General features: G+C 35.9%; 1 protein-coding gene and 1 pseudogene across 2 annotated transcripts; one reads left to right on the top strand and one right to left on the bottom strand.

Annotated features, from left to right (window-relative positions):
• Window positions 1–11,946: 11,946 nt before the first annotated feature.
• Window positions 11,947–43,641, bottom strand: shisa9a (shisa family member 9a). 2 transcript variants are annotated; one of them, XM_019120566.2, is made up of 4 exons: window positions 42,708–43,641; window positions 41,389–41,495; window positions 16,170–16,295; window positions 11,947–13,465 (listed from the first exon to the last, which is right to left on the bottom strand). In XM_019120566.2, exons 1-4 carry the CDS (start codon window positions 43,223–43,225, stop codon window positions 13,065–13,067), a joined length of 1,152 nt encoding a protein of 383 aa, XP_018976111.1. In that variant the 5' UTR covers window positions 43,226–43,641; the 3' UTR covers window positions 11,947–13,064. The 2 variants fall into 2 exon arrangements, with proteins under 2 accessions (XP_018976111.1, XP_018976110.1); XM_019120565.2 differs by having other exon boundaries at window positions 11,947–13,468; window positions 42,708–43,598.
• On the top strand, window positions 43,502–69,200 carry LOC122139039 (annotated as a pseudogene).
• Window positions 69,201–72,089: the final 2,889 nt, after the last annotated feature.

Here is a 72,089-nt window from a genome sequence, read left to right as displayed (position 1 = left end):
AGAATTTATTTAATAAATAAAGGAAGAATTTAAAGAAATTAAAAAGAGCAGAATTTATTTAATAAATAAATCTTTTGTAATGATATACACTACCGTTCAAATGTTTGGGGTTAGTCTTATTTTGTTTTTTGTTAAAGAAATAAAAAAATAAAAAAATCAGCAAGGATGTCCAGCAAACATATTGTTAATAAATCAGAATGATTTCTGAAGGATCATGTGACACTGAAGACTGGAGTAATGGATGATGAAAATTCAGCTTTGCATCACATGAATAAATTATATTTAACAGTATATTAAAATAGGAAAATATTATTTTAAATTGTTATAATATTTTTAACATTACTGTTTTTTTCTGTATTTTTGATCAAATAAATACAACCTTGATGAGCATAAGCATCACATTTAGTACATATATTTAGTACATGGGTCAAAGACGAAAAAGGGTTTAATTATAAAAACAATGTTTAATACTGCTTAATATGCTTAATTTAATACTTTGATTTAATTGCAATTTTGCTTTTGTTTTTCTAAACAAAAAATACATATCATACATTTTCCCCTGATTTGCAGAAGACACCCACTAAAATGTCATTCAGTGTAACAATCTTTCAGGCATATTAACAACAAAAATCAATTTATGACATCTTAAAGGACGTATTACTTTCACCCCAAATACTAATTAGTTGTAATTTTACATTTTTTTTAATTTCTCACTATCCTAGGTTTTGCCCATTTGTCAGTAAGATTTTTTTACTCATTTAAAACACAATAAAATTTAATATGCTCCCTTATTCTTTTATATATTTTAATATGTACTGTACAAGTCAGAATAAGCATGTTGTTTGAATTTTTACATAAATATTGAATGGCAATGTAACATTATTTCAACCAAATTTTGACATTTTATTCTCCAAAAACTTATTTAAAACCTTAAAATTAGACACTTTACTTACATTTAATGTGCTTTCTATGGACATAAAATCAATTTTGTAAATTTATTTTAATGCAAAAATCTTTGACCCACATACAAATATTGATATCAGGCACAGATAGCGAGTTGTTGACCCTAGAACTGCTCAGACTGCTTCAGTTCAATTCATTATTTATTAGTTCAGAATGGTTTTGTTATGCGGTGAATGGATTCACGATACAAATTAAAGTTTACATGGTCTTAAAAAACACAACAAATTCCTTGTGTTTATGCACACCTGGCGAATAAAGCTAATTCTGATTCATGTTGCAGGTGAAAGCAATGTCTGTTTCATGAATGAATCCTTCTTTTAACTTTAATCTTAACAATGACCTTGTTCACTCACATTCTTAATGATTTGTTCTCAGATCTGACTGAGTTCTCCAATGCATCCAATGTGAACAGCCTCACAGACGTCATTCAGTCTGGCAGCCATAGACACACACTGAGGCCAAAGGCGTGATGAAAAAGCTCATGATCTGAGCTCATCTTATTGGTGGGCATTGCTTGGTGAGGAGTCTCTTGTGTGTCTTGCACTGGTTTTATTCTCTCACAGATAAAGAGAAGCAGTGCTCTGAAGGTTGTTTTATGTTCCACATGACCAGTCCCAGGATCAGTCATTTGTCTCAGACAGGAAGTTAGTGTTACAGGAGTGAACACTTAGGGGGAAAACAGTGGGAGATAAAAGTCTACCTCATCCATAAATATTCATGTCAGTTGTAGATGAGGGTTGAGAAATTGAATCTCATTGCAGTGACTCACCATGTGACAGGCGCTAGATCTGCAGACTCAGTGTGTTCATAGGGCTTTCAGTAATCATGCCCTTAGACCAAGCAGCGGACTGGTGGGTGCAATGGCCTATCATCTCCATGAACCATGGATAGGCAGAATAACTCACTTGGGCTTGAATGTATGGAATATACCGCAGCATTACACACAGCCTCTGCAGAATACCCATAAGAGATCAATGTCCAACATGACAGACTGCATCAGTGATTGTTTTGTGCACTTCATTGTGTTCTGGTTTAACCAGTATGAATGAAAACGTACTGCTGTAATTAAGCCAGAGATGTTCTGGTCTCTTTGGTTGATGTTTCAGCATGCTCTCATGAGGATAGCACCATGGCCAACAAGACAAAGCATGTAATTAATGCTTGGAAAAACCAATAGCACTATCGCTTAATTGGTAGCACCTGTGTAATTAACAGCCAAGACCTTTTAAAGGGATAGGTCTGAAGAAGATATTTTGCATTTGTTTGTTTGTACAGTAAATGTGAGTGGGTTTCATTTGTGTCTGTCTATCTATTTACAGCGCTGAAAAAAAAAGCAAAATTATTTATCAGGTTTTACAATTTATAGATATGAGTAAAATTATTTTTTTGTTTTATTCTATAAATAACTCACAACTCACAAATTCCAAATAAATGTAACTTAGAGCAAATAAATGTAACATAGAGTTTGACTCCTAACCCTGAGGTTGTGGGTTCGAGTCTCGGGCTGGCAATACCACGACTGAGGTGCCCTTGAGCAAGGCACTGAACCCCCAACTCCTCCCTGGGCGCAGCAGCATAAATAGCTGCTAACTGCTCCGGGTGTCTGTTCACGGTGTGTGTGTTTTCACTGTTGTGTGTGTGCACTTTGGATGGGTTAAATGCAGAGCACAAATTCTGAGTATGGGTCACCATACTTGGCTGTATGTTACGTCACTTTCACTTTTTTTTTTTCCACTTTCACAAAGACAAATGTGCCCAAATCCAGCCTTGCTGAAGTACCCACAGATCCTCTACCAAATTTCACAATGGGTGCAAGACACTGTGGCTTGTGGGCCTCTCCAGGTCTCCATCTAACCATTAGATGACCAGGTGTTGGGCAAAGTTGAAAATTGGACTTATCAGAGAAGATGACCTTACTCCAGTCTTCTACGGTCCAATCCTTATGGTATTTTGCAAACCTCAGCCTGGCTCTTCTTTGCTACTCACTGCTGAAGGGCTTCTTTTTCAAACTTTGCCCTGTCCCTAGGAGCCTGTTTTGAACCATCCTTGCCATCCACTTCACCCCAGCTGCCATTTGCTGTTCTTTTTGTAGGTCACTTGATGTCATCCTATGGTTGTTGAGTGACATTCTATTGAGTTGGCAGTCATCCTGGTCAGCGGAGAGTCATTTTCACCCTCTGCCAGTCTGTATCTTTGTTGTCCCCAATGTCTGCAGTTTGACCTTGTTCTTATGAACCACTGTCTTTGAAATGTTAGGGATGGAAGCAACCTGACAATCATTACTTCATTAAGCAGAATGAGGAGTGCCTGTGTTGGAATGGAATGGCTGTCACACTGTACATGTAGATATGCTGATTTAAGAAAAATTTGGAGTCCATCCATCCATCCTTCCATCCATCCATCCGCTTGTTTATACATTAAACAAAGAAAGACATAAATCAAGCTTTAATGTAAAGATGGGTGCGTAGGTGAAGCTTTGCATACTTTATTGAAAAAAAAAACAGTTTGGGAGAGCATATGATATTTAACATAATATGAATGAAATTGACTTAACTTTTTGTTAAGCATTAGTCAGGACAAGCAAAAGCTGTCATGTAAACATCCTTATTTGTCGGCACTGCATGATACATGCAAAATTGGCATTAATGTACCTGTGCAAACAAAGAAAATCAAAAACCTCTAATTGTGAATTTAACGGTTGGCAACCTTAAGTAAACTAGGAATAAATTAAAGTACAATTAAATGAACCATCACGAATTATATCAGTTTAGTGTATCTTTAATAAATGTCATAGGTATACAAAGACACTGCACAAAAATTGTAGTTACATTACTGTTTTAAAGTTAGCTTATCTGCCATGTGGTGACATATCCTAATGTAAAAGCACTGTAAACAAAATGAATTGCATTTTACACTTGAAAGGTAGCTAGATAAGTAAAAGAAAGTAGAATAGATAAGAACAAGTAGAAATAATGAAACATGAAAAGAAAAAGATAAGCCCTTGAATCTGATTAGTTTCTCAGTCTCCAATACAGGTTCAATTTATCATTTTCCAGCTTCAAATTAATCATAACCTCATAACAATCAGACTTATCTCAGGCTCAGTCCATTAATCACAGTCAATACCATTTCTTAACCTCATTTCTCAGTTAAATTGAAATTAGGTTGTGCGCATAATTTGGAGATTTCCAAATGGAGTATAAAAACGCAAATCAGTGAGTGCTATTTGTGAATATGCTGGATTTTGGTGTATATGTGAAACTAACTAAGCTAACTTAAGACTAATATTCATGCATTGATTGATTTATAAAATAATAATTTATTGTTATGCTACGGGGCCGTTGAATGCTTGAATCTGATTGGCTGACCAACGTTCTGAGGTGTGCAATCAGGGGCGTTGCACAAGATCCCGGGCCCTATGCATAGGCAGTCCTGATGGGCCCCCCTGAAAATATCTAGGTAATATAAAATATATTCCAGACTTTTCAAGGGCCCTCTCTTCCTTTGGGGCCCTGGTTATCAGTACTGGTTTTACCCCCAGTCCGATGCCCCATGTGCAATTATTTTCTGGGAAAGGCATGGCGAACGTAGTTCCAGGCAGCTCTCTTGACCGCATTACAGTTCCATATCACTTCGCATAGTAAAACTGTAATAACGGAAATTACATTACTAAAAAAAATAAAAAACACAACACATGATTTTCCGAAAGTAAATACACATGACATTTCTCACTAGCGACGTAATAACAGCGCTGTTTAGAGACGCTGCTGCAGAACACTGTTGAAGAACGCACAGAGGTAGTCTAATTCACACAAGTTCTCTCTCTCTCTTTCTTTCTCTTTCTTTGTTTGTCTCTGTCTCTCTCGCTCTCTTTCATATGACTTAATTAATATCTGCATTAGAATGTTATCAACGGCTCAAGCCTCCATTACCAGCTTTAAAATGACGTTTTGGAACCAGCAAAAGAGATGTTGTATGAGATGCGGAAGAAATGATCCTACTCACAATAGCGATTTAAGTACAAAAACCGGACAAATCCTTTTAAATATATCATCTGAACGATGTCTTGAAGTGTGGTAACCGTAGTATAAGCGGAATAAATGACTCCGGGCCATTGAATTATTAGAAAAATAATAAATAAACTCAACTTTTTCTAATAATTCTACGGCCCGTCGTCAATTATTCCTTACATAAAGAATGCAACTGATTAAATTTCATCCATTTATATATTTTCCCTGTTATCTAAACTCACTCTAAAATATAAAAACATAAAGGTAATACTCTCCTCTCACTGTTGTTTTACTGTTTCTCACTTTCATCTCCGTTCTGGCTCTGAACAATTATGGGTAACACCTTAGTATAGGGTATACCAATTCTCAATATTTACTACAGTAGATTCTTATTAGCATGCCTATTATTAACATACTGTAGATTATTGTATTGGCTGTTTATTAGCACTTATAAAGCACATAATTTGTATAACCATATTCTATATCCCTAATCCTACCCAATACCTAAATTTAACAACTACCTTAATAAATATTAATAAGCAGCAAATTAGGAATTTATTAAGGCAAAAGTCAAAGTTAATGATTTGTTAATAGCAGAAATTATCCTTAAAATAAAGCGTGACCAAGTTTTGTATTGCAGCACAATCCGTGTATCATTCGTTTTTAGATTTAACACTGAAAGTAGAAAAAAAAAAAAAAAAAAAAAAACATGGCTCCTTTTTAATTTTTTTGTTTTCTTCAAAAAAAAAAAAGAGAACTTAGATTACATTTTTGTTTTTCGTTCAGGGATAGAAAAATTAATAAACAGCTTGAATATTCGATTTCTACATGTCGGCAGGAATCAAACGCCCCTTTCTGCTGATTGGTCATCCAAAGATCAAATCATGCCATTATCAGTTCTTACGCAGTTTTCGTGCAGCAGAATAATAGTCCTCCTCTGCTGTAGTTGTACAGATTCTTAACACATTTATTGCAACTGTATTTCATTTTTTTTTCATCAAACAAGCAGACTAATGAATAGCTCGACACAACTCTGGGGCAGAGCCCAGACAGGGCTTTCTTCGGTGGAGAAGGTGCATGCCACCCTTTAAAAGGCTTAATTTAGATTTTTTGATGTTAAATGCATCATATGAGTCACTTTGGAATAAATCACAGTAAGTATCATAATAAAAAAGAAACTTTACAGTCTGTCAAATATGGCAGGCTAGCAAATTATTTTGCGGACCCCCATCACTTTAAGAACCGCTGGTCTACACAGAAGAAAGCCCTGTCTAGACTCTGCCCCGGTATGAGTTGTGTCGATCTATTCATTAGTCTGTTTGTTTGATGAAAAAAGATGAGATGTAGTTGCAATAAATGCATTAAGAATCCGTACAACTGCATCAGCGGATGACTATTCATAGCTTTCAGTCACGTGACCAGCTTGACTACTTGGAGGGCAAAACATCCATAGAACTGCAGCACAAGCCTGTCAATTTTCCATCTGTTTCCCAGCTGCAAATGTTTAGATCACCTCTCAAAAGAATAAAACAAAGTATGTGAACAAAATGCTTTGGCCATTTGCAATCCATATTAAGCACCAGCAGCAATATTTCAATCATTAAACAGTGCGACGAAACGAAGTAAAAACACTTAAAGTGCCTTAATATATTTAAAACAGTAATATTAAAATATCAAATTCAGTAATCACCATATTAATGATGCATAGTTTACATAGGCAAGCAGATGAGGCTGAAATATGAACGCAATCTGCTTAATGGTTCAGTTTTCCTTATAATGGTTTTCTATTTTGGGTTCATCTGCTTGCCTGTACAAAAAATATACATCATCAATAAGGTGTTTACTGAATTTTGCCTTTTAATATCTGCGTTTTAACCTACTACATTACTAAATGCAATCTGCATAAAAATAACTTTCAGTCAGTGGAGCAAAGCTTTGTTTTGCCCTCCAGGTGGCCGTTCTTATAAGGGTGTCACGTCACATGAAAACTATGGCTGCATCCCAAATGATGCACTATACACTATGCACTCATACACTATGTACGTTAACACTTTAGAATACTGTTTCTTACTTACTGCATAACTAATAAGGAATAATTGAATAACTAACAAGTAATTATTCATTAACACTTAACTCACTACTGTTAACTAATCAGTATGTAATACAATTTTATGATTCTGTTAAGTAACAGTTAGCTAATCAATAACAAAAATACTACAGTCATACCTCCTGAAGAACTACTATTAATTATCTACTAGTTAAGGTTCAAGAAAAATAACTATGAAATGACTACTACTGAACAGTTATTTAATAAAATATAATAAAATATTACTCCAGTAAAATTATAAGAAGGCCTATTCATTTTCAAAATTACTTGAGTAAAAGGACAAGTATAAAGTATTACTACAGTACAACTTTGTTACAGTCCACTTAGCCTACAATGGAAATGAAATATGGATTTTATTTGCTTTTAAATGTTTAACTTTTGATTATAAAATGTTTGTTAAATTAGTTTAAATGTGGCCAGTATACATGTTAAAATGGAATAAAATATGCTGTATTAAGAAATATTCTCATCTGAAATAAAGATCGTAAATTTGATTTGAGTCAAAATTATGTAGTACTAATAGGTATTTATTTATGATTTGAGTCAAAATTATGTAGTACTAATAGGTATTTATTTATTAATAGACTCAATTTAGAATACTGTTTCAGGTTCTAAATAATTCCTGTGGAGTTATCAGATAATTCTTTATCAATTACTAAAGGGTTCACTATAATTTCACTTTAGAATAGGCCTACTGTTTCATATGCGAAATAGGTCCTGCATAATTATTTGATAATTATTTATTCATTACTAATGGGTTCCCTATATTTTCACTTTAGAATACTGTTTCAGGTTCTAAGTAATTATTGCGGAATTATCTAACAATTTTTCAATAATTACTAATGGGTTCCCAATATTTTCCCTTTAGAATAGGCCTACTGTTTCAGGTGCGAAATAGTTCCTGCATAATTATTTCATAATTATTTATTAATTACTAATTGGTTCCCTATAGTTTCACTTTAGAATACTGTTTCAGGTTCTAAGTAATTCTTGCGGAATTATCTAACAGTTTTTCAATAATTACTAATGGGTTTCCAATATTTTCAGTTTAGAATAGGCCTACTGGTTCAGGTTCGAGATAAGTCCTGCATAATTATTTGATAATTCTTTATTAATTACTAATTGGTTACCTGTTTTTTCACAAAATTTATTGCATTTATTAATATTGCATTTTCATATAACTACTACTACTACTACTGCTAATAACATTTATATGAAAGGGTCACAACTCAATGTAATTGTGTATAACTGTTCATTACTTCATATTTATTTTTCTTGAACCTTTACTAGTAGATAATTAAAAGTAGTTATTCAGGACTTATAACAGAATACATTAGTTATTGATTAGCTAACTGTTACTTAACACAATCATAAAATTGTATTACATACTGGTTAGTTAACACATCTTCCTTAATAGTTAACAGTAGTGAATTAAGTGTTAATGAATAATTATCTGTTAGTTCTTCAATAATTCCTTATTAATTATGCAGTAAGTAAGAAACAGTGTTCTAAAGTTTTACCCTATGTACTTATTCACTTATGTACATATGTAATCAACCATGTAGTGTATGAATTATATAATGTTATTTCGTCATTCATAATCGGAGTCTGATAGCCCCTCCCACTTCGGTGCTTAATTAAAGCTGCGACAGTTGAGTGCATGAAGTGTCCCAACATTCAACACTTCGTTTTTTAGGTTATTTAAGTGCATCATCCAGGTATTTAAAGTGCACTTTTTCTTTTTGGAATTTTCAGTGTGAATGCACTACTCGCACTATTAATACTACAAAACGTCATAGAATAGTGCATAAGTAAGCAAATTGGGATGCGCCTTATGTGGAAGAATTGATGATGGCATGGTTTGATCTTCGGCTGACCAATCAGCAGAAAGGCTTGTTTAATTCCCGCCCAATTGTAGAAATCGAATATTCAAGCTGTTTATTAATTTTCCTATCCATGAATGAAAAACTAAAATTAAAGCTGAATTCTCGTTTTTCGTATTTAGAAAAAAAAACAAAATGTTTTCTCATTTTTCTACTTTCAATATTAAATCAAAAAATGAATGAATGAATAATGCTGGATTCAGCACATATATTTGTCTCCTTTTACAGGTGCATCTCAATAAGTTAGAATGTCGTGGAAAAGTTTCAGTAATTCAACTCAAATTGTGAAACTCGTGTATTAAATAAATTCAATGCACACAGACTGAAGTAGTTTTAAATCTTTGGTTCTTTTAAATTGTCATTATTTTGGCTCACATTTAACAAAAACCCACCAATTCACTCAACATCAACATCAACATCTCAACAAATTAGAATACTTCATAAGACCAATAAAAAAATAAAATAAAAATGATAATATTGATTTGTTGGCCTTCTGGAAAGTATGTTTATTTACTGTACATGCACTCAATACTTGGTAGGGGCTCCTTTTGCTTTAATTACTGCCTCAATTTGGCGTGGCATGGAGGTGATCAGTTTGTGGCACTGCTGAGGTGGTATGGAAGCCCAGGTTTCTTTGACAGTGGCCTTCAGTTCATCAGCATTTTTTGGTCTCTTGTTTCTCATTTTTCTCTTGACAATACCCCATAGATTCTTTATGGGGTTAAGGTCTGGTGAGTTTGCTGGCCAGTCAAGCACACCAACACCATGGTCATTTAACCAACTTTTGGTGCTTTTGGCAGTGTGGGCAGGTGCCAAATCCTGCTGGAAAATGAAATCAGCATCTTCAAAAAGCTGGTCAGCAGAAGGAAGCATTAAGTGCTCCAAAATTTCTTGGTAAACGGGTGCCATGACTTTGGTTTTCAAAAAACACAATGGACCAATACCAGCAGATGACATTGCACCCCAAATCATCACTGACTGTGGAAACTTAACACTGGACTTTAAGCAACTTGAGCTATGAGCTTCTCCTCCCTTCCTCCAGACTCAAAATGAAATGCAAAACTTGCTCTCATCTGAAAAGAGGACTTTGGACCACTGGGCAACAGTCCAGTTCTTCTTCTCCTTAGCCCAGGTAAGATGCCTCTGACTTTGTCTGTGGTTCAGGAGTGGCTTAACAAGAGGAATATGACAACTGTAGCCAAGTTCCTTGGTGGATCTTGATGCCTTGACCCCAGCCTCAGTCCATTCCTTGTGAAGTTCACTCAAATTCTTGAATCGATTTTGCTTGACAATCCTCATAAGGCTGTGGTTCTCTTAGTTGGTTGTGCATCTTTTTCTTCCACACTTTTTCCTTCCACTCAACTTTCTGTTAACATGCTTAGATACAGGACTCTGTGAACAGCCAGCTTCTTTGGCATTGAATGTTTGTGGCTTACCCTCCTTGTGAAGGGTGTCAATGATTGTCTTCTAGACAACTGTCAGATCAGCAGTCTTCCCCATGATTGTGTAGCCTAGTGAACCAAACTGAGAGACCATTTTGAAGGCTCATGAAACCTTTGCAGGTGTTTTGAGTTGATTCGCTGATTGGCATGTCACCATATTCTAATTTGTTGAGATAGTGAATTGGTGGGTTTTTATTAAATGTGAGCCAAAATCATCACAATTTAAAGAACCAAAAACTTAAACTACTTCAGTCTGTGTGCAATGAATTTATTTAATACACAAGTTCAACAATTTGAGTTGAATTACTGAAACAAATGAACTTTTCCACAACATTCTAATTTATTGAGATGCACCTGTATATGTTTTAGCATTCCTTATTATAAGTCAATTTACTCAATCAATACAGGTAAATCTAGCACTTTTTTGATATAATTTGATAAAATTTTAAATAATAAAAAAAGATATACTAATATATACTAATTCATGTGATGGGGTAACCTAGAATACATGACAATACTGTACATCCTATAGCCTACACAGAGCCAGTTTAGCCATATACAGTAAGTTTTCTGTAGAATAATATCTTTTTCAGTCCAGTTAAAGCCATGGAAAAATGCAAGGTTCAGCCTGAGACCCCAGCAAATAAATGCAATCGACCACCCACTTTCCTAATACTTTGTGCCTGTATGTCGAACAGGACGGTGCTGATGCGGTTAACTAGGTCACTCGCACCCTCGATCTTATTTCGCAGAGCAGAACTTTGATTTTTGGCAGCTCAACAAGGCCCCCACAGAAATGGGCTCATTCAATCGCTGGCTGTTTCCAGGCACCTGTTCAGAGGTGAATGCGTGCAGTTGAGGATTGGATTAGCTGACTTATTCTTGCTCAAAGTGCCTGAATCAAATCAATCAGAGGCCTTTCCTTCCCTGCTCCTCATCTGGGACTTCCTCGGAATTGCAGCAGATGAAAGACTTGCCTGCCTGTTCCCTGGCTATTTCTAACAAAACACCACAACAGCCTTTGATGGACCTCAGAATTTGGCAAGAGAGAGTGTGTTATGGGATGTTTAAATGCTTTTCAGTGTATAGTTATACTCTATACTTCATTTATTCACATGCTTCTCTTTATTTCAGCTTTAATGCATGACTAAAAAAATAAAAATGAAACTACCATGAATAAATCTGCAAAGGTGCTATTAGATTTCATGATGCATGAACAAGCATTGACTGCTTACTGCTAATGCACACTACAGTACATACAACAAAATAAGCGTGGAATAGATACATTTTAGCAGGCAGCGGGGCTGACAGGATCTGTCCTAGACTAGAGTTATTCCACATGATCTGGTTCCTCTGCAATCAGACAGAAGTGCAGGAGCAGGTCAAGTTCTTTGGGTTGATATTTCCAGGTTTACGCATTGCTGAATTAACTCAATTGGATACAACAAAGTTCATCGACCTGTTTACAAAAACCTCACAATGCAACATCCTGTTAGCATCAAAGACAGCAATGAAAAGGGGGAAAATAAAGATGAGGAGAATGAGGAAAGAAAAAGCTCATTTTATTCCAGTTTAAAGTACATCTTCATCTCCAGAACTACCACTCCATTAGATAATAATGTTGCAACAGAAACATTTTCTCTCAAATACCGAAAATAAAGAAACATATTTAAATAAATAATGCTGAACACAACAACTTCAACCAGCTACTTCTTGGCACAATGTACTGTATAATTTGCATACATATACTGGCAATGGTATAAATATAGCCTACTTTATGGTCTTTTTTCATCATAAGTCGCATCTGTTTGTGGGGGGGGGGGATAAATAAATAAATAGAATGTACCTTCCGCACAACACATTTGTAAAAGTGCAAAAAACCTTACAGTACATGTGGCAGCAGATACACCTACTGATGACATTTTGACAAATATTTCAACATGCTCATATGCGTTTGAGAGTACACGTAAAAAAGTAATGCCGAATGTACGCAAAAAGAGACCAAACACATATTTCCAAAGACACAAGTTGTGTCCAAGCTTCCATGTTCTTTAACAGTGTTGCTCATGGCATGGCAATGCTACCTTCGCATGAAATATTCAGTACATGTGACCACCGCTGCTAATACTCCATATTTTAACCATCAGTTGTTTAGTTGCTTGACCGAGGTGTTTTATAATGACAAAATGAAAGGCACAGCCTCAGACAAAGTGTCCTCATCAAATCAATTTCGACAAAATTTCTATATATTATTTCAGTTAAGAGCATCACCCCATGTTTCATACTCCACTCCAGCCCTTTAATATCTGGGATCAATAATGCAGTTTGTTTCATTTCTGTAATGTCTCATCTCTCCATAGCCATCTCTTTCGTACACGTTTATTAGATCTTATTGCTATTGATCTGAAACTTTTCGTGTGCCAATTCTTTACATCAGTTTCCTTTTACCCTTTCATTGAAGGAACACAAACACATCATTGTTACAGTGGATATAAATAGTGGTGAACGGTTCCAAGTATCCCTAGCCTGACTGTCAGCTGACATGACATGCTCACCCCTGTTGTGCCTCCAGTCCACTAGTGGCAGAGTGTGGAGAGTCCTTTCATGACGATAATCACTTTTGGCTCTCTGCCGCTTGCTTCGAAACATGTTCAGCCTCTTACACAGTCACTTCTGTCTTACTGTTGGTTACAAAGTAGGGTTGCGTGGGAAGGTAATGATGACTCCGGGCAGTGTGTAGCTCATTAACCTGCTCCATCATGCACATCTTCCTAGGGCCGTAGGTTTTGCGTCGGCCTGCAGTCTCTGCAGCCTCCCAGCTCCTCAACATGCCGGGGTTTGCGATGGTATTGGAGCTGTAGGCCATTGCGGGATGGGCCACGTTGGGTTTAATGCTCTTGGGCTTCTGTCCATTTTGCTTGAGGCACGGGACCTCTGTGACGTAGGAAGCTGTGGGCTCCACATGCTCCATTCTGACTGGATGAAGTGGCAGGCTTCCCTTTGCCGCCAACTCAACCAAGTGGCGGTGTTGCTTGTTGAGGAAATCACCGTTGGCTTTGGCTGCTGAGAGCAAGATAGAGAGGAAGAGTGAGGGTAGTTGAGATATCATGAGAAATAAATTTGCTTTCAATTAAAAGAGGTAAATTTATACTCTTTGCAGACCAAAAATGCATTAATTGAAATTATGCAGCAAAAATAAGCAGTCACTGGGAGGTATTGAGGAAGAAGTAATATAGATGCTATTATTCCTAAATGAAAAAAATAAAAATAAATTTGCAACAAAATTGTAGTCAAGGTGGACACTGTGTGCCAACTTTAATGGCTATTTTTGGCTGAATGAAAAACAATTGTAAAACAAAAGCTATTGTGATGTCAATGAAGTCATGGCAATTATGATAAAGACAGATAAAAGTCATATCATAATTTTTAATTATATATTATTAATAGTGCTGTCAAACAATTAATCACATCCAAAATAACAGTTTTTGTTTGCATAATATATGTGTGTAATATATGTGTGTGTCCTATTTTTATTTACTATGTACATATAAATACACACACTAGCATTCTCTATATCTACTTGTTTTCTTTTTATTCATTATTAAAAAAAAAAAAAAAAACTTGGTGTGTGTACTGCATTAGTCACAGCACTTACACATTGTTGCTTTTATGTTGGTTTGATTGCTTCTATTGTCCTCATTAGTAAGTCGCTTTGGATAAAAGCATCTGCTAAATGACTAAATGTAAATTTAAATGTAAAAAAATAATAATAAAACATATGCATGGATGAATTATTCACAATAAAAAAAAACAGCTGGTACACAGTGCACTAGTAAGGTCAATGACCCACTTTTCCTTCAGAAATATTAGCAACTGAATGCATGAGTTTAGCACACAAGCAGTTAAGCTTTTCAGTCTGTGGTCAGTGAGGCCTGTTACGTTCCTTTGGGAGATGCATCCTTTTACCAGGTGATTCATGTTTGTAAAGGAATCATTACTCTTAGAGTACCAGGCATCCTAGTGTGACATCCTCAGTCTGCTTTTGATGATTGGCTGCTTTGACGACCTTGAAGATAAACTTTTCACGCTTAAAATGAGTTTGGTCTTCGGTGTGATAATAAATCTTATTTATCGCTCGTCTGCCCCTGTGGGAGAAGACGAAGACGTCATGCACAGTGGACATTTTCCACCGTTGCGCCGCTCACTATATCAGATACACGGATCATCACAACAGATGGGTGAATCAATTACAGTGCTCAACTGTGCACATCCTCAAGAGCCATAATCAAGATGAATCGTGGTTTTGTAACTATTGCCCCCAGACAGAGTTCAAACATCTATCGGCTCACAACTCCATGCATAGAGTTAGTGCCATCAGGATCTCAAAGGGTTTTGGTGGGAGGATATTCTGGTGCAGGCCTTTATTAGCCGCTCCACTTCTCTATGTCGGGCGGAAATCCAATTCTGTGACCTTAGAGATGTGTTTGGGGACTGAGAGAAAAGTATTGATTTGCAGAATTGGGACTTTTCAGCTCTAACAATTCTGTACCTTTGAGAATTTTCATGGAGGAGGCAATTAAATAAGAAAAAATAACTATGACGCCAGAGGGTGAGTATTTCTTAGTTCGATGATCTCATATGGTATATGTCATCCATGATGAGGTGAAATTAGAACATTTGGTAGTGGCAGGAAGGAAGCTTGAAGTTACTTCACAGTATAAATAGGGATGTAATGATGCACCCTGAGACGGATGAAAATCTATACAAATACGTGACAAATCGAGTCGGTTGAGAGTTTAAACAAATCGCAATACAGTTGGTGGTGGAGGTTTATATGAATGTATCTCTGAGGTGAACTGACTGTCTTTAGAAAAGTTTAGATTGTATTTTCTTTTGGTTTTTAATTAGTTTTTCTAAGTTTTCTATTTTGTTTAAATGTTAAAATATTTTATAGTTTAATGAATTTAATGTCACAGTCCAGTGCTATTGCTATCTAATGAAATTATCAGGTTTAATTCAAGTGGGCTGAAAAGATTTTAATACAAAAATAAAATAATTTTTTTCATGCAAAAGTATTGGTTTGATTTCAGTTTTTCATCGTTATGTTTTTTTTTCAGTAGGCAGTATATAGTGTATACACTGTTTAAGTTACTAAGTTTTTATTTTATTTTATTTTATTTTATTTTGACATTAAATTGCTCAATAATATGCCAATCCTGCCATAATTAGAAATAAATAAATAAATAATGTAATTGCAGTAAAGACATTTATTGTTACAAAATATTTCTATTTCAAAAACATTTTGAAATAAAATAAAATAAAATAAAATAAAATAAAATAAAATAAAATAAAATAAAATAAAATAAAATAAAATAAATAAAAATTAACCACAGCATTTTAACACTGATAACAATATGAAATGTTTCTTGAACACCAATCATCATATTAGAATGATTTCTGAAGGATCATGTGCTGGAGACTGGAGCAATGGCTGTTAAAAATGCCATTTTAAGATGTATTCAATTAGAAAAACAGTTATGTGTACAATATGTACAAGTACAGTGACTCCCCTTCATTAAAAATCAAGTGATAAAACAGCTCTCATAGCCTCTCATTCTGGGATTCGTTAATCATTTGCAAAATATTCTGCTGTAAATGCTATGATCAATAAGAGGAATCATTTATGAGTTTTGCAAAGGAAAGATCCACACAAGAGTATAACACAGACATGCTTAAAATGATCCTTTTGAGTGCACATCCTTACCCACAGCCTTCAGTGAGGCGTATTTGTTGAGCGCTTTTGCCGATTGCTGTTGCTCATAGACATGAGACAGCTGGCTGAGGGCTGGATATGGGTGCGTTTGCATCATGTTGTTTATCTGGCCGCCTTCTGCAAACAAAACGAAATATTGTTAAAGGGCTGCATCATTATTTTGTCTTAATTTACAGCATTTTCTTAGTCATCTCTAATAATATGTCTTGCTTCCTGCTGACTGACCTCACTTGGGATTCGCTCCCCACTGATAACAAAAGACAAACAGACACCTAAAGGCTCTAAAACTTTCTTTACATACAGTAGGTCGCAGGCAGACAGAAAACGAATCAGATTGAATGGATCCGATAATGAGCTGTTTGATGTGTGTGTGCGGCTAGTGTCACAACCCAGTCCAATCTGCCTCCTGTGATGTGACAGTCAAAGAATAAGCCATGGTATGTATATACAACCAGTCCCATTGATTTCCTCCCTTGACTTCCTCTGGTTCATAGAGATGAATTGTCAGCGGTGAATGACGATCAAAGAGGTGTAACCTGCGTGGCAGAGCTGTCAGCGCAGAGCTCCTGTTGTGACTAATTAATCACTTAGCCCTGCAGCAGGGTTGCTGACACACGTCTATACTGAGTGCATGCAGTGAGTCATTACACACCAGACATCGCACAGATTACTGCTCAACAGAGCTTCAGAAAACACTATAGACTACTGTACACGCATTAGCGCTTTGTATGCTTGGGTTCTCTAATGTTTTTGTCAAATAATAACAGATTAATTGTCTTTGTTTTGCCAAAGCTTTTGGAAAATATTATTTATTTGCTAATAGTACATCGTTATTTTCAGTTACGTAATATTCAAAATTGGATGACTCGGGGAAACAGATACTGAACACTTTGAGTGCACAGACTCATACTGTGTAAACTTCACATGAAAGTCTTGACTGATGTACACTACTGTTCAAAAGATTACAAAAATAAAATAAAATGAATACGTTCATTCATAAAGCATGATTTTTTTTTTTTACTTAAAAGATTTCAAAGTAATATTTTAGATAAATGTTCTTTTAAACTTTCTATTCATCAAAGAATCATGAAAAAAAGATTATTGTGGTTTCCACAAAAATATTAAGCAGAACAACTATTTTCAACATATTAATAAAAGCACACCAGCATATTAGAATCATTTCTGAAGGATCATGTTACTGTACATCAGAGGAATAATTTGCATTGTAAAATGTTTACATTACGTGGCCTTAACTACTATGTACTTACATCACAAAAAGTACAATGTACTTATTGTGTTCATATTGTATTGCAAAAGACTTTTGCTGCTCTTGAGGTGGGATACAGGTAAGGTTAGGGACAGGTTTGGTGATTATATGTGTTATATTAAACTAATTACAGATGTAATTACATGCAGGTATTTTTAAAAATATAAGTACAATGTAAAAACATGTATGTACACAATATGTGCAATGTACCAAATGATTCATTTAAAAGTAAGTACATTAAGGCCACTTCATATAAAATGGGACCAAAGAAATTGAGCAAAAGAGACTTCTTCAGAAAAACATGAAACATTTGAAAATGTGTGTGATTCTTCAATTAGAGTCACAATTCTGTCCACTTAAAATTATTTATAATTTAATTTTAATCTAGTTTTAAAAGACAGTTAGCTTTAAACTTTTTTATCCAGTCTCTTTAATTATAAATTTTCAATGACTTTTTTATTATTGTTTTTATTAAAAGTCACATTTTCATTCATTTGGTATATATATGTTTTTGTGTGTGTCTTTTGCCCAAGTCTTAAAGTCTGCTACTATTTACTATTAACATTTAATCTCAAACAGGCAAAGGGCAGTCGGACATTATTAAGTGGACTAAGTGTCCTCGTCCCGGTCCTCAGATCTGTGACCTATTCCTTGACCTCAGACAAACTGTAAGTGGTGAGATGAGCACATAATAGTGCGAGTGGTGGGCCTTGTATTTCAAGTTCAGTGAGGTCAAAAAAACAAATAAACTTCACAAAGCCAGAAGAAGCACATATAATAAAAAAGACATAAACACCTCTTTTTGAAGAACATTTGTTGGCTTTTAGGCCAAAACGTTCCTGTTAACCATACATGCTGTTCATTTTGTACACCACAGATTTTGCGGCCTACTCTTTTGAAAATTTGACAGAAGTAGCAGATAAGTGGGAGTGATCCCATGCCTGGTTCTATTCAATTTCCTTGGTATCTTAGTGTTTGTTTTGTTTTGTGTAAGAAGCTGACTCATCTCCACTGGGAGAACTTCCTCCCAAGTGTTTGGTTGCAAATTGCCTTTACACCATCTTCTCCTTGTGCTATCACTCTCGTCATGGCAACACAAGCATTTGTGCTCTGTTTGCGGTGCATGCAGCCAGTCTCTTGTATGGTTTCCACCACCCACATGCTAAAAAAGCTCAGTGTTTGCAATTGATGGACCTTCGGTGTTTGTTCTCGTGTTTTTAAATACCCCATCTTTACTAGCCCGCCGAACAAGGAAACATTAACACGTATTAATTAGCAATTGTTATCTGCTGCTGAGGAGAAAGATTGTTTTGCTGGGATCACATCCAACTTTGCAATTAGTAGACTGCAGTGTGATGGAGCGGGTTTAAATACAGGCATGTAAACGGCCCATCACAGCCCACAGTGGATAATCCCTGTCAAGTGGATCTAATATAGACCTGTAGGGGCGATTCTAGAATTTTAGTCTAAGTGCGCTCAGCCTCCGACCTGAGCATGAGCTCATGTAGCTCCTAGGAACTCTTCTTTCTTGAGGTCTGAGAGGTTGCAAGCATGAATCTTGCTCAACAATATGACAATATGTCAGCCAGTGTTTATAGGAGTATTTGTTTGTATTTTGTTTTATTTTCTGTGCCACATCACTAACAGCTGTGTGATGTCACCTATATATCCAGGTCTGCTTTGACTGGAGGGAAGGATGCTGGTGTGAAGTTTCATCCTGAAAAAGAGATTCTGTGAAATGACAGCTTTACAGCAAATTTTGAAGTGGTGAAAGCTGAGTTTGTCACAGTTTTTGAGTGAGGTAATGAGTTAAAAGAATAAATATAGTCTATGCAAACTTGCTTGCTATATTTATCTAGTGGAGAAGTATGCATGATTATAAATAATGCGTGTGTATCAGGACACAACAATAAGAATAGTGCGCTGGCCCTGGAGAGTGTTTATGAATTTATAATTTGATTTTGTATAATTTCTAGCTTTTGCAATTTTGTTTTTCTTACAACTTTTGTAAAAGAATGAGAATGTTAGTAATCTATTTTTTAAAAGAAAAATAATGTAACACTTTACTATATGGACAAATTTTCACTATTGCTTATAAACTTGTTGTTTATAAGCATGCTGATTATTACTATGTTGGCTGTTTATTAGTATTATAAAGCACACATTCTTCATGATCATATTCTACATCCCTAATAACAACTACTTTACTGACTATTAATAAGCAGCATATTAGAAATTTGCTAATGGCGAGAATTTGACCTTAAAATAAAGTGTGACCAAAAATAATGTTTACATACATCTTGTAGAATCTGCAAAATGTTAATAATTTTACCAAAATAACAGATTTTTACATTAGCCCACAAAGGCAAAATAATATAGCTGAATTCAGATGACCCCATTCAAAGGCTACCCATCTGTTATCTGGAAGTACTTTGGCTGTTTTGGCAGTTAAACTGCCTACAGTTCTTCAGAAAATCTTCCAGATCCTGTACTGTCTTTGGTTGTCCAGCATCTTCTGCATATTTAAACCCTTTCCAGCAGAGACTGCATGATTTTAAAAATCTTTTCACACCGAGAACAACATAGGGGACACAACTATTACAAAAAGATGCAAACATTTACTGATGCTCAAGAAGGCAACGCTGTGCATTAAAAGCTGGGGGTCAAAACTATTGAACAGGATGCATGTGTGTAATTTTGATTTGTAAAAATAGTTTTAAATGAATTGTATTTCAATATGACTGCATTTTAGAAGCTAAATATGATAGAAGACAAATTAAGTACAATTTGCCCTGATCATTCAAAAAGGTTTCAGTCCTCTCCTCAGCTCTTAATGCATCATGTTGCTTTCTTGAGTATCAGTGAATGTTGGCTCCTTTTGTTAACAATAGATGTGCGTGAATTCAACTTATTTGAACTTTTGAATTGGTTTATTTGTATAAATTCAGTTGTTATTTTGTCTTGTGGACTACTGTATATGTAAACATCTGTTACTGTTGGTGAAAAAGCTTGCGAGAACAACAGTTCTAAAATAATACTAATAAAAAAAATAAAAAATAAAAAAACATGCAAAATCTTCAATCCCTCTTATTTTCTTAAAATTATTATCATTTTGCAGAATCTGCAAGGTTTATGTAAACATATGACCACAACTATATTCTGTTTAAGTGGCAGGGGAACAATTTATTACATTTATTTTGTGACTTATAACTTCACCAGCACTGTTTGGCACTATTATTAACACCCATTCAAACAGACAGATAGCAGCAGAGGTAGAATAGAAGTATAAGCTGCTCAAAGTTAGGTCACAATTCATTTTAAATGTGAGAAGAGGGCACAAGTGTGTGTATGAAAGCTGTTTGCTTCTATCAGGATCCGCTATTGTGATCTAAATGGACTGGCCTGAGGATGGCAGAATTTTGCTTAATTTAAAAATGAGGTCAAAGTGCACTTGATCATATAGGTTTGCTTTTAGTGCTGGACCTCTTGCCTTCTGTTTACAGCTACTCCACACTGCAGAACACATGACGAGAGGAGAATGATAAAGTGTAGTTTTATGTACACTTACTTGTCAAACGTTTGGAATAATTAAGATAAAAAATATAAATAATAATAAATGTCAATAAAATGAAGTCACATATACTCACAAAGGCTGCATTTGATGAAAAATAAAGTAAAAATAGCATTACTGTGAAATGTTATCACAATTTAAATCAACAGTTTATATATATATATATATATATATATATATATATATATATATATATATATATATATATAAATATAAATTAATTATTCCAATTTTTCCAAAATTATTATTCACCCCGCATGAATACTGCAAAAAGAATCACGGTTTCCCAACATATTTGGCAAACAATAATAATAAGAACCATTATTTATAATTAAGCAACACTAAAAAATTAATAATAACTGAGCACCAAATCAGCATATCAGAAAGATTTCTGAAGGATCATGTGACACTAAAGACTGGATTAATGATTCTGAAAATTCTGCTTTGCTATCACAGAAATAAATGACATTTTAAATTATATTAAAGTAGAAATCAGTTATTAATTTTTTATAATGTTTCACAATATTGCTATTTTTACATTTTGAGCAAATAAATAAAAAATACTTATTTTAAAAACATTAAAAATGTATACATTGACATGATTCCACTTGACCATGACTGAAGGTTTAAGAGGAGGGTCAGTACTGCTAAAAAAACATGATCAAATAGGTAAACACTGATAAAAAGAGATCAGTTTTTACACAAAGGGTAAGACGACAATTCAGTGTACAGTATAAACCTTATTAGATATCCATAAATTTGACAACACTTTTAGAGAGTGTGAGATTGGACTGCTTGGTGTTACAAACACTGATGTCCTCATTATCCACTCCATATGTTTATTTGTTCACTAGTGCTCATTAGACATGCAGGATGCTGCCTCTCATGAGAGAACACCATAGAAATCCACACAGAGTCATTACCAACAACCTACAAATGTCACCGCATTGTTGCGTTTCAAACTGACAAAAGATGAGGCACAATATATATCAGATCCACAGAGCTGATATGAGAAAAAGTGTGAATTAAAAATGAGAAACAGGCGGGCACTCAAAATGAGAAAAGCATGTGAAAATCTGATTGTGAAAATAACGTATGGGGTTCAACAATAAGGTTCAGATTTTTTCCTGTAAACCCACAAAACATGAGATTTTTTTAAATTTAGCAGGTAAAAATAAACCCACAAATTTCTACTGTTGACATGAAACTTTCACCAGATGTCGGTTTACAACCCAAATAATCAATACATACAAAGAAAACAAAACAAATAAATTCAGAAATTAAGTTCTGTGTAATAAAATGGAATGACCCAGGGGAAAAGTATTGAACATGCTTTTATTACTGAAATTTATTTATTACTTCATACAAAAGCCTTTGTTGTTAATGACAGCTTCAAGATGCCTCCTGTATGGAGAATCTAGTCGCATGCACTGCTCAGGTGTGATTTTGGCCCATTCTTCCACACAAACAGTCTTCAAATCTTGAAGGTTCTGTGGGCCTCTTCTATGAACTCTGATCGTCTCGGTTACGTATGGTAATGCCCTTTCAGTCAGTCACACTCGACGTCACGTCAGATGACCGACGAATTGGGATCTCGCTTAGAGAGACCAATCTACTTTGAGTGTAAACCATAGACTGTATAAAAACATGGACGTAGTGTCCGTGATGTCACCCATAGACTCCTCAAGAGTGGTTTTGAAGCTCAAAGTGTGCAGAGCGGGCCGTCGCCATCTTGGCAGCGCGTCACCGCACGACTCTCCCGGATAATTGAAAATGGGCAAAAAGGCGGGAGCTGGTTGCTGAAGCCATGCCCACCTAGCGCGACGGCATTGTCAGCAGCGGCAATCCACCTGTCACTCACGTGGCCACGCCCTTAATTATGCAGAACTTTAAGGCTTAATATAATTTAAATGGATGAGTTATAAAAAAATTCACCCACCTCACAGTTGTCATGATGGCAAAATTAGCTATATAGACCAAAATCTTTTTTTGCACCAGGCTGTAAACATGTTTTTTTTCTGCTGTAAAGTTTGGCATTTTTAGTCTATGGGAATAACTCCCTTTTGCAGCCACCCTCAAGTGGCCAGTCGATGAATTGCAGTTTTAGTCACTTCCTTATTGGCTTCACGAGAGTGAGCGGGAGGTTGCCACTCAGTGTAAATGAGCCAATGCACATCGACATGCGATTACTGCATCCAGCTGCTGCTGATCACATTGTGAGTATAAGTAGACAACAGGTGCAGCGCATATTCAGGTTTTCACTGAGGAGCCGAGTCGGTAACCCGGCTGCTTCTAGTGGTACAGAGGCTATGGCGACGAGATGTGATGTCTCCGTTCCCTCCTTCAGGGAACGAGGGTCACCACACGTAACCGAGATGTTCCCTTTCAGTCGATCACTCTCGATGTTACGACGGATAACCGTCAAATTGGGATCCTTACCAAAGGGCCATAGCCACTGCCCCTTCCAGTGTCCTGTGGAAGCCTCCTGCGCCCCTACTTTTTGGCATAAAAAGAAGACAAGAAGACCACAAGAAGACTGGATAACACTAAAACTGCTGTACCTTGGCACTTGCCCTCTCAGTAGGACTGGATAACAGCGAGGGAAAACATACCTGTACCACTTGGGACAGGAAAAGGATGCAAAGGAAGACAGCCATCCTTGTTTAGAAGGAGGTTCTGTGTTCGCCGGTTCTTATTGTGAAGTTTTTTACATATGGACAACTGTTTTGGAAGTGCATATGGACAACTGATTATGGAGCTTAGAGCTGATTGTAACCTTCATGGAAATGGCAGGAGTCTGCCAGGGAAACACGGCTCAGAGGCTATACCGTGGACTTTACACATAAGAGATCCACTTAGGTCTCTACATATAGAACCCAGCCCTCTACCGGTTCTCACAGATTCAACGAGTGAGGGCCTGGCACCAGATGCTCTGCCATGTCTGGCTGCCGAGGGGATGGAGGAGCTCGACAGGGTCTACAATATGGACTCTCTGGAGTGGTTTTAGAAAGCCAACCCGAAGCCAGGGCCTCTCAGTCCTTCTACCCATTTCAGGTGAGAACACAGGAGGATAACGGCTCAACACAAAGACTATAGAATCTAGCAAACATGTTGGGGGTCGCCTAGCCTGCAGCTCTACAGCTATCTGCCAGCAAGGTGCCATGAGCCAGCGCCCAGGAGGATGCAACACTTCTAGTTGAGTGAGCTCGCAACCTGAGCAGGCAGGGCATACCCTGTGCCTGATAAGCCAGGGTGATGACATCCACTATCCAGTGGACCATCCTCTGCTTAGAGATGGCATTCCCCTTCTGCCGGCATTAAAGACAAAGAGCTGGTCTGAGGTCCTGAAGCTTTGTGTCCAGTCTGCATAGCATCTCAATGCTCGGACAGGACAGAGCAAAGCCAAGGCTAAGTCTGCCTCCTCCGGGGGCAGTGCTTGCAAGCTCACCACTTGATCCCTGAAGGGAGTAGTGGGAACATTGGGCACATAGCCGGGCCAGGCCGGGCCTCAGGATTACCTGGGAGTTAGCTGGCCCAAATTCTAGGCACGATTCGTCAACCGAAAATGTGTGCAGGTCCCCTACCCTCTTGATGGAGGCCAATGCAAGCAGGAGCAAGATTTTCATTGACAGAAACCTTAGCTTGACTGTCTGCAAAGGCTCAAATGGGCCCTGCTGTAGTGCTCTGAGCACTAGAGTCAGGTCTCAAGAGGGTATAGAAGGGGGCCATGGAGGATTTAGCCTTCTTGCCCCCCTAAGGAGTCTGATGATCAGGTCATGCTTCCCAAGCAACTTCCCTTCTGTGGGGTCGTGGTTAGCAGCAATCGCAGCAACATGGATTTTGAGGGTGGAGGGAGACAGCCTTCACTCCAACCCTTGCTGCAAGAAGGACAGCATGACTCTGACCGGGCATCTTGGGGGGTCTTCTAGACGAGAACAACACCAATCCACTAACAGTTTCACCTACAAATCTCGTAGACGATGCTCTGGCCGGAGTGTTGTTGTCAACTACCTTTTGGGATAGCTAACCTACACACTCTGCGTCCCGTCTAGGGACCAGACATGAAGTTTCCAGAGGTCTGGATGTGGGTGCCACAGGGTATCCCATCTCTGAGTCAGTAGATCCTTCCTCAGAGGAATTGGCCAAGGAGGGGCTGTCACAAGGAACATTAGTTCCGGGAAACAGGTCCGGGTGGGCCAATAGGGCACAACTAACAGGACCTGCTCCTCGTCCTCCATGACCTTGCACAGTGTCTGTGCTAGAAGGCTCACTGGGGGAAACACATACTTGCGCAGGCCCCGCAGCCAGGTTTGTGCCAATGCGTCCGTGCCGAGTGTTCCCTCAGTCAGGGAGTAAAACAGCTGGCAGTGAGAAGTTCCTGGAGAGGCAAACAGTCTCTGAAATGACTCCAAATCAGCTGGACCATCTGGGGATGGTTCCATGTGGTTGCAATGTGTTGTCCATACGGACTAGTACATGCTTGCCTCGTAAGCGCCCTTTGAGACGGATCAAAGCAAGGCGCACTACCAGCAACTCTAGGCAATTGATGTGCCAGTGCAGTTGGGGGCCTGTCCTAACCTTTGACACTGCAAGCCCGTCGAACGTGGCCCCCCAGCCAGTGGTTGAGGCATTCATGTGAATCACAGCATGCCTGGAGACCTGTTCTAGGGGCACTCCTGCCCGAAGAAATGCAAGGTCTGACCACGGGGTGAAGGTTTGGCAGCAGGCCGGTGTGAGTTGGATCCGGTGAGTGCCCCATTGCCACGCCCACCTCAGGACTTGGCCATGGAGCCAGCTGACATATGCCCCAGGAGCCTCTGAAACTGTTTCAGGGGGATCGCTGTCCTGCTCTTGAACATATTCAAGCAGTTCAACACAGACTGAGCGCGCACCTGCGTGAGGCATGCTGTTTGTTCAACCGAGGCCAACTCCATACCGATAAAAGAGATCCTCTGTGTCGGGGAGAGTTTGCTCTTTTCCCAGTTGACCCGAAGACCCAACAGGCTGAGGTGCCGGAGCACCAAGTCCCTGCGTTCGCGTAACTGAGCCAGTATGAGCCAGTTGTCGAGGTAGTTGAGAATGTGAATGTTCTGTTCTCTCAGGGGAACAAGGGCCGCCTCCACAACTTACGTGAAGACACGGGGCGACAGGGACAGCCTGAAGGGCACAACCTTGTATTGATGTGCCCGTTCTTCGAACACAAACCACAGAAATGGTCTGTGGCGTGGAAAGACAGACGCATGAAAGTGTGCACATCAGTTGGGACTAAACCAGCTAATATTAATTTCCACTGACTAGGGGCCGGATTGCTTTCTAATTACTGATAGATTTCTGCTGGTGTCTTGGCTTTCCATGCCTTTTTGCACCTCCCTTTCTTCATGTGTTCAATACTTTTTCCCTGGGTCATTCCACTTTATTACACAGAACTAAATTTCTGAATTTATTTGTTTTGTTTTCTTTATATGTATGGATTACTTGGGTTGTTACCGACATCTCGTGAAAATTTCATGTCAACAGCAACTTCAGAAATATATTTACTGAGAAAAATGGTGATGTGTTCAATACCTATTTTACCAGCTGTATATAAAAAATAAATATTTATGTGAGTGAGTTTTTTTTTTCTTTTTACTCTGTCAGTAATAAATTCATAAAATAAACTTTTGGAGGAAAAAATAATCCAATTTTTAAAAAATTAAATTCCTTAAACAATTCTGAATAATGATCCCAGATGTAATGTTCAGCTTTGACATAACACAATTTATGCTGATATAATGGGTTAAATGAAAAAGTGGAAACATTAGAAAGTGGGAATTAGAATTCCATTCTTATTCTGTGAAAATAATTCAGATTCACTGATCAAAATAAATGCATATATGCCTCTATAAACATCTGTCAAAAAATAAAAGAGCCTCTATAAACATCTGTCTAAACAACAAACATCCAATTTAAAAACTTTATGTACAACATAACATATACATAAATGCACTGACATTTTGATGGACGCTATGAGTGAAACATCAATGGATTTTGTCTTTACATACTGTATGTTCAAGTCCACATATAGATGTAGGTTCTAAAGGTAATCTATTACAGGTTTGAAAAACGACTCCTCATATTATGTAAAGAAAGATCCAGGCATCACCTGAACACCACTGATAGTCTAAATGCTTCACTGAGTCAGATAAAGAACCACCCAAATATCATTCAGCTGAATAAATCCCCCTGAAAATCACAGTCTTTTCTGTAAGAATGCAAAGGTATGCAGAACAGCATTCACCTCAGTCATGTCGCCCTGTCTCGTTCCAGCACCTTAGTTAATACTTTATTGGCCTGAAAAATAGGCTTTTATTAGATGTAGCACCTTAAGTTATGCATGGGTGTTTTCCTTCACGTATCTGGGTCAGCAGCCTCTTGTGTGTCTAAAACAGCAGATAAACACTGCCAGACTTTACACTGCTGGACAATGCTGTTATAATAGGCCTGTGGATATTAAAGAAAATTATTACACTTTTGTTTCACAATTTCTGATGAGAAAAGTCAAAATTGCTCCGCTCTCCAGGAAACACTTGAATCAAGAGGATAGCCATCAACTGAATGGGACTGCAGACGCGTGTTGTATTCATGCCCCATGTTCACTGCAGCTTCTGATTCGTAAAATGTAACCAGTTTGATTGAAGAGATCCATCAGTCCTTGTTAGATGCATGATGGATGGATTTGATCGCCCTTCCACTTTTTATTTGGGGTTTTGTGATAAAGGCGTTGTTAAATTTATCTATCTACCTGTCTGTCTGTCTGTCTGTCTGTCTGTCTGTCTCTGTCTATCCACCTTTCTAGCCTTTCATTATGCCCACCCCATTGAAATTGTGTCCATATTTTGATACTCTTTTTAAATACTGTTTTGGATAAAAATCATCTTTACTTGCAGCATTGAGTCTTTCACAAGCTCCACACACAAAAATTTTCATAAATCTATATCTGGAAGCTTTTTAAAAGTTTTCAACTGTCAAACATTTAAACAACTTTCAGTGTTTTAAAAACTTTCAAACAAGCTTTTGTTAGCATTGAAAGGTTTCACTTTATTTGGATTTTAGTTCATTTTAAATGCTTTTCCTTACATTCAGATTTGAACGGCAATTCTGCATCCTGTTCAGTTCAGTAAATCAGAATTTAAAAGGCATTCTCAATTAATGTACACATATATCTTACTCTGTCATAAGTGGGCATAGCTGACATTAATAACATCAGGCAAATAGTGCAGAATTTTGTGAATAAGATGCAATCTTATGCTTAATTTATATAGAAAGCGCAAGTTTTTTCTGCTGAATGGAATGACAGTTTTTCAATTTAAATACTAACACCACAGCACTATTTAACAGTGCAGAGTATTTAATGGTTGGTTAAACTCTGTTGCGCTGAAATACCGCAACAAATAAAAAAAAAAAGAAACAATGCATTCTCTCCACGACCATGATCACCTTTACATAGCCAAAACAGAAAAAAAAAAACAACAAAAAATAGAACATTTTGAGATTTCTGCAGGTGGAGAAACCATCTGTCTGTCAATCAAACCTATGCCATCTGTTTGATACCCCCATTTATTACTATTAATACATTTACTACGATTTATCTTTGTGTAACCATCCACTGCGTCTGACTCTGCATCTGTCTGAAAATCCCCAGACTCTTCAGGGTGTTTTGAGGTTAAATATGTCAAGGTTATCACAAAGCACATAGACTGAGAACAAGTCAACAATGTGACTATGAGATACTTTTCCAGTTTCTCATTAAAGATGCAGGAGGGTATTTCGGGAGCTGCACATCCCTCTGGGATGGCGGCAGATGGGCATCTGAGCTTGCAAGTGATATCTTCTGCAAATCAGAGAGGACTATTCTCTGCGTGTCTCCCTCTTGCTCTTGACATTAGCAAAATGCAGCCATGGCAGGAAAAGGGAAGCACAGTGATTGCCAGATGTCAAGTATCATTGCCTTTGAGGCACTCATTGCCCTTGCTGTGACACTAATGTTTTGGCACTTTTGTGGTATGCTTTGGGTACGTCTGAGGATGTGGACAGTGAGGTCATATAAGGCTACAATTTGAATGTGATGGATAAAGAATGAATTTAGCAGAAAATATTATGAAATACAAAACAAACTGAGCATGAAATAAACAGCTGCATGTCAGATATTAATAAAGTTCTGTAAACTTTTTATTTGCAATGTATGTTTTTGAAACTATGTTTCTTTTTGTTTTTTGCAATGGTTTTGGGTAAAATCTGTACTAAGAGTAAATATAGACAATTATTGTTACTGTAAGGTGATGTTTCTAACTGATCTTACTCTTAAAAATGACTTTCATTGGGTTTAAACTACTGCCTAGTTTTTTTTAAACTGGGGCTAGGGGCCTCCTGCAGACACTATGTTCATTTAAAATTCATTTGATAATCAAAATGGCATGCTTTAAATGTATTTCCAGTGAAAGCAGGAGAAACTGCTCATCAGTAGTGTTGACTGATGAATTTGCACATGGTAAGTATATTAAAAACATCATATACATATACAGTACACATACATATACATATACATATATTTTTTTTACAAAAATACATAGGGAATCTGGTGTGTGGTGGTCATCATATGTATTGCATCATAAAGTTTGATAAACCAGGCAGTATTTCCACATTGCATTTTTACTCATTGGATAGCAGGTGTAACAGGTGTAAGATACATTTGAGATAAATAATAAACTGATCACTCAAACTAACTCAGGAGTTTGTTCAGGCCACATAGATGAATGTTCCTCCTTCTAAGTGGAAGTATGTCAGCATTTGGAAGCTTCGGAGCTATGCAATCCACACATGGAGAGAGCATTTTTTATTTTAGTTTTTTATTTACCAAATATATTGCAGAGGTCACATATTCACAAAGTCCAAAGTGCTCTATCTATGGCTTTTCCAGACCTCCTTTCTTGCTCTCTCTCTTTATTTGGCATTATTTTCCAATAGAAGGATCATTCCAAGATATGAGAAGAGGTGACAACAGCACCCCACATAGCAAACCTACTTTCCCCAAATGCATCCACAAGCTCCATATGCTGGCCAAATGTCTGCAATAACAAGTACCCTTTCAGCCAGAGCTGGGCCAAGTGTGGCAATGACGGCAGGGTGGTGATCCGGCAAACAACATGAGGGCCGATTGTTGGTGGGAGGAGTGTGGCCCAGATCAGTCAGGTGATATGTGGCCCAAATCAGGCTATGATCTGGCAGCATATTATGTGACCCATGATAAACAAGATGCATGATAATGGTTAAATGATCACATACATTTTTTAACGAAGTGTAGTATTGTTAATATGTAGTCTTTGAAATGGCAAGTCAAAACAGAATGAAACATTATCATTTCAAAATTAAGCAAATTAGTCAAGTGCATTAAACTGCACTTAATTAAAATTTTATTAAATTTTATATTATTATTCTTGGTACAAATAATCTTAGAATCCTTACATGAAAAGAGAGAGAGAGAGCGAGAAAGAGAGAGAGAGTGAGAGAGAGAGAGATCATTTAACCATCATGTAATAATTATTTGGTTTACCATGAGGCACATCATTATTATTAGTATGCTGTCATGCACAAGCATTAAATAAAATGATCATGAAAGTATCTTATTTTTTATTTAAATCCTCTGTATCCATGTGATGCTTGGTGTGAGTAACAGATCCAAATGCAAACCATTCATCAGTGATATGTATCTCATTCCTCTGTAGCTATAGTAACAATTTAAAAATGTGTCATTAAGTTTTACAACAAGTTTTACGGCAGCGATATCAAACGCTCATTGGCTCTCACCGGTTTCCTCATAGATTGTGACATGCCGTGTTTCCGGTGATGCGTGTTTTGAGCGCGCCTCGCCTTAACGGAGTGGATCGGGATAGTATTTTCAGCGTTTTAACAATTTAGATTATTCCCTGCTCCTCGCACTACTATTATATTCTGCCAGAGAGGACTGCAACTGCAATGTATCGTCATTTGGACTACTGTGGTACTGCTCTTTGACACACCTGTAATAAATTATTATGATTAAGTTACATGTGTCTATCTGTTACGTTTCTCTTATAGAATGCATTCTTTATATACTCGGTCTTTATTGGTTGATTTGTTCTTTATAAAAATAAATAGAAAAATCAATGCAAAATGGTTTTTTTTTTAATTTATTTATTTTTTTAATTGCACAGTTACATGATGTGTGAGTTTTTAAGTCTGATTTTCTATTCAGTTTAATGTACTTTATTGGGCATAGTTTGTGTGTGTACATTAATGTACAGATGTGGGCCGGATCTGGGCCAACACTATGTTGCTGTCTGGTTTACCGAAGCATGTCACAAAATGAATAATTGTGATTATAGTAATATACAAGGCAATAATCTGAAATATTAAGATTCTGTATTCCCAGACAGCAAAATAGTGTTGGTCCAGATCCGGCCCACATCTGGCCCGAATGAAATCCAACAAACTGCTTGCTGTCTGGGTTGGGTCTGGGCTATATAAGGCTCAGGTGTGGCTCAGATTTGGAGATTCTGGTTTACTTAAGGCTGAGAATTGGCACCAAGAATAAAACCTGTTTTGGCCCAGTTCAGGGACAGTTTAGGGTGATTAACTGGCTGAGATTCGGCCCGGTTATGGCCCATGTGTGGCCCTTGTCTGTAATCCAGTTCTGGGCCACTTCAGGGCCGTCATTCTTTGTGGCACTTGGGCCGAGGGAAAAGTGATTGTGTGGCCCGGATCTGGGCCAGAAGACATTTGCTATGTGGGACTATTGGAGAAATGGTGCTGCAAGACAATGGATCTCGTGCCGTTAAATGAAAAAAACTGATGCCAAGGCACGCTGTTCTTTCAAAGGTGAAAAATCCTTGTAAAAGGTAATGGAACCTCAATATCCATTTGAGCAAAGTTTGAAGCTCTTTTGCCAAAGGAGAGCATGAGAACATGAGAGGTCAAGAGATGAGAAGCTTATGAATATCATACTTCACAGCAGGATTACAGCGAAACACACTTGTGATGTCAGAAATAGCTTTACAAAAATCATCTGTTAAATGCATATATTAAAGAAAATACTATATGGACATGTCATGTGACCCTGTGTTGGGAAAAACATATAGTTTGTGCTTAACTTTGTTTGCTGAGATAAGTTATACCAGTGGAGAGTTTCAAACCAAAAACTGTACTTGGCATGTTATGTTCACATGCTCTCATTTATTTTCTTTTGATATTCTTTATTCCCTTTTGGTGTTTTTAAAAAGAAGTAGGACAGGAAACAAGCACAAGAACTTAGGGGATATCCTAACCAATAGTGGACTGAGACTCAACCCTGAGATCTGTTCTGAAAGCAACGCTAAATTCAACCAGCATAGTTAGGACAGCAAAATAAATATGCTTTTAAAAAGGAAAACAAAATGCTTCACATACAGTATCTGTTGTTTTTAGTGTCAAAGGCAGTGTCCAATCAAACTCGGCACAGTATTTTGGCACAAATTAATTTGTCACTTGGCAAAAGCAGCCAAATGAGACAGATGCCAGCGGGTTGCCTAACATGCTCTCATCCTTGGAAAAACAAGATCAAAATGCATGTAAAGAGAAACAGTTGATTAAGACGATAAATGGGTTCACAGATAAATTACTGCTTTTTTTCCATTTACAAAATTGTACGTTTTCCTGTTTTACACTGCTGTTCAAAAGTTTGGGCTCGGTAAGATATTTTTAAAATGTTTTTGCAATCTCTTATGCTCACTATAGCTACATTTATTTGATTAAAAAATACAGTAAAAACAGTAATATTGTGAAATACTATTACAATCTAAAATAACTTATTTCTATTTGAATGTATTTTAAAATATAATTTATTCCTGTGATTCAAAACTGAATTTTCAGCAACCATTACTCCAGTCTTCAGTGTCACATGGTCCTTCGGAAATCATTTTAATATGCTGATTTCATGCTCAAAAATATTTATTCTAATTGAAATATTGTGCTGCTTAATTTTGGTTTAGAAACCTTGATATATTTGTTTAGCATTCTCTGATGAATAAAATGTTCAAAAGAACAACATGATTATTAAATCGAAATCTTTTGTAACATGGTACAAAGTGATTTACTGTCACTTTTGATCAATTTAATCCATCCTTACTCAACGTAGTGACCCAAAACATTTGAAAAGTGGTGTATATTTGATTTTAAGTGAATCTTTATATTTACTTTTGTACAGTTTTAATGCTTTCAGTGCCCAATTTAAAATAAAGGTCCTGAAGCAAAACTAGTTGAAAGTTGCTGAGTTATACTGATTGAATGCATAATGATGCAGCTATAATGAACTTTGTTTAACTTATTATGCTCCTGAGATGGCTGTGGGTCTCCAATCTATCTTACACACACCTACCCACAGGAACTTATTATCAGCACTGTTTCAAATGGATCATCAGATCCATCCACCTTAACACCTCTTTTACAATTAATGCCAGTCATTGCCTTCAGGGAAAATTTGCCATCACTATAATATCGGAATAACACTGCAAGCATATCTTGGTTGCTCATTATAAATTCCAACCTGGGTCTTGCCCCTGCTGTCTGGAATTACATTTAATGAGGGAGAATTCAATCTTAAACACATACTCGTTTTCACTGTGGCGTTTGATGGAGTGGCACTCATCCATGTTCACTGCATTAAACAAGCACATTTGGATCTTCCTTTGCCCTCTTGGGGAGCTGATTATTCGTAAGCATCTCTACGGTGATAATGAAAGCTGCCTGTCCACTTAAAGCTGAAGTTGAACAGACAGAGGATGGAAATGATTCCTGATTCTGTCATGTCAAATGATAAACAGTCTGGAGTTGCTAAGTGTTCTGCAGCAAATACATTAATCTGTCATTTCCCCTTGCTGCTGCACGCTACATGATATGAATTATGCATCGTTTTTGGGCAGTGGTGTGTTGATCTAAGGATTGGGGGCTGTGTGTTTTTGTGCTAGCATGAGCGTGTCCACCATGACAACAGACCCAAGTAGTCATGCAGGCAAAGAAGAGCCACAAGGAAGGATTCAAATCAATGCATACATGAATGACATACACAGGTGACAAAGACAGTCTGGGATTGATGCGGCTCAATAGGTGGTAACAGGGGAAAACCGCTTCCAATGGAGCTTTTGCTCATTCTGCTTTCAACCCACGTGGGTTTTTGATTAAAAATGTTCCATAACAGCAGAATTCAATTATCTTTGGTGTCATTTCAGCATCTTCCACATGTGTGCTATCTGTCCTAAATGGTGGCAGCTGTCAGTTTTTTTCTAGGCAGATGGACATCTTGGCAATGGCTATGGTGCAGTAAAGTGAAAACCAAAAGTATTTTCTCCAGCTTTCCTGTTTGCTTGACCAGTGAGTAGATCAATAGCATTTGGATTGCCTTCCTTCCTGTCCATCAGTCTTCCCTTCTTTAAATCTGCCCTTCACAAAAGCCTTCAGGATCAGCAAATTAAATTCTTTAGGTTTTCATAAGCCACTAAGTAACTGATAAGCTCTTGGTGTGATGCACAATACATGTTTATTGAGTTTTTAGATACTGACGTTTTGGATACTGAGTGTATTGCGATACTGAAATGGTACATTTGCATTTAGGTGCGAATATAAATAAGAATATCCACACCAGGATTACAAATAAGAAAAAGATGTTGTGCCAAGTAGAAATGTACTGCTTGTGTGTAAGTTGATTTTATATGGTTTTGAAAAACTTTTATGCCATTTTAAAGAAACATTTGAATATGCTGTGGTGGGAAGAGCAAATGACAGACACAGTGGGTGTGGCATCAGGCCTCGGAGAGGCTTTTATTAACAGAAAATAACAAAAACAGGCAATAAAAGTGTCCAAAGGGAAAGGGTGTTCAAAATAAACAGGGGATCTGGTGTCCTCGTCGTGGCGTGGGGTTTGTGAACGACAGGTAGTGTTCGGGAAGGAAGGGTCCAGGTAAGGGGTGGAGTCCGGCGGCCGCACACACTCCTCTCTTGGTCCGGTGTGACAAGCCTGCTGCCTTCCCCTTATTTTCAGCATCACCCCATCCCTTAATCACCACCCTTCGCCAGGCTTCCGACTGGAGTTTGTGCATGAGAGAGGATGGGCGCTGAAACAGCCAGGGCTGGGGGCATGTGATAAAGCACACCTGAACCAAATTGATCCTCATCACCGCCGCTGTTTAAATGCCGAGCGCGCCTCTCCTCAGGAGACTGGTCTCTTCATCGTGCATGCACGCTGGTGTCCTCATGGGTCCAGGAAGGGTGCGTAGAGGGACTCCCGTGCCACCAGACCCATGAGCTGCCGGACCCACGGTCCAGTCGAGAACCGCACATGTTATACGGCTGACAGGCCAGGATGCCGGGCCGTTTATCCCTGGGAAGCTCCATGGGCCAAGGAGGACAAAGCCGATCAGAAGAAGCCACCACCCCTCACAAATTGGACCAAGAGGGGAGCACTTGCGCCCGCTGGACTCCGACCCTTACCTGGACCCTTCCTTCCCGAACACTGCCCCACCTTCAAGAACCCTGCAGCACAATGAGGACACCAGATCCCCTGTTTATTTTGAACAGCCTTTCCCTTTGGACACTTTTATTCCCTGTTTTTGTTATTTTCTGTTAATAAAAGCCTCTCCGAGGTCAGAGGCCACACCCACTGTGTCTGTTGTTTGCTTCTCCTGCCACAATGCGTATACACATCTTAATCATTAATCTTTCAAACATTTTAAAACAATTTAAATTAACACATTTTATAAATATATATATATATATATATATATATTTATATATATATATATATATATATATATATATATATATATATATATATATATATTGTCAGAATTTAAAACCAGTCTGCAGATATTGGGCAGTCTGAGTTAACACATTTTTCAGAAAATCGTGTGGCGCAGTTCTTTTGACAATTCATTCGGAGGATATCAAACATGTTTGATATTTTTTTGTAGATTTGAGAACATTGTTTTTATGTTTGGAGTGACTTGAAAATCTATATCCATTAGGATATACAGCTGTCCCTCTTCCCCCAGTGTGCTGAAAGAAATAGGCTGCCAGCCTGTCCTCTGGGTGTGAAATCAGAGTCAAATCAATATGAATTTTAATACAGAAATTAAAAATATTCTGGTCATAGAAGAGGATCATTCCAAAATGTAATATTGTGAGCAATACTTTCCATTTAGACTACCTTATGCCACCCACACACTGCATGATTTTAGCCCTGATTTTCCACTCTTCAACAGTTAATGGAGATCGTCGAAAAAGCCCAAAATCAAAGGCAAAATTGTACTTATACACACGAGTAACAATGTCTGAATTACCAAATACACTATTTGAGAGAAGCTCTGATTTTTCACTGGCAAAAATCCAGTTATTTTCAATCAATGCAATCAGGAATTTAACATCAGAGCGAAAGATTTTATGTTTGTCAGGTTGTTTTCAGTTAGTCCCGCATTTGTTGAATTGTCCAACAGACTTCTGCTTGATTTGTAACTGACTTCTGTGTGAGCTGTGCTCTATACATCACAAAAGACCCATTTTCCCCACAAAATCTCTAATTTGACCGCACCTTACTCTGCAGTGGTGAGCCAGGCAAAGATTCAATTAACATGCTATTTCAATAAGAAAACTATTCAGGAGAGTGACCATTTCCATAGAATGAATTTTCCTTTTCTATTTTCTCTCACAAAAATTATCTATTTTTATAATGCAAGAATAAATTCTGTGATTTTTTTTATATATATTTTTTTATATTAGGATTGGAGGAGCATCAAAGGTGGTATTTTCTTGCGACAATGGGCACTGTGGGTCTGCATATGAAGTAAAATTAGCATTGGCATCAAGTAGCAGACCTGTACGAGCCCCGTTTCAGTGACGCACATCAGATGGCCACATGTCCCTCTTCCCCCAATGTGCTGGAAGAGATAGGCTGCCAGCCTGTCCTCTGGGTGTGAAATCAGAGCCAGTTCTCCTTGGTGGAGTTCTCTGAGCGTGGGGAGACCATGCTGACCTGAATGCAATCCCGATGGGGGGTTTCTGCCATTGTAGCATGGCGGCAATGGTGGCTTCGGTCGCTGAGCCAACAGAAATATGCTGCTTGCCTCAAGGAGCATGAACCGTGGCCCAGTAAATGGGATGGGATGGTGCCTCAGATTGGATATGTTGCACACACTCTTTTACTCATACATAGCCAATACTTGCATCAGTCCAGAGAATGAAAAGGATGAAAAAGAAAGCAAAAAGTGGAGAAAATGGCTAACAATATAATTGTAATTTTAATAGTTTATTATATTGTCAATTAATTTAGTGTATTGCCATTAGAAAACAGAAATTTTTGCCAGAGATTAAGATCTTAACAAAATTATAATCTCCATTTGTGATTTGGCCTGCATCTTATTGTCATCAATAGGACTAGCCAACAATATTTTTTGTGTGCACTGAAATTTCATTCGAGCATCACAGTCATTCATTAAAAAACATCACAAAATTGTGAAAATGACAAAAATGATTCATTCGAGTCATTAATTAAAAAAACATCACAAAATTGTGAAAATGACATTGCTGTTATAAAACTTTAAATAAAAAGAAGTGGGTAACTAATATCTTAGGCACCATATATTGACGCTTGTCTCTTTTTGCTCCACCAAGTCAAATATTTCCAAATAAAGCTATCTCTGAGCAGGCTTTTTATCATTAACTTAAGCTATTTTGTTACTTGAAATAAAGCTGAAAATGTTGCCTTGCAACTAACTGAGATTAGTTAAAGTTTAAGCACTATAATTACTATGGAAATAAACTAAAATAACTAAATTAAAACAGCTAAAACGAAAATAAACCTAAATTATAAATAAATTAGCTCAAATTAAATCTGAACATCTAAAAGTTAAATATTATTACTAAGAATTGTAATAGTATATAAATTAAACTAAAATAAAACTGTCTCTGTGCACAACATAAAATGTTCCTCTCATTCCCATTGTATCAGCACTGATTAATTAATGAATCAGTTGAATAAATGATTCACTGGCACACTTATAAAGACCGTCATATGTTGCCACTTAGTGGTGTAATGGTGTAACATGCAGAAAGAGTACTGTTATTTTGTTTAAAGATTTAGGAGAGAACAGAGAGAATGGACTCTTCATGTGTTTTAAAATAATATTACATAAAGAGTTTGTTTTATATGGTTGTGGAGAGTTATGCTGGCTGTTTAAGCAGTTCTGGTGGTGGCAACAATAATGTGAACTTGTCAAATGAAAGTTTTAGCTTTGTTAACACTAGCATATGTGTGGCAGCATTTTAAGGGCATTAGTGACATTCTCACACAACAATATTTAATAATAGCATTTCAAAGAGTGCACATATCAATTCATGATGAATCACCCTGTCATATATAAAAAGATTTCAGAATAATTTTTAGATATAAGTCTTTGACTTTTATCAAAATAAAGCCAGAGTGAAGTTAAAAGTTAGAGATCTGTTTGATGGCTTAAAAAGTTAACATGCCTCTAGACATCAAATCATCAGATTTTTTTGCGATGAGAGAATCCTAGTACAAAGACATGCTTGAACTAGCAATGAACTAGGACAATTCGCTGTAAATGGACTTATTGCAAGTATAGCGCCAACGGCAAGAATAATCACACGGATGAAGAATGCAATAGGTGAGCAGAAATCCATTCTGTTCTCTACACTTTTTAATATTTGTTTTAAGTTACAGTGAGTTTGTTAAGGACAAAAGACGGGTTTTACTCTCGCTGATCTTTAAAGTCCATACAGAACATGCAGATGTGTCTTTAGCACCTGCGTATTTGCAAGCAGATCTTTATTTCAGGTGTTTGCGTTGGCCCAAGGCTTAAAATAAATACAACATAATAGATTTCTGCTGTTTCTTTTGGGAAACCCCATTAAGGTAATTAGTTTTAGCTGTGGCATTGGAAAAAGCTCCACTTCATCTGCAAGGTTCAATTGCTCAGTGCACTGTGGGAGGAAATGCTTTTGTTCCTCAATTCAGGTCACTAACATGCAGAATTTAACATCCTGTACTGTACAATGATTGAAATCACACTGGGCTAAAGTCTTGATTATTTCATGCCATGACCAAAAAAATTTACCATTCTGTATTCAATACTTTTTTTCTATTTCTTCTTAAAGCCATGGGTACTCTTGTAATGCCAAGCTGTGATGGTAATGGAGCACAATACTGTATCCTCCAGAATCCTGGATCATTGCAAAAAAAAAAGGTCTAGTAATTTTGCACTTTCAGTGAGGTAACTAGACCGCTTTGATGGGATCATTCAGCACACGGTGGGTGAGCATCTGGATTGTCAGCATCTTAGAGGAGGAATATTGAAGAGATGAGAATTCCCGAATACAGTTACTGCTTGATTGGTTTATGTGAAAAAATAATTCCCCACAAAGTCCATATGAGCATGAGCAAATCTGAACATGACGAGAGTACAAAATCAGGAACGTATAACATATTTTCATCTTGTATGCCCTTAAATCATTGAAACGTTCTCCGTATCACATATAAGAGTGATTTGGGGGGGGGGCAGTTGTGTAATCTAACTAGGTTTACATATTGAAATAATAACAGCAGTAACCTACAGCAAATGCAGAGTCTTTCTGTCATCTCATGTTAAAAGAAAAGATTTCACATCTGTCATTTAAGAGTGTGTGAACTTCTATTATGACACATAAAGCAGATTTGATCATCTGCTTTGTTACGGCGTTCAAAGACAGGAAGTTTTATCAATAGACTTAGGCATTATTCATATCTACACTTATTCAGAAAACAACACCTTTAAAGTATCTTTAAGCTTTAAAACATATCTTTATGTTTTGATTACAAGATCTTATGACCTGCCACTCAGGGAGGTCCTCTGCATAATCGCTGGAATTACTTGCTCTTAGGTCCTGTTGTCTTGATTTCGGTTCAAATCATTATCTCATATGGAGTAACTCGGTGGACTGTGTATTAAATCGTTGTGGTCAGAGGTTAAAAGCAGTCCACATAATTACACTCAGGTTTATGGATTAAAAGGCAGTACTGCAAGAATAATGATCATGATATGGAAATAAGAGGTGAGCCAAAATTACTCTTTGAATGTCTTTTTGTGTAATAGAGGACAGAACTGACATTATACTGATTTCATAGTTACATTTCTTAATCAAGCTTATTAATGGCTGGTGTAGCACGCCATATGTAATGGTTGGCTGCATGTGAAACAAAACTTTCATCATCCACACCCTGTTAAAAATCTTTCTTATTGTTTTGCTTGATTTTTTCTTTTTCAGTGCATCTTTTCAATTTAAGAGCCTACAGTGCAGGTGTAGAATGGGTGGATAAATAAAAAATAATGTAAAACCCCTCCAGACTCATATGAAAAGGCTCTTTCACAGCACCATTGAGGTTCTGTATAGCACTTTCAAAGCATGCTTCTTTGTGCAACCAAAAAAAAAGAGTTCTATTTAGCACCAAAAGGGTTGTACTAGTGTTAAAAGAAAAAAAAAACTCACACGTCTTACCATTTTTCTGAGATATATCTACATATTATTGCTCTTAGTCTTTGTTCTTAATAAAGAAATGTAACATAAAAGTAATCTGAGTTTTCAAAATCTTCTGATAGGGATATCTACAATATGCATGGCAGTGAAGAAAGAGTGACATTATCTTTGCAATTAGATGAAAGGGAAAATTCTCCAGCTACTGACTCACATCCTAAGTGTCAACCAAAATCATCCCTCTGAGGGGGGCTTTGATATTCTCACTGTATTTTGTGTTATTTCAACACAGATATATTTAGGGAGTTAATAACCACAGAGGGGGTGATGTAATCAGAATCGCAACAAATGAGAGTTTAAACATTTGTGATAGGGCCATTCATTTCGAATGGTTTTAAACAATACCATACACACAACTGCAGCAGCAGCCCACGGCAGTGACCATAAATAGGCTTATTTTGCAACAGCATTGTGCTCACAGCATCTCCTTTCTCTTACACATATCTGTATATGCTAAGCATTGAATATGAAAATCAAAAAGTGGTGCAGAACCAACAAAGTTTTACACCGCAAGCAAAACTTTGAATACTTAATATGTTATTATATGTATAATTTATAACTACATGTGTAATACAATACACAAGTGCATTGTATTGCATAGAGGTTATGGTATATTGAGCACTCAAGCCAGGAGAAACATGCTTTTAGACTGTTTCAGGCTATTTTCATAAGAGCATGAATGTAGTACATAGTTTATGCTGAGCTCGTGGGAAAAGAGAGGAAGTAGGCTACAATCAACTTACGCATGTTGTTTGCTCTCGCCTGCACAGTGTCATAATGCTGTGTGTGCATTCCGATGGCCTCCTCGTGCTGACCCTGACGGGCGCCTTGCATGACGCTTGCAACAGCTCTGTTGAAGAACAAGCATTTGTTAGCTTAGTATTCCACTGAATTGTTTTGCATTGTGTAATCAGCCTTTATTTAGATATCAAAGAACCGCATACAGTGATATAATGTCAGTAGACTGACATCTATTCATTCAGTGCTATAGCTGCCGCTGTCCAGAGTACTGATTCAAAGAGAACAGGTTTTTCTGTGAGGCGCTCTTTCAGCAACCTGCACACTGTGGGCTGTGAAGCTCTCATCAGAGGTTTTGACCCACAGAATCAGTAGGAACAAGAGATTTCCACCTCCACCATTCAAGCTGAGTAACCAAAGGGTAAAAAACTGACAACCGGATGTTATGCAATATAATGTAATATCTAAAATGGGTTGTACAGTTCTTGTGGTTTACATGTACAAGTTAACCGTGTTTCCATGTGGATCTCTTGAGATCTGTGATTCAAGAAAGGCTTTAAAAAAATAGCTTGCATAACACAAATCCAGGAATTTAGAAATCTTAATTAAGATTCAAGGGATTGTTTTTGCTCTCATCAAGCATGAATATTCACAACAGTAAATGCAGAGCTTTGACAACCAACACTCAAAAGACACAAAAGATGGGTTAGTGAGTACATTTTTGTTTGGAATTTTTTTAATCCATTCTTGGATGGAGTTAACAATTTTCACCCTTTTGTTTTTAATTGGTGGTCTACTACACACATGCACCAAACGTATATCATTCACTGTTGCCATGCATGCTGTTTTTCAGTGTCTTGCACAATGAGCGCTTTTGCTCTTTCTCCACTTTTTTTTTTTTTTGTCAAAATTTTGTCCAATAATAAAATCTTTACAACAAAACGCATTTCGAAACATCTGAGATCTGTTGCATTCAGTTATGTCTAGGTTAATTAAGGGTTTTTTTTTTTTTTTTAACGCACCGTGAGTGAACGACTCTAGCAGTCACACACATTGAAGCGCTCTAACGTTCAAAAACAGAGATGCACGATGTAATGGCATCTCGAGATGCGTTTTAAAAAGTGTAACTTCTCTTAACTTGACAGAGATGAATAAACGCAGAGCTCATGGCATAAGACGCGTGCAACATCAAAGAGCAAGCACATTTACAAAAATCGAAAAAGAATCTATGGCAAAGCACGCTGTTCTTACCATAAGCGTTTTTGGTCAGATTCAAAAAGAAAATGAAGACTTCTTCAAGCCATCATAACTCTCAGTTACTTACCGAGACATGCTTTCTCTGTGAGGTCTGTGAGCCTTTTCTAGTCCAAGTTTGGTAAATATCCCGACCAGTGCCATGATTGCCACTACTCCACATATTATATACACAATCAAGTTTGTTTTATCCTTGGTTGGATCATGTCTAGGGTCTAGGGTTTTCTTATAGGGTGGCTGTCCTGTTAGCCATACTGGCGTATCGTAATTTTTGCAGGTGCTCTGATCCAAACGAGAGTTTTTATAAGCGCAGCAAAATCTGAAGCCACAAGTGCCGCAACAGTATAAATAATTGCCAGTGTGACAAACGAACGGCGGGTCCCACTGTCCCATGACATCATAGTAACCCCGACATTTGTCCTCAGTATGTGGAGGTTCAGAAACGCTCTCCTCATCCCGGGACCCATTGGATCCTGAGAGCATTATAAAGCCCTCGAGCTGCTGCTGCTGCGCTTCTCCGACCGCGCTGCACAACAGCACCAGAACTTTGACCAAGAAGTATTCTAACAGCAAGACTGTCCATTTCATCCTGTAGTCTCCTGGAGGCTTCCTTTGGAGGACAAGCTGAGACAGAGAAACGACTTGGTACTACCACTGACAGAAGGGCATAAATCCACGCGAGTGAACAAAGCCATTCGGGGAGGTTTGCATTTTAAAATAGGTAAATTAAGACCGCAGATGTTTGTAAAGCCCACTATGACAGCTGCTGATCTCAATCACAATTGTTCTGTTGATTCTCAAGTACTTTTCTGCGCTCTGAAACCACTGCGCCAACTACCCTGAAGGCTGTCTTTGTTTGCGATGATGACAGGAGAGCAGAGGCAGAACTGTGGAGCGCGCGCGCTGAGAGTGGGAGAGACAGTGCGTAAAGGGAAGGAGGAGACATCGGAGGGATTGGACAAGAAAAAAGTGTTCTGTAGTAAAGAACCACAGAGAACAGTTGCCGTCTGACTTATGTTACTATATGCAACTTGCCAACGAACATCATTTCTTCTCTGGCGTTTAAAATACCTACTAAAGGCTCCTGTCTTAAAAAAATAAAATCGCAAAATACTGTAAGCCTATACAGATCCAAACCAGTTCCGCAACTTGACTATACATATATGAGAAAACACCAGTGCTAAATGGTTTTGTGGCGCAGTGCGAGGGTCTGCGCAACCCCTTTGCGAGTTGCGTCTCCACAGTGCCTCTATTGTAAAGCAAAGTCATATTCATGATACGAGTTCGTGTAAAACGTTAAACGTTCGTTAAAGTAAAATTATTAAAATAAAAGAGTAGATTTTAAACTAATGGCTTTTTGGTTGTTATTCTTTATTTATTATTATTTTAAAAGTGACAATGCACGATAAACAAACGCACTCAAGTCTATTATGTAAATGCGCCAACAATTTTATAACCTTTTACAATATATATTTTTAGAATTAGTATACTGGCAGAAATGTGCCATTCCAACTCCGTAGCTTATAACAGATTTTGCATATAGCCTAGCTTATCGTCTTTCTTTCTTTCTTTCTTTCTTTCTTTCTTTCTTTCTTTCTTTATTATATTGTATAGTTTCTTTCTTTCTTTCTTTCTTTCTTTCTTTCTTTCTTTCTTTCTTTCTTTCTTTCTGTATTGTATTGTATTGTATAATATTTATTTTATTTTACAGCTGCTGATCCCCATCCATTTTAATTGATAAAGAGCCAAAGAGTAATTTTTAGATAGAATGTCCCACATGGTGTGAGAAATAATTAAGTTTTTTATATTAAGGACATAGCCTACATATTGTTTATGCCAAATATGCAACATGCGTCTAACCTCCACATATGAAGGACCACATTTACCTAATTTGTATATTTGTATTTACCTAATGAACCTTTTTTAAGCTACCATCTACATTTATTATACACTGCTAATGCAATCAGAACACCGTCAATCATCGAATATCACGAGTTATAGGCCTATTGTAACTCAATACAACAGACAAATAAACCTATTTTAGATTTTAATTTAGTTTATTTAGTATTGTTTTCTCATGTTTTACATTGGAGTTTTTCTTTGATGCTTGTTTATATAAAAAGAGTGATGCTATTGACTACTATTTTGAAGGTAGTGTCACTGTCTTTAATTTTGTAAATTGTAAAATATATCCATATTGAGCATCAGAGAGACAACTTTTGATTAGTTTCTGGTCAGCCTGTCTTTGTCCACTCTGAACATTCCCAGACATAGGCTAATACATCACCAAACACATCGATTCACAAACTCACTCATTGAGTAGCTAATAGTGGTGGAAAGAGTACTAAGAAATTGTACTTAAGTAAAAGTATTGCTTTTTAAGGAATAATTTACTTGAGTACAAGTAAAATTGCTGAAAAATAATATGACCCAAGTAAGAGTAAAAAAATAGTTTGCTGAAAAACTACTCAAGTTACAGTGTTACAAAGTACTTTAGTAATATTTTTCTATTTTTACCCAAAATGAGACGATGTGAGCATTATGGAGCAGTATCAACCCTAACCCTAACACGCATGTACTTTAATGTTTCACAAGTGAGACCCAGAAAATCCATTATATGGACAAATGCATCAGATATCACTACAGCTGAAAAACATGCCGATATAGATGCTTTGACTGATGAAACGTTTAAGACATTAAACACCCAATTGCAATGCAATGCTAATTGACATAGCTTGTATCACAGTAAAGATTATTATAAAGAATATTTTCTGTCTCACTATGAAAAGCAGCAAAATGGAACCACAGAAGCTTCAGTTTCAATCATGACTGATGTTATATAATGATTTTGAAACAAAACATGATATTACTCTCATAAATTGTCAAGTTTGACGCTATGTTAAGCAAACATACTACCTATCCCTGTTGCCAGCAACTGTTTTGTAACTAATTTTGAAAAGTACATTCACGTATAAGATTATGTGGTTGTTTTTAAGGCAGAATAGTTTCTATGCTGTATTAAATGTTATGTCAGTTAGCACTGAATTATTAATAAATGATATATATTATCTTGAAATGACCTGAAATGACCTTTTTTTTTCTACGGCAATAGTGAGATGGCTTTGTCCATATTAGGGATTTCCTTTTGGCTCATTTCCTCAGAAATAGAACAAAATGTTTTGCAAACTAAAATTTCCCCTGCTATTCTCACTGATCATAGAGTTTTAACTTTAAACATTAAATCTGAAGATGTCCGATGTAATTGTAGAAATTTAGGCTATTGGAAATTAAATAATTATTTTTTGCACCATCAAGATTATGTGGAGCATATCCAAACATTAATAAATAAATACTGGACACAGGCAAATATTAGAAAGGAATATGGCACAGTTTGGGAACTACTAAAGTTTGGAATAAGAAAATTTAGCATTCAATTTGAAAAAAAAAAAAAAAATGGCCATGAAAAAAAGAACACGTATTCAAGACATAATCAAAGAGATTTCAAATTTAACTCAGTTACCTAACCACCCATCCAATAGTGATGATTTAGAACATTTACAGAAAGAATTAAACTGTATTTATCAAGAAAAAGCCAGAGGTGCCTTTGTAAAATCTAGAAGGAAATGGATGGAAGAAGGTGAAAGAAACAGCAAATACTTTTTTAGTCTTGAGAAAAGGAATGCAGAAATAAACTTAATTAGAAAATTGAAAATTAACAGTACTGTTACTGAGGACCTAGGCATGATTTCTGAATTTGTCTCTAAATATTATGCAGATATTTATTCTTTAGGTGAGGATCAAGACAATGTAATTTGTTTTAAAACGTTGTCTTTAGAAAGTAAAAGTGTTCTCAAGACTCTTTTTCTAAATGAAATTGAATTCTGTATAAAGCTCTTAAAAACAACAAATTCCCTGGAAATGATGGGCTTACATTACAATTTTATAAAGTTTTTATAAATGATATCTCTAAATTCCTGTTAGCAGTATATGAAGCAACTAAGTGATATGAGGCGCCGCGTTAAATCATAATTAGCAAAAATATGCCAAAGTGGCCCGCTGCTCGTGCCGCATGGCTCGTGTGAAAGACTGCTGTTTCCAATGAATATGTGTGCGTGAGGCACCAGCGCGATCAAAGTCACAATTCACAATTATTGGTCACACAGTAAAGGCATAATTCAAAAATGCAAAGTGTTAGCCAGTTTGAAAAATCAAGAATAATAACAGAGTTAATAAGAATTATTTGTAAATGCTGGACGTTCTCATTTCGCTCTGCAAATGGAACCTTAAGATTATTATTATTATTATTATTATTTTAACCAAGAATGAACCTATATATATATATATATATATATATTTATATATGTATATATATATATATATATATATATATATATATATATATATAATATATATATATATAGATATATATAATGACTGTTTAAAAAAACAATAGCATGCATAAGAGCCTTGTGTAACAGCCTTTCTTTCTTTAATTTTTGGATGAGTAGACTGTAGCCTAAGACTATCCTATTTTTTTTTAATGGCTTTTAAGTATGTTATAATGTATATTATAATGTTATTGTTGTTTAACGTCTTCCTTTCAATTTTACAATTACATTCAGTTCGCAATCCGTCCCTTTGCGCCACCTGGCGGTAGTTTCGCGAATGATTTTAACACGCGACTGATTTGCAGGTTAACGCCGCGGCCCTGCGGGCGGCGGCGGTACGCGCGGGCGGCATTACCATTTTGGATGTCTACCTACTGTACATCACTTAAACAAGGTGTTATCACCTTGATCCCTAAAGGTAAAAAAGATATCCTTTTATTAGAAAATTGGCGATCTATCTCATTACTAAATAATTATAAAATAATGGCATCAATTTTTGCAAAACGTATGAAAAATGCATTAAATTAGATAATTGATGAAACTCAATGTGGATTCATGAAAGGTCGCCACATTTCTTCTAATATTCGTTTAGTTATTGATTTAGTGCAGTATAGTAATTTATTAAATGGAGACCCTTTAATACTTTTTCTGGATTTTAGAAAAGCTTTTGGTACAGTAAGCCATAATTTTATTTTTGATTAATTAAAATTCTTTGGTTTCTGACAATATTTCATTAAAAAAAGTAAGGGATATGTACTGTGGTAGCAGTAGTTCTATTAAACTTGCCGATGGAACAATCCCAAAAAAAATCTACAAAACTAAAAATCAACACCAATTCAAACATATCTGCAATATGATACGTCAACATTCCTTCAAAGGTATTGCAGTTCATGAAAGACAAATTAAAATATCGCAACTTGCTGATGACATGACAATTTTCCTTTGTGGTAGTTCTGAGGTACCTCTGGCTTTGAATAACAACAATAATTCCACAAAATTCACTTTAATATTAAAAATAACAGTACCTCAAAATCAAAAACTCTAAAAATGCTGTACTTTAATACTCCTAAAAAAATCATAAACAAACTATTAATCAAAAAAAAACTAAATAAAAAAATACTGATCCAATGGTCAATTTAGACTTTATACCATATTGAAAAAATGCAAAAGAGGTATAATTCATGGTTGGCGAGAGATCTTTCTATTCAAGGAAGAATTTTATTAAGTAAGGCAGAAGGTCTTTCGAGAGCAGCATACCTCCTGTCTTCACTTAGAGCCAAAAATATAATATCACAAAAAAATAAAATACTCTTTAATTTCATCTGGAGAAACAAGCCTCATAAAATAAAAAAGTGTCCCTGTGATGGGGGGTTAAATGTTCTTAATTTTACAGTTTTCAACCAAATTTTACAAATTAATTGGCTTAAAAACTATTAAAAAAAAAAATCAAACAAGTATTTTCAATATTGTCCCATATCATTTATTTGAAAAACTTGGGGGATTACATTTTTTGTTGCAGTGTCCTTATATAACTGGCAAACTTCCCATTGCTTTGGCCAATTATCAAAATCAAGCATTACTTTACTGGTCAATTTCATACAAACACAATTGAACATAGGTAATATTACTCATATTAACAAGTCATTGTATATGGAGAATTGGGTAAGAATGGGCAATTATACGCTTACCCTAATTTTATTTATTTATTTATTTATTTTTTTTTTTTTACAAAATATGACTTTTTTATTATTTATTTATTTATTTATTTTTACAAAATATGACTTTTTTTGTAAAGGAAAAAGTATTTAACAAAGTAATCAAGGCTATTCCTAGTGGCAAAATAATTTTAACCAAATTCTCTGATGTAAATGTTAATAATACAAGCCGACAAAATCTACAACTTTTTGTAAATGGTCTCTCCTTTTTTGACAAGCATTTTATTAACAGTTTTATATGAAACTCCCTTAATGTTGGACCTAATCCTCCATGTAAATCAAAATGGCTTAAACCTCACTGTATATCTGCAGCATCTGGATGTTACCATATAAATATGTAATTTCTAATAAAGTAAAAGAAGTACTTTACAAAATTATTCACAGATGTTATCCTTTAAATGCAGTTGTTAGCAGATATATTAATAGTGTTTTTGTTAAATGTACCTTTTGTAATGTATCTGCTGAAGATATTGAAAATGTATTTTTCTATTGCCCTTTTTCTATTTCTTTTTGGGTTGACTTTAAAATAGACATAACAAAAAAATTAAACAAAGCCCTTAATTTAGAATCTCATGATATTTTACTTTTTTATCAAAACCCATCTTTTTCTGATAAACATATTTATATTATTGATTTGTTAATTATCATAACAAAGTTTTATATTCATAAGTCAAAAGTAGTTCAAAAGAATCCATCATATATTACATTTTGTAACACTGATCTTAAAATATACTTTGAAACCCTTTCTAATATGAGATCACAAAATAAGAAGCTTATAAAAACAATACAAATTCTTTAAATTTACTGCTGTTGTTCTGTTTTGCATGCTTTGAGATGAGCAACGTTTCCTTAATTTTTGTTGCTGTTTGCGAATTTTGAGATGAGCAACGTTTCCCTGTTTACATTGTGCTTTTGTGTGATGGAACTGAATAAAACAATTAAAAAAGTTATTACTTCTACTGGGCCATTTTGGATTTTCTGCATGAGAGCACCCTCCGACTTCGAGTATGAATTAAACATGCACTGCATGAGAGTGTTTAGTACTTCATAATGTCCAAATTGTCAATGGTAAAGCGCATCACCTCTTTTGACGCGATCGACCCGGGTCCGAATCTGTCTTTTGGCTAACTTTTTTTCTCCATTTTCAAATCACATCAGAAAAGCATTTATTTAAAAAAAATTAAGAAAATAATCAAAAAGTTGAAAATAAAGCATGGTAGGGTTAGGATAGGTGTGGGGAGGGCTTTTATCCCAATAATTCAATTAGATTCGATTCAATTCAAGTTTATTTGTATAGCGCTTTTTACGATACAAATCGTTGCAAAGCAACTTTACAGAAAATTAAGTTTCTACAATATTTAGTAGTAGCTTATCAGTGATGACTGTCGGTTTATGTACATATGGCAGAAATGTACGGAAAAATCAAACAATGAACACTATTAAAAGCAATTATTACACTTTATGATGCAATCAAACTTATAGCAAAATTTTGTAGTTCTGTATGTTGTTTCAGGGTAAGCATGATCTGAGGTCCTCTGAGGGGTTGACATCATCTCTTCTCAGGTGTTCTGGATCCAGTCTGAAGCTTGTGTAAATCCTAGTAACCACAGGATGTCAATCCCATGGCAAAAACAAAGAAACAAATAGAGACATAATTAGCATACAGTAACTGCTGTTCCAACCATGTAAAAGTAATTTGTTTAACCCAAGCTAAAGAATAATAATGCACATTTGATCAACTGCAGTCCAAGATTATGAGATCCATTATTTGAATGCTTGGCCAATGAGATGTGTCTTTAATCTATATTTAAACAGAGAGAGTGTGTCTGAACCCCGAACATTTTCAGGAAGGCTATTCCAGAGTTTGGGAGCCAAATGCGAAAAAGCTCTACCTCCTTTAGTGGATTTGCTATCCTAGGTACTACCAAAAGTCCAGCATTTTGTGACCTTAGGGAGCGTGATGGATTGTGGCATGGTAGAAGACTAGTTAGGTACGCAGGAGCTAAACCATTAAGGGCCTTATAGGTAAGTAATAATATTTTGTAACTGATACAGAACTTAATAGGTAGCCAGTGCAGAGACAGTAAAATTGGAGTTATATGATCATATTTTCTTGACCTGGTAAGGACTCTAGAATCTGCATTTTGGACTACCTGTAGCTTGTTTATTGAAGATGTAGGACAACCACCTAGCAGTGCATTACAGTAGTCCAGTCTAGAGGTCATGAATGCATGAACTAGCTTACATGTTTCGTAGCTTGGCAGTGTTTCTAAGATGGAAGAATGCTGTTTTTGTAACATGGGAAATATGATTTTCAAAAGATAAGTTGCTGTTTAATATAACAGCCAGATTTTTGACTGTAGAGGAAGTAACAGTACATCCGTTCAGTTTAAAATTGTACTCTACGAGATTCTGTGTACTGTTTTTGGTCCAATAAGTAATATCTCTGTCATATCCGAATTTAATAGGAGAAAATTATTGGTCATCCAATCTTTTACATATTTAACACACTCTGTTAGCTTAGATAATTTAGAAGTTTCATCTGGTCTCGTTAAGATATATTGTTGAGTATCATCAGCATAACAGTGGAAACTAATCCGGTATTTTCTAAATAATATTACCAAGGGGCAAAATGCATATTGAAAATAGCAGAAGACCTAGGATCCTTGTGGCACTCCATATTTTACTGGTTATAAATGAGATGACTCCCCAGCCCCGATCTCACGGCAATTCGTACATATTTTACGAGGTGGCTAATTCGTACGAATTCGTACGACCACACTCGTACAAATTCATACGATTTTTGCCAAATCGTACGTATTTTACGAGTTGCACATTCGTATGAATTTGTACGAATGACCTACACCAAACCCGCCCCTAAACCTACCCGTCAGTGGGGTCTAGCCAAATCGTACTAAATCGTACGAGTGAGGTCGTACAAATTCGTACGAATTAGCCACCTCGTAAATCCTATCCAAGAAACCAACAAAAAAATACCAGATGACTCCCCATTTAAATAAACAATGTGGTAGTGATCGGACAGTGATCGGACAGGTAGGATCATCTTAAAACCATCTTAAAGCCTGCCCTTGAATACCTGTATAGTTTTGTAATCGATCTATGAGTATGTCATGATCTATGGTGTCGAACACAGCAAAGTAACATAGCAGTAAAACTAGCAATGAGATGCAGCCTTGGTCTATTGCAAGAAGCAAGTCATTTGTAATTTTAACAAGTGCAGTTTCTGTGCTATGGTGGGGCTTGGGACCTGACTTAAATTCTTCATAGAGATCTTTTTTTTGCAGAAAGGAGCACAATTGAGTAGACACAACTTTTTTTAAAAAATTTGACATATATGGAAGATTTGAAATGGGTCTGTAAATTTGCTAGTTCACTAGTTGTGGTTTCTTAATAAGAGGCTTAATAACCGCCAGCTTGAATGGTTTTGGGATGTGACCCTAAAGATAACGACGAGTTAATAATATTGAGAAGTGGTTCTTCTGCTACAGGTAACAACTCTTTCAGTAATTTAGTGGGTACAGGATCTAATAAACATGTTGTTGGTTTAGATGCAGTGATAAGTTTATTTAGCTTTTCCTGTCCTATATTTGTAAAGCACTGCAGTTTATCTTTGGGTATGATGAAGCTGAAGTATTAGACTCTGTAGAATCTACATTTGTTATTGTATTTCTGATGTTATCTATTTTATTGGTAAAGAAGTTCATAAAGTCATTACTATTAAACTGTTAGGGAATATTTAGATTGGGTGTGATTTGGTTATTTGTTAATCTATCCACTGTGCTAAATAAAAACCTTGGACTATGAGTTTGTGGATATGTTCGGCCCTGGCAGCTTTTAGAGGTTGTCTATAGCTGGACGTACTGTTTTTCCACGCAATTCTAAAACTTCCAAGTTAGTTTTTTCGCCATTTGCACTCAAGAATACGAGTTTCTTTTTTGAGAGAGTGGGTATTACTGTTGTACCATGGCACAGTACGTTTTTCTCTAACCTTTTTCAATTTGATGGGGGCAACAGCTTCTAATGTATTAGAGAAGATAGTGCCCATGTTGCCAGTCATTTTGTCTAGTTCATATGTGTTTACTGGTACACAGAGCAGTTGAGAAAATCAGGAAGTTTATTTGTGAATCTGTCTTTGGTGGCTGGAACAATAGTTCTGCCTGGACAATAACGCGGAGCCATAAAGTTAATATCAGTGTTACGCTGAAAGCACGATACCAGGAAATGGTCAGTAACATCATCACTTTGAGGTATAATATCTATATCAGTAAGATCGATTCCATGTGATATAATTAAATCTAGCGTATGGTTAAAATTATGAGTCTGCCCAGTGACATTTTGCTTGACTCCAAAAGAGTTTATTAGGTCAGTAAACACAAGTCCTAATGCATCACTTGTATTAACAACGTGAATGTTAACATTTTTGCTTTATCAACTGGAGTCAATATAATATCACATATATACGCAAAAAAAATAAAGTTTTGCAAAAGAAAATAAAGTTTTGCAAACAAAAATTAAAGTATTGAGGAAAATAATTTTGCTTTTTGCAAACAAAAATAAAGAATTGCAAAAACATAAATGATACCGCGCGAAAGCAATGATTTTGCAATACATATTTTCCATGGTCATATCTACAATTTTATTTGCAACACTGATTTTATTTTGCGCGTCAGTCTAGTTTGAGCTTGCGCTGCAGTTTTTTCTGTGCGCTTCATTTTTCTGCGCGTCTCGCTTTGTGACACTGTTTTGACGTGGGGGTGGAGTCAAGGGGCAGGGGCGTGTACAACATGCCTCCCTGGAAGTGACGTCATCGGCCCGAGACGCAGCTCACTGATCCAGGTACTGTCATGATGAGCAGATGCATGCGAGTGGATCGCTTCCTTTTATTCACTAGCATTAAAACATGCATGGTTTCGTATTTATTAACTTTATTAACAAATGTATACGTGTATTAGCAGCGTTTGCTCAAGTTAAAGAAGTTGTAACCATGCACATCTGTTGTTTATTTCTCTCGATGTGCACTCTTTTACTGGCATAAAGTTGGCTTGACGTTGGACGTTCGATACTCGCAAATCTAGGGACCGTCTCTAAAGTTACATGCGAAACTACTATACACTTCTCTAACGTCAATAGCATGCAAGGAGAATGACTAACAGTCATGAAAACAACTGTTAACTGTTCATCCAGGTGTCAACTATAATGCACACCTTTTATATTTTTTGAAAATTATTAAAATAAACTGTAAATCATATGTAAAATATTGCTACTTTTCATTACACTTTTCATTAAAGTGCACTTTAGAGGATGAATTTAACAATAACCCTATAATAATAAATACTAGAATTATAAATGAATAATTCGCTAGTTTCATTTGTAAATGAAAACACTAATTTAACAAAGAACGTTAATTAGGTAAGCAATACACGAATTAAAAGGGGAAATAAGCATAACAATAAATATAAAAATATAGCCCTATTTAATATAATATTATTATCAATTATTATATACGTTTAGCCTATATGAATAAATGAATGATGCATTTATATAGCGTTTTATAATGTATTGTTGTACACCCAATTCGCTGTACGATCATGTGGGGGGTCTCTCCTCAACCACCAGCAGTGTGCAGCATCCACTTGGATATATTATATATATATAATGATAAAAATAATAAAAGCCTTATATGCACATATATTACATAAAAAGACACGATCAACGGACTGTGGGATGGATAAAAATATTTGATCAATCTCTGATAATCTCAGGTTGCTATGGTCACGCGGGTTTGTTTATGCATTAAACTCGTGGCAAAATTAAACCAAAAAGATTCGAGCTTAATTTTTTTTTTATCTTACAATGACAGTCATTTATTAATTTATGCCAGGAGTTATGTAAATGAAAAACGAAGTCGAGATCGATATAAAACTTGAGTCATAGACCTCTTTAATGATGTACGTTATAGTTTATGAAGTGAATTGCATAATTTTACATTAAAACTAGCAGTAACTCTGAACTAATGTGAACAAAGAACGCTTCTGTGCGCTGGCGTCCTCCCACAGGTTAGATCTTAAACAAACACTGTTAATACACATGCAGTTAACCAAATGAAACAATACACATTTAATGCTATAAAAGTGTGTGACTGGCATAAAGTTGGCTTGACGTTGGACGTTCGATATACGCAAATCTAGGGACCGTCTCTAAAGTTACATGCGAAACTACTATACACTTCTCTAACGTCAATAGCATGCAAGGAGAATGACTAACAGTCATGAAAACAACTGTTAACTGTTCATCCAGGTGTCAACTATAATGCACACCTTTTATATTTTTTGATAATTATTAAAATAAACAGTAAATCAAATGTAAAAATATTGCTACTTTTCATTACCGAATGGGCTCAAATTTAAAATATGCCATAATTTGAAGCTCAATAGCATTTGAACAGAATGACTCAATTTCATAAAACATACTATAAAGTGTTCATCTAGGTGTCAACTATAATGCACACCATTCATATTTTTCATAATTATTCAAGTAAACTGTAAATCATATGTAAAATATTGCTACTTTTCATTACCGAATGCACTTAAATACAAATTTAAGCTCAATAGCATTTGAACAGAATGACTCACTTTCATAAAACATACTGTAAAGTGTTCATCTTCGTGTCAACTATAATGATACACACCGTTCATATTTTTCATAATTATTCAAATAAACTGTAAATCATATGTAAAATATTGCTATTTTTCATTTGAGCTTTTGAGCTTTAAATTAAATATTACATAAATTTGATAACAAAAACAATCAAAAATAAACATATGATTTACAGTTTATTTTAATAATTATCAAAAAATATAAAAGGTGTGCATTATAGTTGACACCTGGATGAACAGTTAACAGTTGTTTTCATGACTGTTAGTCATTCTCCTTGCATGCTATTGACGTTAGAGAAGTGTATAGTAGTTTCGCATGTAACTTTAGAGACGGTCCCTAGATTTGCGAATATCGAACGTCCAACGTCAAGCCAACTTTATGCCAGTAAAAGAGTGCACATCGAGAGAAATAAACAACAGATGTGCATGGTAACAACTTCTTTAACTTGAGCAAACGCTGCTAATACACATATACATTTGTTAATAAAGTTAATAAAACGAAACCATGCATGTTTTAATGCTAGTGAATAAAAGGAAGCGATCCACTCGCATGCATCTGCTCATCATGACAGTACCTGGATCAGTGAACTGCGTCTCGGGCCGATGACGTCACTTCCAGGGGAGGCATGTTGTACACGCCCCTGCCCCTTGACTCCACCACCACGTCAAAACAGTGTCACAAAGCGAGACGCGCAGAAAAAATGAAGCGCACAGGAAAAACTGCAACGCAAGCTCAAACTAGACTGACACGGCAAAATAAAATCAGTGTTGCAAATAAAATTGTAGATATGACCATGGAAAATATGTATTGCAAAATCATTGCTTTCGCGCGCGGTATCATTTATGTTTTGCAATTCTTTATTTTTGTTTGCAAAAAGCAAAATTATTTTCCTCAATACTTTAATTTTTGTTTGCAAAACTTTATTTTGCTTTGCAAAACTTTATTTTTTTGCGTATATATGTGATACCAAGAGGTCTCAGAGAATTAGTACTTTATCAACGGTAACCAAGAGGTCTGAGAGGAAATCTGCAAATTATTTTAGGAAATCTGTATACGGCCCTGGTGGTCTATACACAGTAGCCAGAGCAAGAGATACGATAGATTTCTATTGCATATCTGACAGTGTAACATTAAGCAGAAGTATTTCGAATGAGTTAAACTTGTATCCTGTTTTGTGGGTAACATTGAGAATATCACTATATATTGTTGCAACACCTCCCCCACGACCAATCTGACGGGGCTCATGCTTATAACAGTAGTTTGGTGGAATAGACTCTTTTAGACCAATATAATAATTGGGTTTTGGCCAGGTTTCAGTCAAGCAGAGTACATCAAAACTATTATCTGTGATCATTTCATTAACAATAAATTCATAAAATGAGATCGATCTAATGTTTATGAGCCCACACTTTAAAAATAGTTTTTGTTCATTTATTTGACATTGTTCTGTGCCGGACCATAGATTCTCAGAAGATCACAGAATCTGCGAATCTGCTTCTCCACAGCCTCCAACATGTCCTCACCTGCACTCAAAGGTAGACATACATCCGCCATTAAAGCAAGTAACAGTGAGTAAAACAATGTTAATGTGTGTGAATAGAGTATTAGCAATGTACACGAGATTAGCGGCAACCATGCTGGTGATGCTAACGGGCTATAAGCTAATAGCGGACTTGGGAAATCAAAATAAAACTAGTGATAACAAGGCACTCTGATTGTTTTTGTTGTAGAATACGATAGAGGATATATTCACACATTATAGAAAAAAAAATTATGGTGTATAAAATTAATTTTAAGAATAGACGATAAAGAATTAACTAAACGGAGCTCAAACTCAAAACACACTCAAAACCAATAAGGTGGTAACCATTTATAATTTGAATTAAAATGAAAATTTACACTCAGTACGTTATTATTGCACACTGTTTTATAATGTATTACAATGCTGAGGTGCAGATAATTGACACTATCTGCAATAAGTAATTAGCAGAATATCCTGCTATTTTAACTATCTATAGATATTTGCACTTAGTGTAAATAGCATATCACTAAAAAATACTGCTATTTTCACTTAGTGTGAATAGCATCTATCGCTAAGATATGCTATTTTCACTTAGTGTTAATAGCATATCACTAAAAAATACTGCTATTTTCTCTTTGGTCTAAATAGCCTCTATCGCATTATTATCACATTATCACACTGTAGTTCTTTGTCAGTTTTTTTTTATACTTTGTACTTTTGGTGAAAAATAAATGTAGTGAAGCTGAATACTTTAGTTTTATTCTACTCAAGTAAAAGTACCACAATTTAATTATACTCAAAAAGTAGAAAAAATAAAAATAAAAAAAGTAGCCTATGTGTGCCGACTTTAACCTTTGATTTGGTGTTTTTTAGTGTGTAAGTGTTTTGTGTCCCTGTGTGCTTCCTCTGCTTTACTGCTTATGTAAATCCAGTCTGAAATCTTCATCTCAGACTAATTTCTTGCTTATTCTTTGCTTTGTACTGGCAGTGTTGACATCTGCAACTTTTTTCCTTTTTTTGTGTGGAAAAACCTACATCAGTGACTGTTAGTGGATGCTGTGAGTTGAGTTGATATTTTAATGCTTTATCACAGGAGGCTTTTATCTTGACTTATGATTAGGTTAGCAGTATTTGAAAGCTCTGGGAGTCATCTGAGATATCCCTCTGATTTATGTTTGCTGAAAGAGGCTTGTGCTTATCGGCTGTCATGGGAGCTTTGTCTGCTCCTCTCAATTCATGTTGTTTAAAGTTGCCTGAAAATAGTTTCCAGTCTCTGGGGACTGCACATGAAAGAGTTAGACAACAAACAAGATTCCAGGCAGCAGATGGTACATTTTAAATGCTTTTTGAGTTGGTCCGAAATCATGTGTTTTTATTTTATTTAATTATTTTAACCAGGTTTTGTGCTTTCCCAAAGAGATGCTCGAAGCATAGCAAACACTTCATATTGTTAGAATGACAAAACGATTGGAAAAACATGGTTGCTCCATAGAGACTGATGTTGAAACTTTGTGGGCTTCATTACTAATTAAAATGCAGCTCATTTGAAAAGTGTTTTTTGAATTGAAAATTTTTTTTTTTTTTTTTTATAAAATGACACAATAGATTTGGCATCTGAGAACAGATTCTTATTCAGAATTTCATTTACAATTCTATAACACATGGATTCTTCCACAATGCCGATGAAATACAATACTGAAATACTCTGACAGAGTTTCTTGCATTACTTATTAAATGGTGCTGCAACACCACAGTGCAGCCCGTTTATTGAACAAATGACTCTTACGAGCCAGTTCTTTTTAGTAAACCAGAAACATGCTATATGCATCCAGTGTAGTCTTACTCCCTAACAAATGACATGTGGTACACTTTTAATAAATCAAAAAGCATACATCACAACCACTGTAGCCTGGCAACAGAATAAAAGACTTTTATGAGCCAGATCTTTTTAGTGAATCAAAAAACATACCTGGTCACCAAATTAATGAATCTTGAAACAGTTCTTTCAGTGAATCACAAACTTACACTGCAAAAAGTAGCCTGGCCACTGAATGAAGACTTTTATGAGCTGGTTCTTTAAGTGAATCTAAAACATGCTGTGCAACCAAGTCTGACTCCCCAACAAAATGACTCTTAAGAGTAGTTATTTTAGTGAATCAAAAACACACTGCACAACCAGTGTTGTCTGACTCCCCAAAGAATGTCTCTTATAAGCCGGCTCTTTTTAATGAATCAAAATCTCAGCACAAGCAGTGCAGTCCAACTCCCCTATAAACTCCTGGTTCTTCATAGTGCATCTAAACATATACTGCACAAGCAGTGGAGTCCAACTGCCAATAAATGACTTTTTTGCTAGTTCTTTTTAGTAATCAAAAATGTACTGCCCAACTTGCATAGCTCAACTCCACAATGATCAACTCTTATGGGCCAGTTCTTTTTAGTGAACCATACAATTTACAATTAATTGTGAGACATAAATCTTTGTGGTTACTGACTAGTTGTTCATATGACAGCTAAGGATAAATCGGAATCATAAAATTCTTTTCCCTACTAGGATGCACTGTCAGGATCTGGAATAGATAGAAATTCTCTATTTTTCCTCTAGCTCTCGAGACTTGCTGCTCTGTCAAAAACCTCTTCACACACTCGGTGTAAGTGAGTATAGTGGAAAGCAAAGACAAAACTTGTATGATGTTCCCAGCAGGGGTATCTTCTTCATTTATATTTTGACCAAGTTTTAATGCTGGAAGTTTCTCAAAGAATCATGGGTAAAAACTGTTTCTGAGCTGTATTTGTGTTGTAAACCCTGAGGTGTGAAAATTAACTTTTTCCTGCCGTTTTTCCCCTTATAACACAAGAAGTGCTGTGAAGGTGTTATGTACAGCTGAAGTTTCTATGCGACAAGTGAGACAAATGTTTCCACACGTTCCAGGTGTTAGAGCTGTGCCCTTAACTGACTCTCTCACTTGAGATAAAGATTTTTATAAATACTTTAAACAGTTTGATTGTTAGCATCTTATGTTTAATTATGCAAAACATTGTATGCATTTTCCACAAACACAGCATTAATAATTGAGATTTTTACAGTAGATGGTTTTTCAGCCTCAGGTTATTTTCTCCTGTCCTTCCCAGATGAACAGAAGGAGTGGAATTGTGATTCAGGAGGGGATGACTGGACTGAGGAGGTCCAGCTCACAAAATAGGCAGTCCAAGCAATCAACAAACTACAACCCAGACCTCGCTTCCTGGTCCTGTGTGGAGTCCTATAATAATCTGAAGAACCTATTTTTATTTTATTTTTTATTTTTTGTGCAATAGAAAGGTTCCATGGATGTTAAAGGTACTTCATGGAACTCTCAATGCCAATAAAGATTTTATTTTACAGAGTCTTGGCAAAGTATTAATAGTAAACACAGTCTGTTGGTGTTTAAGTAATTTGTAAGCAGGATGTGTGCCGAATAGGGCAGGGCGGTATTAGAATATATTTATAGCATATTGGAAACAATATGAAGTGTGTATCAGTAGAGATTTTGCTATATTCTGTATATTGGTGGACGTATATCCGGACAGTCTTAAAGTGACAGCAGTTTAATATACCTGCACGTGTCTATGGTGTTATTTTGAAACAAACTACGTAAAATAAATAAATAAATAAAATAAAGGAATAATTCACCGTTCTTAACTTAATCTTGAGTAGTTGTAATCAATGTATGTTTTACTCATACAGTGAAGATTCTGCAGTGTTTTATTTTTACATTTGATTATTAAGTTTCTATAGTATTTCCTTACCTGCCTAGTACTACTGTTAGATAGACCAACTGGAAAAAAATTCAAGTACTTTATTTCTTTTGTATCTTTGTTAATTGTATTTGTCTTATTGTTTGTAATTTGCTCCTATTTTTAATAGTAATAATAAAATACCTTTATCTGTGATCTAGGCCTAAATTGTTCCTGTGAAATTAATGTATTAAAATAAGAACATGAAATGAATGCATTGATTATTCTGTTAATATTAATCTAACAATAATGGCAAGACTGCTCTTAATTTATTTCTTTATTAATTTATTTGCTTATAGTCAGTCACTATCTTGAAAAAAAAACTGTTTATATAATTTCTACCTTTGTTAGAAGGTTGAAAAAAAACTGTTTATATAATTTCTACAGTACCTTTGTTGTTGCTTCATTTTTTTTCTTTTCTATATTTCAGGTAATTATTAATCTTATAATGAATTGATACACATATTTAATGTTCACTTGTGAAGGGCTTGGATGCCTCAATACAGTACATTGCATTTATTAAAATAATATTTAACTGAATAGTTTTAACATTTGAATAACAAAATACTATATTTTATATTACTATTTATATGTTTCTATTATTAATATGATTATTATGATGATAATATGATTCTTTGTAGCTAAATAAGTGTGTAGTTGCATATTAATTATTCAAAATAAACAGTGTAATTTAACTGGTATTGCTGTTGACTTCTACATGTAACATTTTTTAATATGTAGATAGATAATAGAAAAGATTACATGCAGGTTATACATAAGATACAGGTTCAATTGTAGAACAAAAAGTATAGACTGTATTAGAGAAAAAGCACACCTTAAGGTTCATTTATTTTATGTTTATGATTGAAGAGGCAAGGATTGCGTCGAGAGTCTCTTTATTCTTCAATCGTCTCTAATCTTTGAGGTGGCTGTTATGAATTGGAGCTTGTGGAGCTGTGGACCATCTGCATGAGCGGACTACCTGCAATCTCGGCACTTATCTAATTGCCTCAGCTCAAAGCACACAGGGAAATAAAAAAATAACCTCTGAAGACCAGGCGGCTGTTATTCTGCACATATGAATGTGTTGACTGGAAGTCACCTGTGAAGGTGACGAGAGTGTTTGTACATTAGGTTTCAAGTGTCGGGTCTCTAAATCAATGTTTCTTGCACTTTAATGTCTTGCACATGAGTGCTAGTATCATTTAAAGCTGTCTTAAATGTTTCTCACCAAGTGAATTTAAATCACCCAAATGTTGACAGTAACTGGTTTTTCAATGGCTGACTTATCAGATTATCCCTTTTAGGATCCGAGGGAATTCTGAAGTGTCATATTTGCCTGATTTAATATGAGCCCAGGTTTGTGGGTTCCCTGCTGGATGTAATTTACAGGTCAGGTTATGATAAGCTGCCTGTAAATGCACAGCTATGGAATTTTATGAGGTTTGGAGACCTTTAAACGGCCTGGCATCAACACCCATTAGTGTCAGGCCAGAAGAGCAGGCAGAGGATGCCATATGCATTAAACGCCATGTCTGTCATTCAGTGTGTTTTCCTTTTCTGCTCAGCACAGGCTTCACCAGACCTACGCCTCTTCCTCCTCACCAATCATCATTAAGCATTAGGGTTTGATAGCAGAAGTCAGTGACAGAGAACAGCTCCCTCAAAGTTTTATTTGCCTTTTGCAAATCACAAAAATCACAGAAAAATAACAACACACCAGCAGACAAATGAAAGAAAAGCAGGGGTGTGATTCTGATCTAACACTCTGTTGGATGATGGTTGATTATATCTAGACAAGGCTGCAAACACGTTTTGACAAAGCTTCTATAGCAATGTTCATTAATGAAGTAATTTCCTAACTAATAGATAGATAAACTAACTCCTAACCCTAAGCTTGTGGATTCGAGTCTCGAGCTGGCAGTACCAGGACTGAGGTGCCATTGAGCAAGGCACCGATCCCCCAACTGCTCCCCGGGTGCCGCAGCATAAATGGCTGCCCACTCCTCTGGGTGTGTGTTCATGGTGTGTGTGTGTTCACTGCTGTGTGTGTGCACTTTGGATGGGTTAAATGCAGAGCACGAATTGAGTATGGGATGAGTATGGGTCACCATACTTGGCTGTATGTCACATCACTTTTTTTTTTCACTTTCATTGTTGACTCTGAATGAATTTTCAATTTTTGATTCAAAAGTCCACTTTTCTCTGTATTTGTTTTCTCTAGAAATGGTTTTGTTAAATGTCAAGTCAGACACACAATGAAATGTGTACAAACATTTTAATATAGAATTTCCATTTAAAGTTTATTGCCAGTTTCCACCTCAGAGCAAATAAATAAAATAAAATAAGGTGATGTTATTGTGAGATAAAAAGAAGAAAGAAAAAAAATGAAAATTTTTAAGATGCAGTTACAAGTCTAAAATTGCAATTTGTGAAATGCTTGAATGCTACAATACATTGTTTTTTTATATATAAATAATATAGTTTTAACATTTAAAAAGCAAAATACTATATTTTATATTTATATATGTTACTATTATTAATATGATTATTATAATATTATTATTGATTATTAAAATTCTTTATAGCTAAATAAGTGTGTTGAGTTGCATATTAATTATTTCAAAATAAACACTGACCAATTTTATACTGAGATAAAGTCCCAATTATGACTATAAAACTTACCACATTATCCTGTCCCTTAAAATGCGCACCTATTAATCACTGTTTATTCAAAAGTTATACTTAAAATAGTTACTCATTCAGCTGATGCACTGCCAAAAAAAGATGTTCTTGCCTACCCTGGTGTTACCAGCAGGTGCTGTTTTGTAACCACTTGTAAACATTGCATAACCTACGGTTTGTGTCTTTTTTTAAGTTATACACATGGCTGGGTGCTAAATAAACACAGTGCCATGTCAAAAACGAACAAAAAATATAGTTAAATATGATAAGGTAGCAAATAAGTATTTAACTTCTTCCACTATATACAAAGTGAAAGTTATGAAGGTGTGCAAAAGAAAAATGATTAGTGTATGATATTCTACATCTGAGCGACCTTAATAGCAATATATGTGTGTGTGATAACGTTTATATGTGCATTATAAAGGTTTCTGCTGGTTTGTTAGTGTTGCAGGCCCCTGGCAGAGTCCTCATTAAGTGTCTGGATAGATTGGGTGTAGGAGCTCCTCCAGAACCTCTCAGTATTGACCCCAAGGCTTTGCTAGGCTTTTTCTGACTGCAGCAGTAAGAAAAAGCTGTTGTTTGGATGGCAGGGATCCGTAATGATTTTTTTGGCCTTAGTCTTGCTCTGCCTGGTGTGGTTACCCTGCAGGCTGGGCAGTATACCCTCTGTGATTCATTCAGACCATCACACCTTGTGCAGGTCTGGTGTGGTGCAGCTCACACAATAGACTGTAATGCTGCCTGACAGGAGGCTATCTATAGTGCACCTGCAAAAGAATATGTGTATCTTGGGGAACATCCTGAACTACTTCTCTGAGGAAAAGAGGCATTGCTGTGTCTTTGTGATCGATTTTTTTTCTTTTGACTCACATGGAGCCGAAGCAGTCATCCTTGAATTCTGCGGTTTCAAATGGCTGGCATCTTGCTGTATTTTTTTGACTGAGCTTGTGGAGACATTCCACCATATATGTGAAATTCCACCATTCCACCATAAATGTGATATTTGTCATCTTTAAAGGGAAGTTTCACCCCAAAATGAAAATTGTCATCATTTACTTGTCATTAAAAACCATGACCTACTTTATTATGTGGAACATAACATGAGTTCTATACACATTGAAAGTGGAGGGCTGGGTTTTGACACAAATTTCACCATTCGATTCTCATTCACAAGCTTGATTATTTATATTGATTATTTTGGATACATATCAGGTATAGTACATGCCAAATTTTTTCAAGGAAAAAAACCTTTCTCAGCTAATGCTATAAAATATATATGAGAGTCAGTTGGTACTACATTATAATATTGAAGGTTAAGATTGACTGATCTGTGCTGTACAACTGCTTAAATTGCACTTAATGAAATTTTTATAATAATTAAGTTACAATTAGCGACTTCAGTTAGTTTTATTTGTTTTAAATATACACATTTAAATGATGGCTGTCATAAAAACTTGGATGGATTTATTCAAACATAAAACATTAAAGAACAGTAAAATATATATATATATATATATATATACAGAGATATATATATATATATATATATATATATAATTAATGTTATATGGTGCATATATTTAGCAAAATGCTCCTCTCTACAGTTTACTTTTCTGGCTGACTAAGGAGTTTATGTTCACCGAATATGCTTTCTGAGGTACAGTAAATGTGATGCATGAGTTGTTTACAGGCTGTTATATTGACGTCTTTGCGCGGCTGAAACACTGACTGAGCGATTACATGAGACAAGATATGGATTGTAAAGTTGTACTCTTTCTTTTAACTTACCTTCGGATGTTTAGTCATGTTTATTTTGTGCTGAAAGTGGTATTAATGTGGAGGAGATGATCAGCTGACATGCGCCTAACGCTACAGCGATTTACCACTCCACATTAAACAGCGCCAAAACGGCATTTATTGTTTGAATGCTGCAATACAATGGACATACATTGAAATCTGAGACTCTGTTTCATATTAAAAGTACCAATGCTTATTAGTATTTATTGGATGGGAGGTGCCCTTCAATGTTGCTCCATTAACTGAAAATAGGCTACGCTAATCGATTCTTGGTATTTAAGAATCGATATCGTTTCGCAAAAATGAGAATCGATTAAAATCGAGATAGCCTATCGATATTTTTTACCCAGCCCTAGACCAAATTAGTAGAGGTAAGCTAAGAAAGTCTTCTCAAAACATATGATAGCTTTCTGTGAGCAACCTATTTGTTATTAAAAAAAAAGTGTTATTCACAAAGAAATCTTCGCAATTCTGAAATCTCATTCACATTCACATATCATACAATTTCAAAGAGGTTGGTAAGATTTTTTTTTTATGGTTTTGAAAGAAGCATTTTATTTAATCAAAATTAAAATAAAAGCAGTGATATTGTGAAATTGTGATGTGTTACTTGATCGTTCAGAAATCATTTTAATGCTGATTTGGTGCTCAAGAAACATTTCTTATTATCAATGCTGACAATAGTTTGCTACTTAATATTTGTATGGAAACTTTTTGCATCATTATAAATGCCTTTATTTATGTGTCCTTGTTCAATAGAAGTATTATATTTTTAAAAAACACAGAAAAAAAAAATCTTATTGACCCCAGAATTGAATTACAGTGTACATTATGTATGTCTTGTAACCATCTGTGACACACTTAGTTTGAATATGTGCATATTCAAATCACACTAATATAATGACATCTTTTAATTAATAATTAATTAATTTTCTCTATGGCGCTGGTCGTCATATAATGAGCAGCAGAATCATTCTACCTTACATTACTTTTTTGGTTTATAGAAATAAAATCATACAGGTTTGGTAACGATGAGAGGGTTAGTGAAAGAATTTTAATTCTTAGGTGAACTATCCATTTTTTACGACTCTTTTATTGGCAATCTCAGGGTTTAGGACAACCCTGTCAGTCAATATTTCCTTCATTAAACACATGCTGTGACTCTTCAAGCCTCATCGGCGACCAAATCTGATTTTATTTAAGCCGTTCTACCTCCTGCGTTCTGCCTGTCATAATGAACAGTGAGCGGCAGCATGTTGGACAAGCAAAGTTCGGCTCGGTAATTGAAGGGCCGGTCCATGATATCGGCACAGAATCCTTGTGAGCTTTCTGGTTCAAGGACTTCTCCTGACTGGCAGCAGGAGAGATCATCGAGGGAGGTGATTAGATTTGGAGAGCACTGAACCTGATGCTTTCCTTATGGGGACTATAAAAAAACGTTTGCCTGCTGCCTGTAGCCCTGTGTGTGCTGTGGTAGGGGACGTCTCAGAAGGTGAGGCAGGGGTTTTCTTATCCTTCTGTTTCCTCTTACACATACGTTTGGTTTTTAATTGCTGTTGAAAGCGGATAAAAGTGAAGTTCTCTGAGGAGCAGCTGCACATCAGTGGGCTGACCAGAGGGAAATCAGCTCTGGAAGAGCCCTTTTTCTCTGTATGTTTATCTGATAGAGATCTCGTTGGGAGAGATTTTAATAGGTTTCTGTGGGATTTGGCACTGCTGGGAGAAATTGGGGACCTGTTGAAATTGAATGTTACATAACTTAGAGAGAAAGTCAAAGTGAGGCTCAGTTTCAGATATTGGGAAATGGCATTGATCACAAAGTAAGAGTAGTAATTGGCCTATTCACATCAAGAACACTTGCTTTTTTCAAAGAACACAAAAAAGAAGTTGCTTAAATTTTTTTTTATATATATTATATATTATATATATATATATATATATATATATATATATATATATATATATATATATATATATTATATTTATCTATTTTTAAACCTGTAAAACTTTCTTATGTCGATCAAAAAAAAAAAAAATAATAATAAAAATAACAAATGGACTATTTTTTGTTGTTGTTGTTGTTTTCTGTGATCACAGAAATAATTTATCATTGTCACTTTGTCTAATGGAAAAGATCTGTGTGACAATTACCTCTACAGGCATACTTTTGTGTAAACAGCTGAAATAAATAAAATTATTATTTCAAACAATCACCATCATGAGAGGATTTACCACATATATCTACAGTATACACATTTAAAATAACATTTACATATAGCATTCCAGTTCTTTATGGTATGTCAGATTCTCTTGTATTCTGTCTTTGCATGAGAGAAAACTGTCATAGGGCACAACATACAGTAAAAATACATTTACTACTTAGGCTATACTTTAGCCTCTAACTCAATCAGTAGCAGGGAAATATAACAATTTACTAGCCAGTGACTAATGACAGCCATTCTTTATCTTCTTGGCATACAATTTAGTTGCATATGTGAGTGATTTGCTGGCATTGAGGGTTGCTTGATAATAATCTACAAAAAAATGTTTCGGAATTTTTAGTAAAGTTAATTCTCTCCATAGACCAGAATCAAGGTCTGTTGGTTTAGTTTTCTTTGTCTAGTATTCACAACACCACAGTCACTAATGCCAACTCTAATTTCAGCTCCGCTACTCATTGAGTTTCAAATTCACAGCAGGCAATTAGCAAGTTGCCCTACTTGTCATATTAGAGGTAACCTAAGGCTGTTATTAACGAGCTTCAAAATTCAACGCTTAACAGTCTGCCTTTACTTTAGAGAAATGCGGTTGGACCGAATGCTTCCGTATCTTCTGTATGAAACAGAAACTTTATTCGGAATCCTCCACATATTGCCTGCTTCAGTATTCTTTTGAAGATGGAAGGAGCCATTGAAGATAGTATTTATGTACTATCACATCTGGAGCTGCATCTTATTTTCCAGTGAAAACCAACTGTTTTCAACTGCTGTGTTCATTGCTGCTGTGCTCAATATTGCTCCGAAGGATTTAACTGTAGTTTTGTTGTTATATATATAGTCTTTTCTGCATATTATTCCACAAATATATATATATATATGTTATATATATATATATATATATATATATATATATATATATATATATATATTTATATATATATATTTATATATATATATATATATATATATATTATATATATATATATATAGTGTGTGTGTGTGTATATATATGTATATACAGTATATAGTTTGAGATAACATGTGCAAATATTTAAAAATCAAATATTTAAAAATTAAAAAAATAAACAGATACAACTTGCTCTGCCTAAAACCAAGTCCCAATATCCTGTTGTTGAAATGGTTCTCATTACAGTATTAAATTGGGTTGCAGATGCTCTTTTTGGACTTCTTTAAATGTGGCTCTTTTCATTTTTCAGGATGTCCGTTCAGAGAAGAACAGGTTAAGGACCTCAAAGAAGGACTGAGAGGCTCTGACCCCGACATTCCTCTTGTGTTCGTCAGCGGCAAGCACGATCTTGGCAACACACCCACTCCGGAGAGCTTGACTGGGGCGATGATTACTTCAGTTTTTGGGTGGGTGGGGTGTTGTGTTTGGTGTTGAACTCATAGTTCTTCTTCGACTCATCAGGCTGCCCTGAGTTAATGGAGGCCGATGAGGTCTGGCTGGGGAGCCAGCTGCAGAGAGCCATCCAGACCCCCTCTCGCCAGCACATTCCCCTATTCCTCCATACACCCGATGAAGAGGATGACTACTTCAACCTGCAGAGGGGAATCAGAGAGCGCTTGATCCAGAGATTCAAACAACAGGTGAGAAGAAAGCACTTGAGCCTTACACATCAAACATGACAAGTGCCAAGTATTCATACCTCATAGCGTAAAGTATCGAAGAGTGCTCTCTCATTTAGGCTTTTCCCGAAAAATGGGCTAAATAGTAATCAAAATGTTTTTATTCCAACATTTTTTTTTATGTATGGATCTTCTTTTTCCCATAAGAACAGCAGTACTTAAATTATATTGATTTGCATTTTTTGCATTGCTTTCACAAGGCATAAATAAACAGTTTTAGTTCTCAGTTATAAAGTTAGAAGTATAAATCTGCTTTTCAGTAAGTTCAAAACATTGACTTATGGTTTGTTTCTGACTGATTTGCCAAATGGTTAGATAAAAAAAAAAAAAAAAAAAAAAAAAAAAAAGCAAAGCACCAATTGATTGATTTGTTTGTGAACTAGACAGAAAGGGTAACATATCAGTAGCATAATGGATCAGTGTACAGTAGGCCTACAAACAAAATAATTCATTCAGTTAGTTTTTTGTTTTTTCAGTAAAGAGTGTGAACTTTTCATATTAAACAAAACAACAAGTTTTCATTGTTTTTATTCAGTAGAATTGTGTTTCATTCTTTAAAAAAATATACAATAATTTCACCTTTATTTAACTAGGTAATCAGAGGGATTTTCCCCTAAATAATAATCAAAATTATTGATGCAAGAATGCTGCAGTAAATGGTTCATTTATGGTCACATGATGGAATAGTGCCTTTGTCTTGTCTATGGCTCTTTAATTATGCTGTGAGTGCCCTTGAGTGCTTTTACAGGATACATACTAAAAGCTTTACACAGACAAGAAATATGCAGGTTGTCCATACACCAGATTCTATTATGAGTGTAGACTCTATGATGTGCATAGGTTAATTATTGATCATAGAACTCAGAGCAGGTCGAATCAGAGCGGATGTTGTTTTATTTAACAGCTGTGTGGACATACACGGCATACATTATTCGATACTCTATTCTAATGTTGATATCTAATGAGCATTTTTAAAGCAAAGGGACTGCCCTTTGCTTAAATAAAGATTTCCACTATTAACAGGCAACTCAGACTTTCAGCCTGAAAAGACTGCATTCAAATATCAAACAAATACAAAAGCATACAAAAATATGTCATAATAAAGAAAAAATGAAGAAGAAACTGCAATGTTATTATTACAGCTGTCAAATGATATGTCAGATTAATTCACTCTCCATTCATTTTCAGTTAGTTCTGACACCATAAACTATTAAATGAGTTGCTGTTGGAAAAGTATCAAGTAAATCCATTGGGTTTAGGGTTATGTGAGCCATGAGGGAAAAATACAGATCTTTCTTTGTTCCAAAGGTTAGTATTCAAAATAAAAAATATATATTAATCTTATATAAATATATATATATATAAAGATTAAATCTCTCTAGTCATGAAAAGTGACATCTTCAATATTAGATTCAAACTTTCATCTCTCGTTTTATATATGCTGTGTGCTCATGGAAATCGAGTATAGTGTAATGCAAATGAGTTGGGCGCCAGAGACACATCCACTCCACAGATTCCTTCCGAACACCACTTTTACTATTTCCACTTTCTAATTTCTCAATGATCAAAACATGAAGGATCCAAATATGAGGAATTTGCTTGAAAAAAAAAAACAGTCCTCTTGGAGATCAGAGATCACTGTCAGAGGAAAACACAGCCACTGCCCACAAACTCATTTTCCCGGGCTCTTTGAGCTCCTAAATTTAATATCCTCCTGCAAATTATATTTGTATGATTTAAACCGCATTTTCTAAAAGGAAGCGAGGCTGTGAGGAGAAGATGATTTTTTTGAGACATCTGCCTTAGGGGAAAACATGCTGATCACTCCAGATGTCTGTTAGCTTTGAGGTTTGTACAGTGGGTGGCATTTGTAATGAACACATATAATATACAGTTCCTGATATCACTAGCTGTTTACAGACCCATATTCCTTTGCTGCACTAACATATATTAGTAGAATACTGTTCATCTCTATTGCCCTGTAATGGCTGTCTGTCAGGTTCTCCGTGCTTTGTGATAAGCTTTGAGTTTATAATAAAATGTACTGTGTAGCAGCAGGGTTGAATTGTAGTATCAGTAGTAATACTTTGAAATGAGACTTTTTTCAGATAAAGCATTTGCATTGATTCTGATTTGAAGTTTTTAGTCAATTTTTCTTTATAATTTAACAAGATAACCTGCATCGCGATGTTAAGAATGATATCCAATCATCAGACATTATAACATTGTTTTATTGACATCAGGCTGTTCCTTAATATCTTCAGTGCAATCCTATTGGACGTTCTGTAACACTTGCCTGAGTTACTGTAGCACCAAGGTGGGCGGAGCTTAGAGTAATATCAATGGGAATGCCTGTATTTCACTAGGTTCTACCCATCCTCAGCCTCTTGAATGTTAGTTTTTAATTATTTGGTGAATCTTATATTTACAGCTACCAATAAGAGAGTAGAACTTATATCTGTTTAAGTTTTCCTCACTGTATAAATAGATTCCACACATTTTCTCTCTAAACCAGCACATATATATTTGGGTATAGGGTATAATTTTGAACACCTGAATACTGGGATGCATTTTTTTATTTCACTCATATGCACAGAATAAACCCATGAGGCATTTTTTTGATTTACTTCGTCTATATCCTAATGGCATCTTTTATCAGGCTGACATTTTTAGCGCTTTAGAGCCACTTTTAAGTAAAATGTATATGTTTGTGTGCTTTGTAAATACCCTAGATTGCAGCTTATTGGTAAATCTACAATAGTACTCTTGACAGCACTAAACACACAAGCAGAAGGAGAGCTTGTGCTATCTTAAAAGGCAACTTGTGTTTTTGAACCCCCATTGCATTGTTATAATGCAAAACCATTTTATTTTAAATTACCATTCAACATTTCTGACACTGCCAGTGGTGCTATCTTGTAGTGTGTTAATTAGCAGTGATAAGCCAAGTGTTTCCTCTGCTATTTCAGCTGTTTTAAGGCTCTCATTCAGCACACGCCAGTAGAAATGAGCACAAGATTTGGT

This window comes from Cyprinus carpio, chromosome B12 (genome assembly GCF_018340385.1).
Source record: "Cyprinus carpio isolate SPL01 chromosome B12, ASM1834038v1, whole genome shotgun sequence".
NCBI lineage: Eukaryota > Metazoa > Chordata > Actinopteri > Cypriniformes > Cyprinidae > Cyprinus > Cyprinus carpio.
The sequence above is the reverse complement of the archived record's forward strand: the minus strand, read 5'-3'. Positions and strand labels throughout refer to the sequence as shown.

Coding starts and splice junctions, on each gene's coding strand:
- shisa9a (XM_019120565.2), bottom strand. CDS start 43,225: ATGAAATGGACAGTCTTGCTGTTAGAATACTTCTTGGTCAAAGTTCTG. Junction 41,496..42,707: donor CACAGAGAAAGCATGTCTCG/GTAAGTAACTGA, acceptor GTTCTTCAACAG/AGCTGTTGCAAGCGTCATGC. Junction 16,296..41,388: donor GGCGAGAGCAAACAACATGC/GTAAGTTGATTG, acceptor TTTTGTTTGCAG/AAGGCGGCCAGATAAACAAC.